The 72,089-nt window shown below is 25.6% G+C and overlaps 10 protein-coding genes across 12 annotated transcripts; 4 read left to right on the top strand and 6 right to left on the bottom strand.

The window, feature by feature from the left end:
* Positions 1-615: 615 nt before the first annotated feature.
* On the bottom strand, positions 616-2,918 carry LOC112592899 (SPRY domain-containing protein 7). Its single transcript, XM_025337065.1, has 5 exons — positions 2,685-2,918; positions 2,502-2,618; positions 2,281-2,441; positions 2,105-2,207; positions 616-833 (listed from the first exon to the last, which is right to left on the bottom strand). Exons 1-5 carry the CDS (start codon positions 2,791-2,793, stop codon positions 736-738), a joined length of 588 nt encoding a protein of 195 aa, XP_025192850.1. The 5' UTR covers positions 2,794-2,918; the 3' UTR covers positions 616-735.
* An 812-nt stretch (positions 2,919-3,730) lies between these two features.
* LOC112603406 (ankyrin repeat domain-containing protein 27-like) lies at positions 3,731-6,520 on the bottom strand. Its single transcript, XM_025351948.1, has 3 exons — positions 6,489-6,520; positions 4,128-6,422; positions 3,731-3,845 (listed from the first exon to the last, which is right to left on the bottom strand). Exons 2-3 carry the CDS (start codon positions 6,413-6,415, stop codon positions 3,812-3,814), a joined length of 2,322 nt encoding a protein of 773 aa, XP_025207733.1. The 5' UTR covers positions 6,416-6,422; positions 6,489-6,520; the 3' UTR covers positions 3,731-3,811.
* Positions 6,521-10,056: 3,536 nt separating this feature from the next.
* Positions 10,057-11,972, top strand: LOC112595231 (rRNA methyltransferase 2, mitochondrial). Its single transcript, XM_025340371.1, has 4 exons — positions 10,057-10,282; positions 10,442-10,581; positions 11,387-11,624; positions 11,698-11,972. The coding sequence occupies exons 1-4, from the start codon at positions 10,140-10,142 to the stop codon at positions 11,891-11,893; spliced, it is 717 nt and encodes a 238-aa protein (XP_025196156.1). The 5' UTR covers positions 10,057-10,139; the 3' UTR covers positions 11,894-11,972.
* Positions 11,973-15,221: 3,249 nt separating this feature from the next.
* LOC112597471 (uncharacterized protein C11orf70 homolog) lies at positions 15,222-18,828 on the top strand. 2 transcript variants are annotated; one of them, XM_025343538.1, is made up of 6 exons: positions 15,222-15,355; positions 15,939-16,020; positions 16,170-16,230; positions 17,191-17,384; positions 18,346-18,518; positions 18,604-18,828. In XM_025343538.1, the coding sequence occupies exons 1-6, from the start codon at positions 15,255-15,257 to the stop codon at positions 18,803-18,805; spliced, it is 813 nt and encodes a 270-aa protein (XP_025199323.1). In that variant the 5' UTR covers positions 15,222-15,254; the 3' UTR covers positions 18,806-18,828. The 2 variants fall into 2 exon arrangements, with proteins under 2 accessions (XP_025199323.1, XP_025199331.1); XM_025343546.1 differs by lacking the exon at positions 15,939-16,020 and having other exon boundaries at positions 15,243-15,355.
* Positions 18,829-19,983: 1,155 nt separating this feature from the next.
* On the bottom strand, positions 19,984-22,272 carry LOC112592559 (transmembrane and ubiquitin-like domain-containing protein 1). Its single transcript, XM_025336669.1, has 4 exons — positions 21,877-22,272; positions 21,594-21,803; positions 20,638-20,923; positions 19,984-20,574 (listed from the first exon to the last, which is right to left on the bottom strand). Exons 2-4 carry the CDS (start codon positions 21,799-21,801, stop codon positions 20,109-20,111), a joined length of 960 nt encoding a protein of 319 aa, XP_025192454.1. The 5' UTR covers positions 21,802-21,803; positions 21,877-22,272; the 3' UTR covers positions 19,984-20,108.
* Positions 22,273-25,678: 3,406 nt separating this feature from the next.
* LOC112601623 (zinc finger protein 26-like) lies at positions 25,679-33,813 on the top strand. 2 transcript variants are annotated; one of them, XM_025349333.1, is made up of 5 exons: positions 25,679-26,529; positions 28,963-29,022; positions 29,239-29,584; positions 29,665-29,736; positions 30,084-33,813. In XM_025349333.1, exons 3-5 carry the CDS (start codon positions 29,351-29,353, stop codon positions 33,558-33,560), a joined length of 3,783 nt encoding a protein of 1,260 aa, XP_025205118.1. In that variant the 5' UTR covers positions 25,679-26,529; positions 28,963-29,022; positions 29,239-29,350; the 3' UTR covers positions 33,561-33,813. The 2 variants fall into 2 exon arrangements, with proteins under 2 accessions (XP_025205118.1, XP_025205125.1); XM_025349340.1 differs by lacking the exon at positions 25,679-26,529 and adding an exon at positions 26,610-27,425.
* Positions 33,814-40,316: 6,503 nt separating this feature from the next.
* On the bottom strand, positions 40,317-43,344 carry LOC112592625 (UV excision repair protein RAD23 homolog B). Its single transcript, XM_025336749.1, has 7 exons — positions 43,058-43,344; positions 42,208-42,286; positions 41,915-42,110; positions 41,686-41,833; positions 41,482-41,611; positions 40,599-40,912; positions 40,317-40,539 (listed from the first exon to the last, which is right to left on the bottom strand). Exons 1-7 carry the CDS (start codon positions 43,121-43,123, stop codon positions 40,429-40,431), a joined length of 1,044 nt encoding a protein of 347 aa, XP_025192534.1. The 5' UTR covers positions 43,124-43,344; the 3' UTR covers positions 40,317-40,428.
* A 1,267-nt stretch (positions 43,345-44,611) lies between these two features.
* LOC112603712 (hippocampus abundant transcript 1 protein) lies at positions 44,612-51,048 on the bottom strand. Its single transcript, XM_025352424.1, has 13 exons — positions 50,922-51,048; positions 50,524-50,727; positions 50,251-50,346; positions 50,127-50,189; positions 49,910-50,037; positions 49,725-49,839; positions 49,420-49,632; positions 49,243-49,356; positions 47,760-47,941; positions 46,493-46,590; positions 46,218-46,417; positions 46,021-46,138; positions 44,612-44,832 (listed from the first exon to the last, which is right to left on the bottom strand). The coding sequence occupies exons 2-13, from the start codon at positions 50,713-50,715 to the stop codon at positions 44,774-44,776; spliced, it is 1,578 nt and encodes a 525-aa protein (XP_025208209.1). The 5' UTR covers positions 50,716-50,727; positions 50,922-51,048; the 3' UTR covers positions 44,612-44,773.
* A 155-nt stretch (positions 51,049-51,203) lies between these two features.
* Positions 51,204-54,661, top strand: LOC112604269 (receptor expression-enhancing protein 4-like). Its single transcript, XM_025353235.1, has 6 exons — positions 51,204-51,441; positions 51,822-51,894; positions 52,262-52,341; positions 52,500-52,620; positions 54,114-54,230; positions 54,297-54,661. The coding sequence occupies exons 1-6, from the start codon at positions 51,410-51,412 to the stop codon at positions 54,588-54,590; spliced, it is 717 nt and encodes a 238-aa protein (XP_025209020.1). The 5' UTR covers positions 51,204-51,409; the 3' UTR covers positions 54,591-54,661.
* A 1,457-nt stretch (positions 54,662-56,118) lies between these two features.
* LOC112604278 (rhythmically expressed gene 5 protein) lies at positions 56,119-67,924 on the bottom strand. Its single transcript, XM_025353246.1, is given in 6 exon segments — positions 56,119-56,582; positions 56,584-56,798; positions 56,903-56,983; positions 57,111-57,215; positions 59,543-59,609; positions 67,715-67,924. Coding segments are annotated over 6 exon segments (612 nt in total). The 5' UTR covers positions 67,817-67,924; the 3' UTR covers positions 56,119-56,540.
* Positions 67,925-72,089: the final 4,165 nt, after the last annotated feature.

The raw sequence follows: 72,089 nt of genomic DNA, 5'->3' as shown, positions 1-72,089 counted from the left end.
CTATAATTATACTAGTTATATTATGTATAAAATAAAATTGGAACATTTTATCTTAGGGTGACTAAGAACAGTTAGAAGGCACAAAGTATACATTGTTTTGTTTATAACAGCGTTTCTTAACCTGGGTTTTGTGAAAAAGTATGAGAGGATACCCAAAAAAAATAAAGTTTAATTTATTTGACATGGTTTGTTATTTATTAAATATGTAATTATTTTTGACACAATAGTCAGTTTTTCAAAATATATGAGTAGATAATACTATAATAAGTATAATATAACATTGAAGTCGTCAAATACTGTTAACCTGTGGGGAATGTAGAACAGTGGTGAGAGGTAAAAAGGTAAGTGAATGAATATAGGTTGAGAAACGCTAATTTATAGGATCACAAAAATAAGTATTTTGAATACTTATTTGTAATGTATATAAATTATAAATGAACAGCAATTTTTTTTCATAATTTAGTTGTCTGAGAAAGAAGTTTTTTTAAGCTAATAAAAATTGAATAGTATTATTTGAATGTATACATAATATATTTAATACAACAAACCTTCTAAATGTTCAGTTAATATAATTACATAATAATAATTTATTTATTATTTTACAAATGGGCTTAATACATAAACATTCATAAAAATAAAACAATTTATAGGAAAAATATAAAATTATAATTTATTAATAATGGAATGATTAATCTGTTACTTTTTTGTTCCTTTTAGTTTTTAAGCAGTATACAGTTAAAGTATAGATTGTTCTAACATAATTTTATCATAACCATTAGATGGCGGATACGAAAATCTTTCCAACACAATATCTAATATTGCACCATCATCCACTGAAATAAATACAATAGAATTAATATTTTTTTATGTTAAACATTTATAATAATAGCTCAGAGATAAATTTTATATAGATAAGCTAATGATATAAAAAAAAAAAGCCAGCACAATGATTTTCTGAAAAAAATTTAGTCCAAAATTTTAATACAAAGTAGCTATAAACATGTTATACAAATATATTTAGAAAATAAATGAAAAACAGAATTAATGTTAACTACTATTTTTAGTATTTAAAGTTAAAATCTTAACCGAACCAAGCAAACATTTTGTAAAAGCTGTTGAATATTAAAACTAATTCCAACATTACTGCTGCCAAATGGTATGATGACAGAAAGTGCTAAGCTGTCTATTACTGTAAAACCTAGTTGACAACAACAGAACACTAGACAAAGTTGTAGTAGATTAACATAAGAGCATTTATGATGCTCAGTTATGGTGAATATGTAAAAACAGCAAGATAAATTATTATAAGCTGATTTTAAACTCACTCCAGTATGTTTTTTACTTCTTTATATTTAGAAAATAAGTTTAAAAATTGTATTTGTTTTATACCGAAAAAATAATCTGCAAATATATAATTACGAAATAGCCAAAATTACTAAATGTAATATTTTTAATCAAATTTTGTAAATATTTTACACAGTTTTATATTTTTTCTATAACTACTATAAATTTGATTTGGTTATAACTTAACCAAAAAAGTATAATTTTTCAGATTTAGGATAAGTATAAAAAAAATGAATAGCTCTACTAGAAGAAGTCAACAATTTTACCTTTAAATGATGCCTCACAATTTTTACAATTTTTTTTATTGACAAAATATTAGTCACACATTTCCAATAACTTTAAATAGAATACATTATAACCATGTTTGCCTGTTAAGCCAGTATTGATACATAAATTGTTTAGTTATTAGTTCACTAATGAATACTATAGTATATTAGATATATTATAATTTATTGGTAAAACTTTTGATTAATTTATCCTTAGAAAAAAAATGTTAATGAATGATCTAATATTTAAAGAAACAAAAAATATGGTAATGCCATATTAAATATTTTAAGGGGGAGGTCTGATGAGCAGCTACCCCATAAATACACCCTTGATATTTAATATGCGATTTCTAGTCAAACAAAATATATCATAGTAATCAAAAACATAATAGTTATTATATAATAATTTAACATATTTATAACTATAATTAATAAAGCCATGTGTGAAAACAACTGTATAAGCCTTGTTATATTTACAATTTTTTTTTACTGACCAAATAAAGCTGGGAATACAGTTCCTCTTATTCCTGTAATTGGTTCATTTACTGGTTGGCCATTAATTGAATAGTTTAATTCAACATGATCATAATAAATACCCTAATAAAAATAAAATTGTTGATTTATAACAATTGAGATTAAAAAAAAAAAAAAACCTGATTTTAATACTTACAATAATATCACCTTCTTCAATGGTATTATCTATAGCTTTTAATACTTGCTGGTTATGTCGTTGTGCTCCATCATTGCATAACACCCACGAGTATTGATCGTGACCACCTGGCGCTTTACACAGATCTACATCATTCAGAGCTAAACCTACTCCCCAGATTCCTAATCAGAAATATAAATATTTAATTTAATAAGACAAAGGCATACAGGTGTTTAACTTACCAGATTGTTGTACTTTTACTTCAAAGTAACATTTATTTTGCACTATTGGTGCAGTACACAAAACACCACCACTACCGCATATCCTAGTACCATTTTTCACGATTACTACTTCATTACCTGCGATTATTAGAAAATTTTAAGTAAAGTCTACATCAATCGTTCGATATGTGTATTGTCCTATACCCATTCGGCTGGTATCCAAACATATAGGGTTGATTAGAGGAAAGGATGTATGTTCTGTGTACTTGATGCCATCGAAGCATCTTTTGAAACATGACAGCACAATTGCCATCAAAACGTCTAAATCTAAAATTCAACTTTTATAAAAAATGTTTCTAAAAAAAAATACAATTCAGGAAGCGCACTGAATGATGGAAGTTCGCAGTTGGTTTAATAAATTGGTATATTATTATTATCAACGTTGTACTGTTACTTGTTTGTGTTATCTGTTATCAAACAAATTTGGATGTATTCTACAGATAACAAAACAAAGTTGAATGAATAATAATGATTTGATTTTGATACAGTATTGAAGTAATGAATACATGAGAATTATTAAGACTGTAACTAATACCTGCCATACTAATATACTTTTAAACTTTTTATAATCATTAATTAAAAGGAATACAGAATGTGATTTCTGATAACTCGAATTTCTTAAAATGGGGTCTGCAGGTCATATTTACTAAATAAATACAGATAAACTGTAAAACATGATCTAATTAAAAATTAGTGTTTTAATTAATGGTCTAATTTGTTGAACAATACTTAAACACAGATTATTCATACTTCATAAACCTATTAAATCATACTGTAATAAATAATACTGTTATATAACTGGCATGTAAGTAGAATAGAATAAAAATTTGGCCATCATTAAAATTTAAAAGACGTTCATTATTATTATTATTATTAATATAGTGCGTTTTGTCACTACTTTCATTTTTTCTGACCAAGTTACAGAAAAATTTGAAATATTAGATTGTGGTATAATAGGAGATTTTTTTTTACAAAACATTCAATCATCATATAAAACAATTTATTGATTTACTATAAAAAACATTTATCATATTATATAAAGTAGGTAACAATTTTTATTCATAAAGATACTTAAATATATATTACAATTTTCTTAGAATATAAATCAGTTAAATAAATTTTATACTTTATTTAAATATTATACAATAACTAATAATACAATTTCAAAATCAAATACCTATAAATAAATAGATCTTTCTTTTTGTAGCGTAAGACTTAAACGTCTTATTGTTTGATGATTCAAATTATATTTTATTGTACTTATTTTGATATCAGTGTTTTTTTTTTTTAACTGAAATCAAGTGCCTGAAACAAATATAAGTTTATTATATGAATTATTTTTAATTACATCAGAAATATACCTATTTTCAGTTTTATATTTTAAGATAGTTACATTATAGCACAATATCATTGTTTATTTTTATACCTAAGAAATATTTAAGTGAAGTATACATAGTTTAAACTATATTAATTATAAATATCCAATCTTATCTCACTTTAAGGTATTCAATAAAAAAAAAAAAATAGTTATCTAGTCTATAAATGCATTACTTAGTTAATTTATAGAAATTATTACATTTTGTTTACCTTAATTCTGGATTTTTGTTTAAAATATCCAAAGCACTAATAAATTTCTTGTTAATTATTCCAAGGTCAGCACCATGTTCAAGTAATTTTGTTATTATATTAGCATTACCAATTGTACAAGCATAGTGCAATGCACTATTGCCACTATTATCTTGATTATTAATATTACATTTTTCAGAATCTAGTAGAACATCAATAACTTCACTCTTTTTATTTTTTACTGCCAAATGTAACGCAGTATACTGTTCAGAAGTTGTCAACAAATTAATGTCCGCTCCATATCTAATTAACATTTTTAAAATATTCATTTGGCCATTGGCTGCTGCTACATGAAGAGGAGTGTAACCTTTATAATTAGAACAATTTATATCTATAAATGTATCAATGTTTTGATTTTCATCATCAATACCTAAATAATGTTGTACTAAACGTATGTCACCATCAGATATAGCAGTTATTATTTTTCCAATCATTTTTTGCTGCAATGTAATTTCAACACTACTTCTTCTCACTCTTTCCATATTATTTCTCTTATTGATTTTAAATATATCTATCATTTTGGAATTGTGAGCACAATCAAAACAAGTTTGACCTCTACGATTACACACTAATGGATCTGCACCTTGCTCAATCAGTATTTGGACTACATTAGTATAACCCCATTTAAAACTTAAATGAAGAGGCGTGTCTCCCTGATTATTTTGTATGTTTATATTTAATTTTGAGTCCGAAAACTCCATAAAATATAATAATGCTTTGACACATAGATCATGACCATTTGAACAACACAAATGCAAAGGAGTGTTACCTTCATTGTCCCCTATCATCAATGCTTTATTATGTAACAAAAACAATAATGCATTTTGTTGTCCTCTGAGTGCAGCATAATGGGCAGGTGTAAGTGAAAAATTATCCAAAGCATTTATGTCTGATCCATATTCCAAGAGCAATTCAATAATAAGTGGATAACCATAAAAAGCTGCTACATGAAGAGGAGTGAGGCCCTGTTCATCTTTGTACTTCACACAAACCGCCGGTTCTTTTAATACCTCTTTCATACAAGAATCGCATTCACATAAAGGATGACATTTTGAGCTAGATTGTTGTATCTTCACATATTCTAAAGTTTCTTTAACTTTGTAGTACTCTCCTTTGCAAATATAATTATAAAACGTACCATAATTTGAATCATGGAAGCTTGATGTTAAATTAAGTTTAAAATTGTAAACTTTTATATGTTCAATAGCTGCTTCTAATGAAGTTAAATAGAAATTATCGTCAAATTCTTTTATATTGCTGATAATAAAATGTTTCATAAAATATATTTGAGCATTCCAATTGGGTATTTTACAATGAATGACTAAATGGACTAAAGCACTTAGAATATTATCCACAGTAAAGTTGTTATGTCCATTAGACAACTTTAAAAATGTATCTTTTAAACATTTAAACTTTCCAATAATGGTTTTATGCATAAACAATTTTGATAATTCACATCTGGCATTTGGTATTGCAGTTCTTACTTCTTGATCTACTTCTAAATCAATCATAGCACTAGAGTAATTTCGTATAAGTTTATTTAATTTAGCATCTTCTTCTGCCACTAAGATATTTATATCATTTATTAAGACAGTATATAGTTTATTTTGTATAAAATACTCTACTGCAAGTTTAATATTGTTTTGAAAAAAATTATTGGATTTTTTTATACGATAGTTTGCTTTTTGTAAACATTTAGTATACAAATTTTCAATGGATTTTTTCTTGACATCAATAGGCATATTAATATAGTCATTGGATAATAAAAAATCGTCCATTAAGGATCTTAAGTCTTTTAATAACAATTTATTGCTTTTAGAATACAAAAAATTTAAACAGTCTTGAACAGATGTTATTACAATAATATCTTCTAAAATAGTAGTACAATTTAATGGGCCATCTACACATATTATTTTATAACTATGGTTATGTTCTGTATAGCATGTTTCAATAAATAGTATGTCTACTCTATAAGTCTTGTTTTCATACTGACATATAACTGCATGATTGTCTAGAGAAACATTGTGGCCACTTACTGTAATAAATTTCAAATCTGAACTCTTATTGGGAATTAAAATGTGATCATTGAAATCTTTTTCAGAGTATTTATTTTTTGAGAAGGAACCTTCTCTGGGAACACATATAGGCCATCCATTTTCAACAGCTTTATAAAATGTTTCTGCAGAATATTTGCAAAGAGATATCAAAAACTGATTAAATAAAACATCCTCATCATAGCAGTGATCCATTAGATGACTAAAAAAATATAAGAGTAAAACTAATAACTATAATTATTTTAAAAGTCATAATAGGTATACTTACTTTGTTGCAATTTGTAACAGAATAAAATTAATTTAACTAATAATTAAATAGATGCATGTATAATTATTCTTTGATTGTATTACAATTTAAATTAGGCTGTCTAAAATAATTCTTTACAATTCTCTAGGCCATTAAATGAAGTAATAAAACATTATTAAGAAACAGTCGTTCATAGCATTAACAAAGTTCAATAGTTTTCTGTTGTTATTATGTAATACGTAATATTATAATAATGAGTCTATAAATTATGATAGTAATATAGATATAATAAAATAGGTACTTCGTTGTTTTTTATCATGAATCAGATAACAAGAACTCTTTATCTATAGCATTCATAGATGATAATATGGAAGATGGAACATTACCTCCTATTCCACAAAATAATAGTTCCAAAGTCAATTTGTTCAAATTGAATACATTTCTAAAATGATGTACCTACATAATATATTTTTTTTGAGAAACATCTATTATATTGTTAAAAAAAAATTACATTTATTCCAATTTTGATTTATTTCAAATTAAATAAATACATTATTTGGTATCGATATTTTTTTATTAAAACAATTAATAAAAAAAAAATTGGTAATAATGATTTACCAAGACCATAAATACCGATTTAAGTTTTCTCAATTTTATATTTTTGCATATTGAAACAAAAATGACCAACGTTAAGAAAAATATAATTTATTAAACAGGATCGATGTGGTTATCTATACTAAGAGGTAATGAATTTATTAAAATAATTAAGGGTACAATTTTTTTTATTGCACTCAACCGTGAAAACAGTATATTTTATAGTCTGTTTAGGTAATTAAAAATAAATTTTAATACCTGTTATACCAACTTTTCAAATAATTTCTCTTATCAACTCGTATTATTTTTAATATAATATAATTGATTAGCCCAATTTAGATCAAAGTTCATCAAATTATCGAAATAGAACTTCATTATAAACATTGACTAGATATTAGTAAAATAGTAAAATTAATTAAGGTTCTACTAAAACCTAAAAAATTTTTTAATATTTACCAAAAGTCTTAAAATGTAGGTATGTATCAGAATTCAGAGACTAATAAATTATCCATTTTTAAACAATTTATATTAAACTTTGCAAAACTGTAATGATTTTATCATAAAATTTTATTACGATTATAAATTATCATACATTCACACGTAGTCAATTTTTCATTATTATGAAAATTATTACGATTGATGGTATTAAGATTTTATAACGGTTCTATTCAAAGTAAATTCATACAATTAAGGATTAAAAATATCAAAATAAAAATATTTAGTATAGATTCATTCGATAGGCACTGTTACAAAGAGTGGGCTAACCCAAATTATCATTCTAGTCATATTGGAAATTCATTAAAACCCCTTGGATTGGACCACATTCTGCAAAATTATACTTCATTAAATTTATTTAATCGTAATTCATTTATTATTTAAATCTGAATTCAATACAAAAAATAAAATTAAACCAAGATATATTGTAAAAGTATGATAAATGTTAAGGACCGTAAAATTGAGGATATCCGAATGTGTTTTTACCTTTTTCATAGCCCAAGTGCGTCCTTGGTTCACAGCTATAGGTGCCTAAAAATAATCGAATAAACCTTTCAAGATACCTATAGGTTTGACGATCGAATATGGTGGTTCACTAGAAACAGAGGAGAATTTGCATTTCAATTTCGATAATAACTTTATTCAGCACGACTACAATACTTACTCCGTTACGGTCAATAAGTGCTAGTGAGCTTGCGTGCGAAGTAGTGCCGTAATATTTTATAAAATAATATGATCAAAATTTTGAAAAACTTCATTACCAGATAACATGGTAAGCCAACACGGTAAGTAAATAAAATTAAAATTCCATAAAATATTAAAAATGATGTAAGGCGATAGAATTGTACCAACAAAAATTATAAATCGTATTTGAATTATTTGAAAACCAATGAAAGTGGAGATAGGTACTAATGTTATATTGTTTTACCGAATATATATTTACCGATCTTGAATTAGCTATTTATTTTGGTGCATTAACATTTTGGTAAACTATAACTATTAAAGAATTTTGCTTTTATTTAGGGCAGGTTTGGTGGCGTCATATTTAAAATCTGGGGTTGAGTAGATATAGATGATTATCGTAACCAAACTGAGATAGGTTAATTTTTTAAAAATTTAATTGGATTATCTTAATGAAATGGAGAAGATGTAGAGAAATGTTTTGTCGAAGATTTTATATTTATGTAATGCCGAAACATCAAAAACCCAACGAATTTATGGATTATTTAATTGAAAATTATGTATAGATTCTAGAGCAAAATTTCTTATTTCTAGATGGGCTGATATAAATAGTAGTTATCAGTTATGAAAGGACAACAAATACTTGTGAAAGTTTTCATTAAAAGTATAATTTGTTATTTTAAACACACCACCCAGATATGACTGATACGAGTATATATACATTTTCGAAAATGTTAAAAAAAAATTTAAATCAACACCAAAATAGTTATCTGAACGGTCACACAAACAAGTAACAAAAAAAAAAAAAAAAACCAAAAAGAACTACAAGCAAAAAAATGTTATACATTGAAGGCTATATAAATCAATTTCAAAATAATAATTAATAAAATATAAAAACTAGATTTTGTCAAAAGAATGGTATTTAAACACTAGCCTATAATCTATATAGCCATATAGGTATACTAAAAAAAAATCATTTAAAATAATTAGTCTGCTCGTCCAAATTTAAGGGTGCTAAGATAAAATATATTATTATAAAGAAGAGTCACAAAATATTTTTTTGATGTAGGCCAATTCACCTCCTCATGGTGCATCCTGAGTAACTCTAAATGAACTAAGATGCACAGGGTTATATCAAAAATATGATTTTTTTTCTTGGAACGCACTCGGAGCGTTAAAAAATGATAATTTTGAAACGCACTTGTGAAACTGCCGTAAAATCATATAAGGCGAGCCACAGGTTGACCACCCCAGTTACTAGTCCATATTTAAAAACAATGAAAAAAACAATGGTTACCAAAAGTTTCTTTTAATTATGTATGAAATTAAAGTTTATTGCTTTATGTTTATATAATATAAATTATAAATAGGTAGGTACTTTAAAAACTGGAAATTTTCCAGACTTGTTTAAACTAAAATACATCAATGCAAATAGATTGTTGTTGCACTATCCAGTGGTGAAATTGGGAGTGCTAAGCATACCCAAGCCCCCCCCCAAATTGCGCCTATGAACTATAATTTTACCCACTGAATGAACTAATTTCAAATTTTATTTTCATTCCAATATCCTTGTTTCTGTAAAAATGTAAAAACTAAAAACATCTCTAATTATTATACTTGTACCAAAAATTATTTCTTCTAATAACTATTTTTTCACACAACATTTGTGTGATTTGTTTCAAAAATCATTTTGTTCCACACTTTTCTCCGTTATCTATTCTGTGATAACATCATAACAATATCATTTTAAATATTATCAATTATCCTTTAATGATTAAAGTTCATAGAACTTTTTTCATAATAAAATAAATACTAAAAGTTAAAAATATTTTTTCTAGAAAAAGCGGATTTCCAACTGTCAAAATATTATTTTAATTTCAAACATTTTCAATTGTTTAGTCTATGAGTTTTATGATGGAAAAAATTACGTTTTGTAAAAACTGGTCATTTTTGAAAACGTTTACAAGAAACCACAGTTCAAAAGAATGGCTATTACGACAAAAAACTGATCCATATGTCGAAAAAGCCAAAATAAAAAGTTATAGGTATTGTAGATGAAGCTTAATTATTATTTATTTTTTTAATTGTACAGTATATTATTTAATTGCTCATACTAGTTAAATGTAATTATCATTCACAAAATAAACAAACATAATAATGCTACATAAAAACAATAAGATAATTGTCTTACATTTTTAATACAGATGTAGAAGTGCGTTCAAACTATTGCAAATGGATGATAGATTTTCTATATTGAAACCAGGCCAGTGTGTAATAGATATCGGTGCAGCTCCAGGTAGTTGGTCACAAGTAGCTGCATCTAAAATTAATTCAACTTCTACTAGTAAGTTTTTTTTAAGATTTATACTATATACTCTAATATTATTTAGTAACAATTAATTTATTAGTTAAATTATTATACATTTGTTACCTACCATCAATGTTTGCTCAGTTACCATTAATAATTTATATAATATAATATATAAGTATAGCATCTGTTAAATATTCTTTCTACATAATAAATTAATTGTTTAACCACATCAATGTTCAAATTGCTGCTGATGTTGAAATTTGGATTATAATTTGAAAATATCTTTTTTTTGTTAAATCAAGAATTGGCTATCTTCTTGATGTTGATATTTTAATAAGTCAGTTGATCTGTATGATTTAATATTATACTTATTTTTTACTCGTTTCCAAAACATTTTGATGGTTTGTGTTTCAGCCCTGTTTCCTGTAATCTTGGTTATGCGTAATTCTCGTTCTTTTAAATATTGTGCACACATATCTTTATTTCCAAGTATGTGCCAATAAAAATAACTCGTAGTTAAAAAACTCATCTTAAATTTTAAAAATAACACTTAAACTGACTTGAAATATGTTAAAATATTAACTAAATTATTTGTTGCACATTCTTAAAAATCATTACTAGTATGATATACATTGATAGATAACGTTCTTATTATAGATAGCTGCATACTATACAACAAAATATGTAGTAGATAGCATACTAAACAATTATTAAATATTATAGTTGTAATAAAAATGAGATAGATAATTCTCTTTTAAAATTTGCTTTTGTAATTTTTACTATCAATAATTCATTATGTTTAATTAAATTAACATGTACATTTTGTTTATCTTACTAGATAGTGAAATTCCAACAGGCTTACTGATTGGTATTGATCTTCAACAAATGTATCCGATAGAAGGAGTAACATTATTAGGAAATTCTGATTTCACATCTCCTAAAACTTGGCAAAAAATAAAAGAATTATTAAATGGTCGTCCAATAGATGTTGTTTTAAGTGATATGGCACCTAACGCTTCAGGAGTAAAACATTTAGATCATGATTTAATCATAAAATTAGCCTATTCAGTAGTTAAGTAAGTAATTGAAATAATTACAATAGTAATGAAAAACATAAAATAAATTAAAGGTACCATTTATAATTTACAGATTTGCTGTTTTAAATTCAAATGTTGGTGCAACGTGTTTAATTAAAATTTTAGATGGTAATCAAAATTCAGAGCTTGAAAATACTTTATTAAAATTTTATTCAAATGTAAAATTTGTAAAACCTGAAGCTAGTCGATCAGATTCAGCAGAAAAATATTTACTTGCTCGTGGATTTAAAGGACTTAAACAAAGTTAACTTCTGTATATGTTATATGTCTATAAATAATATGTAATAAACATGTATGTATAAATGTAATATAATATTTTCTTTAAAACATAGTTTTAAAATATACTTTTTAAGAAAACAATGCATGTGTTTTGTCCATCTTACAAATGTACAAAATATGAAATTTAAGTACAGCAGAACCAATTTTATGTTCACTTAAATATTTGCCTGAATTAACTTATTATCAAACTTATAGGTCAGAAAATGATTAGTGTTTAGTGTCTGCCTTATTTTTATCAATATCTTAATATTCCAGTATTTTTAATTTTCACACATCTTGCTTAAAAATAATTATATCGAAATAAGCTGTTGCTAAGCATAGAAAATGTTATTACGTTTAGGTTTAAAAATAAGTGAATTCATTAAATATTTTATACTGAAACCATAAAATCTAAAAAAATAAATAATGGTAATTATTTTTATAAATATTTTATGTTAAAATTAGGATGAAATTATTTATTAAAACAATAAATAACGTTGTTAATTATTTAAAATTGTTATTCGTGGAAACTTGAATTTTTATTTATTTTATATTATTATGAATTTTACTTTAACCAATTACATTTTTTGATTTGTTTTAAAATATTACTATTACTAATTACCTAAATAATAAATACTATATTTTTGAAAAAAAATAATATCAGCCTACTTTAATACTAAAACTAAAATAAATTACTTACTTATAAAACTATATTATTCTATTGGTAATAGACAAAGATAACATAAAAATGAATCAAGATGTTTATAATATTAAGCCGATTATAAATATTAAACTGTTAAATTCTTTTTTAACTAAAAAAAAACGGAAGAAAATTTTAAATGAGTTAATATCTGTGCAAATATTTTCTATAAGTTATTAAATAAATATAATTAATTTAAGTACACTAAAAGAAAAAAAATACCATATAAATTAACATAAAATAAAATCAGGGATAACAGCTAATTTAATAACATCAGTTAGAAGAAGGGATAAACTTAGTAAAAGTACAATAAATAGATAACATTGAATTGGTCCCGTAATTACTTTTGGGTTATAAAGGCTATAAGAAATAAACAATCATAATGTAAAATTATCAACTGATAGTTATTTTTAAATTTGCATCACACTTATATTTGAATAGTTAAATATATTATTATAGCACGTCGCTTATTCATATTCTATAACAGTGGACAATTAACATTGAAAACGAATAGTGATGTACTGATGTAAATTGTGGGGAGTCTTGATGTATAATTATATCAAGGAACGAGTGCTTCGAATTTTATTTTTTCTACGTTCATTTGATAATTTTACAGCAATGTGCTAATAATGTATTTTAATTGAGATTTTGATATGGCTTTCAATTTGAATTATTGTTTGTTGTTGTTGATTATAAGTACTATAATGTCAGTAACAATTATAATTGCTAAACGGATAACGTTGAATTGAGTCCCAAATATTGAATTGAGTCCCGAATATTGAATTGAGTCCCGATTATTTAATTGAGTCCCGATTATTGAATTGAGTCCCGAATATTGAATTGAGTACCGCAAATACTTTTGGGTTATCGGGGTTGAGTCCGACCAATATTGAATATTGTTAAATGTTAGATTATTCGAGTTGAGTCTCTTTCTCTAATTTTAATAATAAGTAGGTATAAATAGTTAATTAATTAAAAAATATTAAAAATATTAATGAATAAAAGATATTTTTACCAAGAGAATAATTATTTATCGACAGGTATTGAAAGTAATAATTTGTAAATTTCAAGTACATACTTATTTAATTATTTTTGGAAATATAATAAAATATTAAAAATTGTTTGAGGAAAAATAATTATTTTATGTGTGATTTTACGGTCCATTATTCACTTGTAATAATTTAATAATTAAGTATTAACTAATTGTGTGTCACCACGGTATAGGTAGTTATGACATTTTATCGATATGAACTCAATGCAAAGATATTAAGATAACAAGCTGGACTCAATTCAATTTCACCGGTTTTAATTTTTTTTCTTATCCCATTACCAACATTATGTATTATAAAGTGTAATAATGTAAAAATGTATTAATAAATAATTGTAATATACTCGCCCTACTCTTACCACAAGCTATTGCTTGTAGGCAGTAGGTATCAACTTGTGTAAATATCAAAAGTAAATATATTGTTATGAAGTCGAAATTGGAATAAAAAAATAAATATCACAAAAATATATACTTAGTGATATGGACTGACAAACCATCTCCGTGCAGAATCGTTTTTCATATATTATGTACGTTGATAAACCATTAAATTCAAACTTAACAGATCTATAATAGTGACTCACTCGACACCTAATATACAGAAGAGTGGTAATTACTTTGCTAATTTTCTTTTTCTCGGTGCTTATAAAAACCACTGAGATTTTACTTCAGACACAAAATATCAACTATATTCATTTTCCTATCGGAAAATTTACTGAAGCATATTTACAGCTTCAAAATGTAACAACACAAAAATGTTAACAATTTTATGAAATTGGGTCTTCACATTAGTAGATTTTAAGTAAGTCAGGATAGATTTACAAATATATTAATACTTTATACTGAACACGATTTTTCAATAAATGTGTGACGAACAAATCTTGAAAAAATTTTCAATTTGTTGGTTACATTTAGAAATATGTATGAGTAATATTTACCTAAATTTGTTAATAACTATGTTAACTATTGGTAATACCTGTTTATAGTACCTACTAAAAATATTTTTAATTTTAGTGGTAGATGTGTTTATATTAAATATAAGGTACCTATGTAGGAGAGGGGCTCTGATATAAATGATAAATATATTGTGTTTATATGTAGTAGCTAGTATATAATAAAAACCAAGCAATAATGTTATAAGTATCCATGTCAATACAATAAGTGGAAGTTATAACTCACAGGTCTATTTTATTTAAACATTTATAACCCCTTCAAACTCCAAGTCAAAAACTGTAATTGCGCCTATAGTTACAAGACATTCCTAGGACGTTATAAAAATCTATAAGTAATTGATGTTATGGGTCTATGAGTTAAACCTATATATTCCGTTAATGGTTTTTTAATTAATTAATTAATTAACTGTAATTTCTAGTTATCAAACTGCCCTGACGGCGTACCTATATTGTTAAAAAATCGAAAGAAATTAAAAGATAGGTAGGTACCAAAACTAACGAGGATAGTTGCTATAGTTTCATATTTGTTAAATCTATGATTTATCGTTCATTGAAGTTAAATCTAATATCTAAGTAAGTAAAAAGAAGTAATTGTTATTCTATACATATATTTAATACATTTCATCAATTAAAGTAATTTCTATAATATCATTATGTCTACTTTAACGTCTTTAACATATACATTTTATCATCTTCCTAACAAAGAGCCAGTCGGACTATGCAACAAGATTGTTCAAGGATATCTTCTCAAATGGTGTGTTAAACATGGTTTAATAATAATAATAACGTTTTGTAGTTATATAATTAGTAAAAATAATGTTAAATATATATATATATATATATATATATACACCTGATTTAAACGTCCACAGTAAATACTTACTTATGTATTATAATTTCATAAACAATTATAGATTTACCTATTATACCTAAACCTTATTGACATATGATAACCACTTATGTTTAGGTACCTTAATATTTATTAAGATTTGATAAAGTTAGATAATTTGTAAAATTTTTATCTTCTATTTATGTGTTTTAATTTGAAGGACCATCATACTAACGATCGTTAAGTCATATAGTAAATTACAAAACATAATAGATATTATAATAATATGATTGATTGAAAATAGTTATTTATAGTAATAGGTACATATTATAGACGCGTTTTAAGCATTTAGGTATTTAAAATTACATAAATAATGTACGGTACCAATGTATCATCTTTTACGTGCATGTTTTTTTTTTTTTTAATTTTGTTTGATTGATACTTTAATTATTAGTTCTTATAGGCAATAGCAATATACTTAAATACTGCGTTTTACGTTTTGTCACAGGTCAATGAAGGAATGTTTACATATTAATTATTATGCGTTCAATCAAGAATTTAAATCGAACGACATTAACCAGTTTGCATTGGTTTGATATTATAATTATTATTTGTCCATAATTAATAATAATAATATGCTATTTATTTATTACAAATAGATTCAGAAAATAAATACTTACATATTCATATGTAATAAAAACAAATTAAATATACGTAATAAACATATTTATTTTAATAGGATTTTTTTCGAGATAACAACGTGGCAAAAAACTTGCAGTCAAGTTTCAATGAATTTTCAGGCAAGTATTTTACTTTTTAGTATGAAACATATACTATTTATATAAAATATTTATTAAATAACTAAATAAATCATAGTAATATAGAATTGTTCAAAATAATATATTAATATAGTTTAGAATGTTTAGATACCTATACTCGTAATTTTGTAATTTGTGGCAAGCAGATACTTCCACTTCCTCTGAAATTTTTGCGATTATACCAAATTTCCATTTTCCAACAGTAGAAATTTTTAAATTTTCTAAAATTTAAAAATAATGTAATATACTAATATACTTAAAATATAATAATACTTTTTCTTCAATTTCTTGCATTAAGTACCAACTAACATTTATTTAATATCTGTTCTGTTGTAAATAATTTTATTACATTATACAATATAGCATTATTTGGATTGCAAAGTAATAACTTAATGCTATGATATTATAAATTATAAATATATAATTATAATCACAAATTCTCATAATTTTTTTAAACAAATTTAGTACTTTTTTAAATTCTAATATAATTAATATTATTTAACGATGGGCACCTATGATTAATTTCTAAGCCATAAAATAAGTATTAGAACTTGTGTAAAAACAAATTATTTTTTATGGTTTAGATTTTGTTTTCCTCTTTACTAATTTTTTACTCACTGAGCCATTTGTGGTTACTTGCATTTTAGAACAAATTTTTTTTTTTTTTTTGGACCATTATTTAAATTAAAATCTAGTTAAAAAGAATCTCTATAATATATATTGTTATTTATGTAAGTTTGCAGACTATTATAGTCATCTGTTTCCGAGGTTCAATTCAATACTTATTTCAGTTCCATGTATACTTATGCGTTATGCAATAATTATATTATTATTAGTCTTATATCTATGCCGTATTTGTATAACCCTGTTTAAAACATATAATTATAATTTTTATTTGAAAAGAATTTATAAATCCATTTGTTATTTTAATTGTACTTATAGGAAACAATGTAGCTAAAGTTCAGACCAAATCAATTCCTTGCACTGTCACTTCAATGAAATTTTTCGATAAGCTCTTAGACCCGAATAATGGCATCGTTTGCAACAACGGCACTGGTGACGACGGTAATCACGCAATACATCAGTGTATGGAAGTATTAAAAAATGGCATATATATTTCAAATAAACTGAAAATGGTACAGTTATTATAAAGTATTTCAATTTTAAAATTTATTTTTGAGTTAGATATACTAAAAATAAAAAAACAAAATCGATTTTGTTAAAATTTTAAAAACGTAAAAATTTGTAAAAATTTGCGTAAAAATTACCACTTTTACTTAATTTTTTTGTTTTTCCCAGTTATTTTAAAAATTCTTGAAATGTTTAATTTTGACTTTTCTAAAATACAAACAAGATCTAAATTTCTATTAGAAGCCACCTTCTAAATTCAAAATCAAAGAATTTTTTTTAAAATTCTTATCATATAATCCACAAAAAAAAAAAAAAACACCATTATAATATAAATAGATACATTGCTCCTCTCAGAATCTAATACTTCACATATTTATAATACTAAGAAAAGTAAGAAACAATTCACTGTTTACGAGCTGATGCTAAAATCGGAATATTTTATAAAAATTAGTAGCCTAGTAGAAACTAGGTAGGTACCTAATAGGTACCTAGTTCAATATTTATTGTATGCTATAGCATTGATTTTACAATTTATTAGTTAGGTATCAATAAAATATTACAAAATTGATTACTTATACAGTGATCAAGTACTGTATCATGCATTTTTGCGATGTGTAGCCGTGTAGGTATTAGTTTAATTGTATAGGTACCTAATTAATAATTATTATGATTCATACACATAAAAGTATAAAATGTATGAGTAGAAACTTTTTATACTTCAACTGCTAATTACTCAGTACTCACTACCTATCTTTAATCACGGTACCACGTCTACAACACAGGTCATAGACCAGTAGACTTAAATAGTAAATATACCTATTTGGCTATTTCCTAAATAGGTAAGTGTTTTGTGTACTCGCATAAATGGTAATATGGACTATGGTATTATATTATGAATTTATGAATAAATTATTTTATTGAAAATTGATATGATTGAATTATACCCATGCATACTTCAACGTATAGATGCTGTTTGAAGATGAATGCGAAGAATATTTTTTGTACAACGAAGATGAACGCGTTGAATTCATGTTTCGGCTACTACAACATTTCTCTATCGGTGGCCAATGGTGTCAAGACGACGTAGTTATCGAACCGTACTTAGACGCAATAAAATACATTTACAAAGATCTATTAACGTGAGCAAATTCATATTATAAATCATAATAATTATAATTTATTACTCTCATAAATTTGAGGTGATTCAGGTTTTGCTTGTTTCAGTGTTGAAAAAATTCCCGGGTCTGGAATACAAGTTTCGTCCAAAATTTATCAAGTCGTCGCTTTCGATTCTAACGACATAGTTTTATTCCCAAAAGAAAGCAAACATCTCATATCTTATAGTTTTGCATATTTAGTTGTGAATCCTAAATCTCGGACTGTCGCATTACTTTTTCATAATGTCGGTGACACAATTTATACTTGATAAAGTATTCTTTATTTATTTGTTTTTGCCATTTTTTATTCACATTTTTCTAAAAATAAATTTATTTGATTTTCAATTGTGAGTTTTATTATAGTTTATAGTTGGTAAATAATTAAAAAACATTTATTACTTAATTATTCCAATAAGTAAAAAATTTATTTAGATTAAGAATTGTTATTGTATTATTAATTTTTAAGTAATGAAGTGATGTTGTAATTAATTAAATCTATCAAGAGGTTGACTCTATAGTCTATATACTTAATTAACAATTTTGTTATTAGATTACTCGTAGTAACAAATTTCTAATATTAACTAATGGGCAATGACCACTAAAATACATTAAACAGTACTCACTAGTAATGAGTCATTATACTATGACATATAAGCTTAACATACAATTGTAAAAATTAAGTTACAATTTTGTTTTGAAGAATATTTATTTCTATTCATAGAAAACTGTTAAGTTTATATATTTATAAATTAGGAATCTAATAATTATCTATCTTAAAGTCTAATATTTAATAAGACATATCATTTTTCTTGCAGCAAATATAACACCTATTTAATAGTATTACTTATTAAATGCATTTTAATGCTTAAAAATATGTTTAAAAGCTTACTCCATTAATCACAATATCATTATACTTAAATACAAATTATTGAAATAGAATACAGTTTAAAATGTGTCTAAAACTAACAAAAAATAACATATTTCTACCATCAAATAAATATATTATTTAGGACATTTGTGAATTAACTTTATTATATTAACAAATTATACTCCATAAATTTAATAACAAGTAAGAATAAAAAAACAGACAATTATTAATATTCTTAACTTATCAACTAAATTTTAAATAAAGCTTATTACTTACACATAAATACTATAGTTTTTTAGTTATGTAGACATGAGTTGAGTAATTTTGATTGATTTTAGGGTTATGAAAATGCAAAATGTATTTTCAATCAAAATGAGAAGAAAAAAACTTTAGTCTATTATTTTTTAAATTTAACAGTAAAAAAAGATCCCTACATATCAACAAAGCACTAGAGGTCAATTTTTTTTAAAAGCCATAAAAAAACACATGTATACAATTTACATAGTTTTTATAAAGTATTAGTTAAATTAGAAGAAAAAAATAATAACTAGTGTCTTGATAGAACAAATAAAAACAAAATTTGCTAATTAAATTAGACACCATGTATTAATACAAATACCATATTACATACATTTTTAAATATTTTGAGACTCGCTTTTGTGCATAATTTGATTTTATATATTGAAATATAGCATAATAACATATTAGTGTCCGGCTTGTGGTCGATGGTGTTGTTGCTCTTCGTTATCCACCAAATAAGTAAGAAAGGCAGTGAACAAAAAAATTCCAGTCAATATTCCTAGTGTGCCCGTAGATGTATAAGAGAAAAATGTGTAAAACTGAATTCTGGCATACCACAATAATGATATTATTATTGTGATTAAAGCAGATAACAATGTTGCTAAATTCCATTCACGTTGAACTGGTCCAGGTTGACGTTGACCATGACGTATCACATTTGGTAGTGGTTGCTCATTAGTATCATGATTTACAGGATCAGGGGTTTGTTGAGCATTAGTTGTAGGACGTGGCTGATGTATAAGACAGTGTACGACACAATTATCATGAAGACCACAACTACTCAGTGATGCTTCATCATCATGTAATACTTTTCCTTGAAATATTAAACGAATAATTTTATTTGATGCTAGCTCATTGGTAAAATGTCTCCTAAAATAAAAATAACAACATAATATAATAATAATTTATTCATTCATTATTCAATTGTTATACCTTTTGAAAACACCAACATTTTCTTGTAACCTGCCTTGAACTAAACGACAGTTGTCATTTAAATACTTAAGACGTATTCTTATAGAGTCTTCATATATCTGCGGTTCATTTTCAATATTATTGGTAGAATCGCTTTGACTAGATTCATTAAACTGTTCAGTTTTATTTACATCAATTTTAGAACCAGCAGGATCATCATTTTTATTTTGAGGATTATCATTGTTCAATGTTGAATTTGTTTCTATAACATCATTTAATGGAACTGTTTCTGTTGTAGATTGTTCACCTGAAACAATTTACTTAATAATTTTACTACACAACTAAAACTAAAATTATTGCAAACAAATAGAGTAAATTCTAAAACAAATAATTTTTATTAATAAATACATAAAGCAATGGTGAAGTTTATTGGTTAAAGAAATAAAGAAAAAACCTTTTCTTAAATCAAAAACTTAATTATTAAAAGTTAGTTATCAATAATAATTAATATTATATTGTATAGTTGTATCTGTAAAATGTCTATTATTAAAAACCTAGTATGAATAATTAAAATTATCAATATACACATAATAACAGTAAATTTGTAATTCTTAAAAGTACTGATTAATTATGTATCAGTCATAAGCCATTAACAATCAATCAATTTTTTGAGGATATTAGTTTACTCTTTAGATATCTTCTATACTTAAATACAACGTAAATAATTAAAAACCTAACCAAAGTATTTTTAAAGTGTTTTAAAAATAAGAATTAAGTAATAAATATAAATAAGTATTCATTATGTTAATTCTTGTTTTATTTTTAAAATAATTATAAGTCTATATATATATATATATATATCAAAAAATAAAATAATTTGATCTAAGAAACAAGATAAGTTGTAATTTTCTAGAGGGATAGCTTTATTAAGAGTATTATGCCGACATAAGTTTTGTAATAATATACATTATACTTACTTATAGATGAATTAGGAATTACAGGCGCAACTCTTGTAGCATCATGGTGTCTTCGTCTTGTACGCCTTTCCAAAATGAAAACAGCACCACGGAATATTTGCATTTCGGCCACTTGAGTAGACATCCATAGTAAAACGATTAACACAACAACAAATAATATGCCAAAAAACTGAATAACTTCATCACCAAATCCTTCCACTAATGCCATATCTACATAATTATAAATTAACAGAAATGAACACTGCAGTCTGCATTTATCATCAACGGTATGCAAATTACTTACTGTTATATTTTACTTGAGAATTACAATTCTTCAGTTTTTCTTATTCATTTACATGATTATTGTGTTAACACCAAATACAACTACCAAGGTAGTGCTTCATTATTATAACATCAAGTATCAACATTCACAATCTTTATTTTATTATTATTGGATTATAAAATTTCAAGGTTGTTGAAATATTATAGAGTTGTTAATAATTATGGTGAAACGAATTAACTTTTGAGTAAACTATGAGACATTAAATTAGTTTTAGCCCTTGAAATCGAAGGCCAAATTTATAATTTTAATTCAATCTTAATCTCGATGACAACTATGGAGTATAAACTATTAAGCGACTTGCAACTATTAGCCTATTTTTCCAATTTATTAAATTAATAAAAAAAAAAAAGTACATTCATAAATTTATTATTGATAATATAAACATATGACAAGTGACAACTAAACCTAATACTATACAAGAATAAGTAAACAATTATCACCCGTACTACTGACGCTATCTCGTATCCTCGTATGCAACTTCTAAATGAAAAGAATTGGCGTTATATCTATGTATTATGTGGTAGGTATTGGTTAAATGAGTGAATGTCGAATGGTAATGGTGGAAACTAGAAAAAAATATAAAATGTCCAAAAAAAATAACAAAGGATAAATGGTTTTTATGCGAAGGTAATAGATATATTGTTGAAACTATAGTAAATTTAAAATTCAAAATATATTCATAGTGTATTAGTGTATGTCACGAATTAAAGAGTTAGAAGTCTTTAAGGGGTATAAAGTACAAATACACCTTGAATAATTGGTAAACTTTTTTTTTATAGTGGATTTAAATGATAACTGATCACAGTTGCTTAATGCTTTCTGCAATTATAAAAGTCCAGTAGTGTAGTATATCTATTATCTGCATCCGTGATTGTCATAAGTAACAACTAAATCACAATTTAAGATGATATCTTAGTCTCAGATAATATTACTAATATTAGTATTATTGAGCTCTTAGTAAACTAACAGAACTAGTAATAACTGATAAATAACAATTATTAATTTCCAAATTGCTAATAACTTTATTTTATAGGCAGCTTTTTATTCAAGTTATTTCAACGATAAAAAAAAATAATTTTTAAGCATTTGACCAAAACTTTAATTACCTTTCTAATCAATTGTTACAATATCATTTTTAATAGAAATAGGTACTAGTGGTACCTAATATACGAATACATAGTTTGAAAATGTTGATAGATTCACAATTTATTTCATAAACCATAATCAGATTAGAGTAGGACTATAATATAATTAGTTAATATTAGTATAGACCAGTAGCGTATCTAGGATTTTTTTCACGGAAGGCCGAAAGTGGATATAAAGATCATTTGATAATTTGTATAAATGGAGCAACAAAAATGGAATGTCTTTAAATATTGATAAATGATCCATTAAGTCCTATTTTTATAATAGAAACACTCTTTAATTTTAGTCTATTTAGCGTCTAAAATAGTTTTCTAAAATTTTGATTTTTAAGTGTAATTTTGAAAGATTTCCTCATTCAGGATATATTATTATAGGTATTTTTATTTTAAATAGTTTTATTAAATAAAAGATTTCATATGTTACATTTAAATTTTCGCTTCAAGACTTTAAATGACTGCATAATTTAATAGATTGCCACAAGTTTTTAGAACGAATACACTTCAGAGTAACTTTATTTAATTCATAAAGTATATGTCCATTTTATCTATCTAAGATCAATACAAATTATACATTCAATTATCCTGCTAATGTATTAATGTCTACTGGAAACTTTTTAATTACTTAGACATATTTGTATAACCCTAGAAAAGTTAAATAAATATTTTTTAGATAAGTACCTAGGTAATTGTTAAACTTATCATGTATCTCTCTATTATATGTATTATCTATCATTTTATTCCTATTAATTATTATTACATTATGTAACACAATTCCACATGACGTACTGTTATTGTTATATGTTTGAAATTGAAATTTTATTTTGTAAAATAAATAAATATCTGTTATCAAATTATCAATTTATAATTGATAAAATGTATACGTATCTAATATAATTATTATTGACTTTAATATCATTAATTTTCGTTCATAATGTTCAATTTTCATATAATTATCAAAATATTGTTTAAAAAAATAAATATAAAAATTACCTCTGGGGGAATGAATCCACCCATCACCATATGTAGATACGCCGTTGGTAAGATCACAGGCTAAGATATGAAAGATCATAAATTCATAAATATTAAGAAAAGGTAATTTTTAATGGTTTAATGGTAACATAATATATCAAATCGCATGATAGAAAAAACATTTTGAGTAGCTATATAGTATACACTGAGCGGTATTCACCTGCATATAATATTAATTAATAAAATAGACCACTATAGTCTATAAAATAATTAATATACAATTATGAGAGTATATTGCTTTAAAAAAAAAACAATAGATTTATCTCAGGGATAGATGAAAGCTTTATATTTTTTTTAAATGAAAAGTATTAAAGGAGATAGCTCTACCGTCGATAATAACCGTAATCAGAGTAAAAATCAAAACCAGTATGGGCAGATGGTTTAGCACGGTGATATTAAATTGAGTCCATGCTACTTTTATGTGTTTGAATTAAGTCCAGCTTGTTATCATAATATCTTTGAAATGAATCCATGCAAATAAAATGTTATAACTATCTAGATAGCTGGTGACGACTTTGAACCTTGCACATCATATGATACCGGATACGCAACGATAATGGAGTCAGTGGTATATACTCATTATACTCGTTCAAAATCAACTAGTCATACCGAACACTTCTTAAACACACAATTAGTTAATAATTAATTATTAAATTATTACAAGTGAATAATGAACCGTAAAATCACACATAAAATAATTATTTTTCCTCAAACAATTTTTAATATTTTATTATATTTCCAAAAATAATAAAATAAGTATGTACTTGAAATTTCCAAATTATTACTTTCAATACCTATATTATGATAACATTTTCAACAAATTTTAACTCTTTTTAAAATATTAATAGGTATGACAAATTTTCAATTTTTTTCAGTATTTTTTTATAGCTGTCGATAAATAATTATTCTCTTGGTAAAAATATCTTTTATTCATTAATATTTTTAATATTTTTTAATTAATTAACTATTTATACCTACTTATTATTAAAATTAGAGAAAGAGACTCAACTTGAATAATCTAACATTTAACAATATTCAATATTGGTCGGACTCAACCCCGATAACCCAAAAGTATTTGCGGTACTCAATTCAATAATCGGGACTCAATTCAATATTCGGGACTCAATTCAATAATCGGGACTCGATTCAATATTCGGGACTCAATTCAATATTCGGGACTCAATTAAATAATCGGGACTCAATTCAATATTTGGGACTCAATTCAACGTTATCCGTTTAGCAATTATAATTGTTACTGACATTATAGTACTTATAATCAACAACAACAAACAATAATTCAAATTGAAAGCCATATCAAAATCTCAATTAAAATACATTATTAGCACATTGCTGTAAAATTATCAAATGAACGTAGAAAAAAATAAAATTCGAAGCACTCGTTCCTTGATATAATTATACATCAAGACTCCCCACAATTTACATCAGTACATCACTATTCGTTTTCAATGTTAATTGTCCACTGTTATAGAATATGAATAAGCGACGTGCTATAATAATATATTTAACTATTCAAATATAAGTGTGATGCAAATTTAAAAATAATAACAATACAGATAACTATCAGTTGATAATTTTACATTACGATTGTTTGTTTCTTATAGCCTTTTAAGCACTAACAAAAGCCACAAGTTGACAAGTGTCAAGTGCACAACTTCGATTGATTTTGATCAAACGAGGGCTGCTGCTGCGACAGTGGAACCGTTGGTCACACTGCGACTGGTCCAGTGGTGCGCGGCCACAGGCCGGGGACACATCCGACGGCGCGAGGTTCGGTTGGTACGAGCGCCAAATGGTTCTCCCCACGTCTATCCTGCCGACCGTATCGTGAAATCGTGGTTCCGTTTACATCGGTTTACTAAGTACGGAGTACGACTGACGGGGAAAAAAAGATATAAGCGATTAGTAATATGTTATTCGGTTTTGCGACTTCACTATCTTGTTCGGGCGCCGTCCTCCGGTGATCCGCGTATCTGTGTCCACGACGTCGGACCGATGTCCCGTCTTTCGGTCTGAACCCGACACCTCGCCGTGCCCGTCGCCCGCGCCGGATATCCAAGCTTGCAGGTGCCCCTGTGGCCGCTACTGCAGCTGTCCGCCGGTTCGTCCGTCGTCCACACGACGGGCCCGGTCCACAGTCATCCCCGTATACGCCCGGGCGGCCACCGCCACCGGATATCCACGCTCGTGCAAATGGCCGACTTTGGACGTGGGCCAGTTATGTAAGGGGCCCCGCCGCACGACAGTGACGACACACCGCCACCGCCGCCGCCGCCACCACTACCACCACCTCCACCACCTTCCCGCCCGCGCACGTCTCTGTGAGTGGCACTGCATTACTAGTCGTCGTCACTCGGCGGCAGTGACTTTGGACACATAATCAGACTTCGCCCGGGACGGATAGCGGCTGCGTCGCGCAAAGGTAACGTATTTTGCAATTGTTTAGAAGTTACTTATATTTTTTTTCGATCTTTTTCGCGTTTCCTCTTGGGTGTAGGTATCCAAGTAATTTCCGCGAACTCCGCACTCGCGCCACGACCCAAAAATAATGGGTCCCGAGCGATAGGTACGATCGACGCAAGGGACCAGACGTGGCGCTTGGAAGTTTTTTACACTCCTGTCCGTGCGCGTGAAGGTGACCTAAATACACCATCAGTGTTACGGATGTGGCGCGCGCGTAGAATGTAGAACGATGTCGTTGGCGACCGCCTAGGATTGTGATGTAGCAGTCGTTTGGCGAAACGAGATGGATGGAGGGCGGAGGAGTGTTGGGCGGCAGTGGCAGTGCGGTAGGGAATCGTTCGTCCAAGGGGCCACGACCGGAGGCGGCAACTGGATTTCGGTTCTCGTTCTTTACATTATGTAGTGCTGTCGCTGCCTGACCGCCTGCCCGCCCGCTCGCCCTCTCGCTCTGACGACCTGCTGCGGCTAATTCGTTATGCGCGTGAAAATACTAACGCAATTCACCTGCCGCCGCTAACGGTGCGCGGTTGACGATACGCTTCAGGATTTTTACATATATATATTTTTTTACTCTGAGCGGGAGTGGTGCCGTGTGTGCGTGTGTGCGGAACGAACAATCGGCCGGCTGCACCTCCTTCTGGTCCGGACACGGTGGAATTGTTCTAGGAAAACGAGTGTGTGGGCCGTCTGCGACGACTTCGACTGTGGTGGTGTCGTCAACGGTCTCTCTAACGACTGGGCCAGTTTGCTGTGCGAATCTCGCTCGGTAGTCGTTCAAAACGTGTCGAAACGGTCGTGAAATTTTTTCCTTCTTGAAACTACCGTTAGTTACTCAATATCTACTCGAGCTTTGTGGTATCTATCAACAATATTTACAATAACATTAAAATTAATTATGGATGAATTATTATTTATTATTTCATAATTATTTCATGTTTTTGTTATCATTTATTATTGATAAGATAACATCTAGGCTTACCAAAATTTGAATTTTTCATTTTTATCATCACGCCATCGTGTTTTAGAGGGAAATAATCATATTTCGAACATTTCGAGCACCATGCGCGCATGTAAGATTTTATAGTAAATTTATGTATAATGATATACAGCAGCTGCTGTTGCCGCCGCCTACCAATTATTATTGTTATCACATTTCTCCTCGGAACAACTGATTTTTTGAAAATGATTGTTATTATATTATTATTAAAACAGTTATCTATATCACAGAATAAATATTATTATATTATTCTGTGCTTATACCGTCTTCATTATCATTTGGTCCAATACAACAATAAAATTATTATTATTATTATTATTTTGCTATGTAATAATTTACAAGTAATTAATTCGCCTACAGAAGTGTTGAGAATATACTAGAAATAAGTATTGAAAAAATTATGGTTTTTGAATTAAAATTGTTACTTAAGTGAAATAAACAAATCTAAGCTAAGTATAAAATATACATCATAAATACATGAAACCATTTCAAATAGTAAAATGAATGTTAAATTTTTTTTTTTTTAAATAAGGTTTTTTTTACAATTGACTGTTTTACTTTAAATTTATTTTCATTTTAAAATTACGATTTATAAATAATTATTTTTATTTTCCTGGTCATTCAATAGAGCTATTTTTTTATATTAATTAATCAAATACCTAAATTAATAAATATTAAAAAAATATTTTATACTCTCTAATAACCTTAACAAATTTATATATGAAAATTAAAATCTATTAGTAACTAAAGTTGACTCTTACAATTGTTTGATATTTTTTCTCCATCAATCTTATTAGATTCTGAACAAAAAGATGAATTTATTGATGTTTCAATTATATGTATTTTAAAATATTTTATGGAAAACCAAAGTATTGTACCTATTTGTTAATACATTGATGAGTACCTATATAATTTTCTTGTTCATAATCCTAACTATGATATAACTAACTTAAGGATCATTGTGGTAAATAATACTTTGGTATATGTTTTGTTATTAATTTGCCTTACTATCTAAACAAAATAATTAATTTTATCTTATCCTCATAAAATATAAAGGTATAAAAATTTAAAAAAAAAACCATTCATCATTATTAAAATTTCAATATATATTAACAATTGTTAAAGGAATTATATTTAGTGAAGAAGGTTGAGAATAAAATTGAACATAATTTACTTCTGATGTTACAAAGTGTGAAACTTTAATCTTTGGTTTGTTTTAGGATATAACAAAAGTACTGTTGTCATCTAAGGGGAAACTTAATTAAGTTTTATTTTGTATTTTGAACATGTTGGTTGAGAGTATTAATTTCTTAACAATTTTATTTTAAATATGGTTAAATGTTTCGTGTTATTTATTTAATAATAAGTTTATAATATAATTTTTGTTTGTTTTAGGGATCCAATCGGTCAATAAAAAATAATAAAATGTCACGATTACATCACATTCAACCAGAAGTAAGTACAAATCTATATCTATTCTTGTTTAAAAAAATATATTGTTTTTTAATTATTCAATTTTATATCTAATATTTCATTTTGAAAGTCTTTGATAAAAAAATATATATATTATTTCAAATCAATAATTCAATTATGTTTTATATTAATTTTGTATTAAAATGTCAATATGGTTTGTTAAAAATATATTCAAACTTTAAATGTTTATGATTTTAGGTATCAATTTTTTGCTGTTTCTCCAAATCCTCCTCCCAAACCAAGAAAAATTAAAAGTGAACCTCCTCCTTTAAAACCAGCAATATGGCCTTCCAAGCAACCTGCAGCATCTATGCAATTACAACAATTTTTAAAAGCTCAGCGTCTGAGTCAAAAGCAACTTGTTCAAAGAGGGCCCCCGCCACTTAACAAAATGCAATATTTTGCTAATGATAGCCGTACAGAGTATCAAAAACAACAGCAGGCAATGCATCAAAAAATGATGCAGCAACGTGCCATAATCAATAGCCATTCTAACAATAATAGTATACGGGAAGATTCTCCAAATCCAATGGATTTTCTAGAGGTATCTATCTAGTCGAGTTAGATTGTATTAGCTAGTATTTTTTCTTAGTTAACATTTTAAATGTTTATTATTAATTTTAGATTGGAGTTCATGCTGGTAACTGTATAATCAATAATATTCCAAGGGATAAACCAAGATTCAATTTGAAATCGGTAATGTTTTAAAACTATAAAAAAATAATACATTGAAATAATTTTTAGTTTCTATCAATATTTAAAACTAATCAAAACCTCTTACTTTATTGTATCCAAAAAATGCAAAATGTATAAATTAAGCAATTATTTACAATTATAGTTTAAATAAATATTTTCAGATAAAGATAATATTATATTTTAACTTATTACAAAAAATAATTTATAACTATGAATAATCTTAAAAACCCAAATCAAAGCTTGAAAATACATTAAAATTGTTTTGGGGTCTGATTTTATTATTTTACTTTTATTTCGTTTAATAGAGTATTATATTACTTATCTAATATGATTAAATATAATTTTAGGGAGGAAGTATTTCACAATCAGATTCTGGCAGTCGTCGAAAGAATGCTAATCCTAGAAAAGTAGCACGAGAAAATGAAATTGAACCTCCAGGACCAAGTGATCATTTTTTGCTTTCTCAAATTAAACAAGAAAACCTTCGTCAATCCTGTTTGTTATGTGAACGAAATTTTAGCAACAAAAATGATCTAAGTCAACATATATCTGAAGTGCATGGTATTGAACCTTCTGATTTACATAAACTAAATGGTCATTTGGGTGAAGACGAAGAACTTGCTGAAAGTATGATGGAAGCTGAAACTGTATTTTTTTGTGAAGTATGTACTAGAGAATTTCAAGACAAAGCTAGTCTTTGGTTACATATGGTTAGGGGTCACAAACAGGAAGCTGCAGTAACATGTGGAGTATGTATGAAAATCTGTAGTGATAGTAAAACTTTAATGGAGCATGTAAATATCCAACATCCAAAAAATTGTGATACAGCTGATTCTGTACAACGTAGGTATAGATGTCAGGTTTGTGCACGACAACATGATACCAAGAAAAAAATGATGAGACATGTGGTCATCCATACAGTATACGATAATGATGGTCAAATTATCGATCCTGATAAATTAATTATAATTAACAATAATTTTCATCCAACTAAATCTTCAAATAATGAACATTACACAATTAGCTGTCAAGTTTGTCATAAAGTATTTCCAAGTGAAGAAAAACTTTTACGACATATGTCTTCTGTTCATCTGATGACTGGTTGTGATGATATGATTACTACAACAGCTGTTACAACCACTGGTAATTCTTCTCAAAGTAGTTTTGTGAATCGCTGTGAATTATGTGGTGAATCGTGTGGTTCTCGTACAGAAAAATGGTGGCATGTGCTTAAAGAGCATGGCACTAATGAATCACTTATATGTCCAAAACCAGACTGTAGAAAATTATTTGTTTCACAATCTTTACAAATTGAACATCAATCTCATCATGAAACCCAAGGTGAACTTCCTAATACCTGTGAAGTATGTGGGCGGTTATGGCCTAATAGAAATGATTTTTACAAACACATAATGGCTGTACATGCTGAATGTATGCCTTTATTATGTGGTATATGTTTAAAAGTTCATGTAGATGTACCAAAACTCAGAGAACATATAAAAGAGAAACACGAACCTTTAGTATCCAAAGAGAATGCTATTTACTGCGATATATGTGGTCGCACTTACACTAAATGGTCAAAAATGATGAGACATAGATCAATTCATAATGTTGAAGACCAGGTATCTCACTTTGTTACAGATCAATTAACTGAAGTAAATCTAAAGTGTACATTATGTCCTGATACTGAATTTAAAACAGTTGAAGAGATATCTGAACACAGAAAAAATGATCATCAACTACATGTATGTGATCTTTGTTCAAAATACTATAGTGGCAACAATCATTTATGGAAGCATGTTAGTAGACAACACAAAGGTCATCCAGATGTCACATGTAGCTTATGTTCACGTACATCTGCTTCTAAAGTTCATCTTAAAAGACATATGATCAAATATCATTCTGATCCTGTAGATCAGCTTATAGACAAGTCAAATAATAGTATTTGTGCAGAATTAAATTCCATTCACCAATGTATAAGATGTGATAAAGTATTTAGGATTAGAAGTTTATTGAAGAAGCATCTTAAATACTGCAAAGGTAAAAGGGATGTAATGCCAATACCCAAAGAAAAAGGTCATTATCCTTGTACAAAATGTGGTAAAACATTTGAATATCAAACTTATCTAAATAGACATTTAAAGCATAGCCACTTAGTTCAGTATTGTGAAATATGCTCTGAGGATAAAACTGGTGAACATTTCGATAATAAAATGTTATTAATGGATCATATCAGAGAAAAACATGGGAATGATCCAGAGTTGTGTTGTGATGTGGAAGGTTGTAACAAAGTTATGAGAACAAAAGTTGATTGCCAGAAACATAAACGTGATCATGTTCGTAAAGTATTTTCGTATGTTTGTGAATTTTGTGGAGATATGCATTCAAATAAGAAAACCTATAGAAAACACTTGAGGCAGCGACACAAAGGAAATACTCAATATTTATGTGGTGTTTGTATGGAAGTATGTGTAGATAATGATGGTTTATCAAAACACTTACATGAAGCGCACCCTCAGACTTTTTCCAAGTCAAATATTTGCCAAATTTGTGGAAAAATATTTACTCTTGGAAGTAAAGTTGGGGAACACATTGATAAAATTCATGGGAAAAATTTAAAACCTTGCAAAATTTGTTGGAAAGTATTTAGCGATATGGATAAACTTAAAGATCACATTGAAAACCATCCAGCAAAAGAGGAATTCCCCAAGGTAGTTACTCCTGTGAAAAAGCCGTTGGAACCAAAACCAAAAACCCCCAAGTTATATGGTCTTCCTAAAGAACTTGCTGAACTTGGTTTCAATGAAGAGCAACAGGAGAGTTTGAAACGAGATATAGATGATGTTACTTCAGATATAAACACAAAGAGACTAAGAAAATTACATTCTTGTACAGTTTGCTATAAAAGTTTTCGTTTTGAAACAGATTTATATGATCACAAACGAGAAGAACATTCGATTATTGAAGATAATTATATGGAAGAAGAAACTGAGCGCAAAGAACAACCATCATCCATACCAAAAAGTAATAAGACCATATGTGGTATATGTAAAAAAGAATGGATAAGTCTAAAACATTTTTGGCAACATTTAATAAGAGCTCATCGCACAGAAGCTGCATTTGTTTGTGGTATTTGCTGTAAAATAACTAAGAATTATGATGAGTTAGCTTTACATTTAGATAACCATCATCCGAATGCCACTGTTTTGTCATTATTCGCTTGTGATGTTTGTGGTCGCAATCACAATGCATTTTCGAAACTCCAAAAACATCGTGTTATACATTCAACTGCACCACCTGCATTTCCAAAATTCCATTGTGATGAATGTGAACTTGTTTTTAATTCAAAATCATATGGAGAGAAACATATTTTGAGCCATGGACCTGGTAGTAAATTATGCAAAGGTAAAGATTTGTGTCAAGAAATGGACGATGATATGTTAGATGAACAAATTGAAGAGGAAGAAGAAGAGGAGGAGGAGGAGGAGGAGGTAGAAGATGGCGGAGATGTTGAAATGGAAAATAAAGGAGAAGACGATGAGGAGGAGGAAGAAGAGGAAGAGGAAGATGTGGAACAAAATGATGACGATGGGGATGAAGATAATGATAATGAACAATTTGATGAAGTAGAAGATGATGAAGACGTAGAACAGAATGCAGAGGAAGATGACGATGATGAACAAAATGATGATGTTGATGCTGAAGAAGAAAAAGAGCAAGTTGAAGCAGATGATTATGAAGATGTAGAAGAGAATGGTGTTGATGATCAAGATGACGATGAAGATGAACAAGAAGAAGAGGAAGATGACGATGATGAAGTCTAATTTTGGTTCCTATTAAGTTATTGAGCTTTTGGAGTTGTTGTGTAAAACCTGTTGTGTTTCTATTTATTTAATTTATACTAAAAACTTTTAATGACCAAAACCATTTGGAAGTCAATATCTTTAAAAGAATACATAATTTTATTTAAAGACTGGTACCTATACTGCCAATGACTGGCAAAACAAAAACATACCTACCTAATTCGTGGTATCATTACATATTGTATATACTTTTTATACTTTTAATAGGCATGGGTTTTGTTCTATGTATTACATTTTATATTAATATACACATATTTGCATATATATATATATAATTTATTTTTAACACCAAATAAATAATCATTGTATTATATTTTTGTTATTTACTGTTAAAAAGGCACTTTAATATCTGTTACGCTTTTTGTAAATATTCTTTTAACTTCATTGACATTGTATAGATAATACCCAAATACATATTATATTAAGTGTACGAATTTTTTTTAAGTAAGAATGTACGTTATTGTAGAAATTATTTACTAAGCAAACTTATTTTTCAACCAAACTGTATGCGTAATTTTATATAACTGTGTGTAGTCAATAATTGTCGTAAGGGTTTTTTTTCTACTTGAATTTTACTTGGATCAAAAAGTATAGACGTATCTAATCAATTATTCAATAAAAACATAAAACAATTATTTTTGTCGTATAATTTAATTTATTGTTGTCTTAAGTTTGGATTAACTTTCCGTCTCTTAATGCTTGGATCAGCTCATTTGTGAAACGTCACAGTTGACGCGATCACACGTCACAATGGTAATAAATTGATGAACTTATTACTGATTACTGATGTCAAGACCTTTCACTCAATTAGACTTGGTATGTTTAAATGTTTTAATTTTGAGTGTATGAGTGTGTTTGGGAATCGGATGATTGCTTATTATCGATGCAAGTCGCAACTTCCTTGCAAAGATTCCCAATAACTATCTAATACTAATACTAAAACTTGAAATAGGTATTCATGATTCTGTATTTTTTTGACATCATTAACACTGCCTATTTTATTATATTTTGTAAATGAAATTGAACTCGCTCGATGGAAATCTATAACAACAACTACCTATTTATTATAAATTATTTTTTGAGAAAAAAATGATAGTACCAACGACCAACAAGTTTGGTATTAAAATAATTATGAATAATAGCAGTGTTATATTTTACGGAAATAAAATGACAAACGTCTTGACATTCCATTTTTTTTTATTTAAACGCCCTTCATATGTATACAAGGTAGGTAGGTATACTGACATTGTTAGTAATTCGTCATAATTTATGGTGGTCGTACACGGCGACGGTTCTCTACGAGTCCGGCGTTGGAGCGAATGGCGAAAATATCTTGTAAAATACTAAAATACATCCCAAATTCCCAATAGAGCAATTATTTTAATTGATATCTAATAAATGGTTTAGGTAGGTACCTATACGTTTTGAAGACTATTACTAGGTACGTACTTATCTCGAATCACGATAAAAGAAATTAAATTATTTATATTGCGTTTGTTATTTTTATTTTTAAATGACGGTATAAAATGTCGAAATTGTGGGTTAATCAAAGGGGTCGTGTAATACACCACAACACCATTACTTGGCACCAATATTCAACCTTCACTCGGCATTCGGTACTCAATATGCTTATTTAGTATTTTTAAATCTAGACGTCAATTTTAAACATTACGTTTCCCAATGAGTTTTTTTTTTTTGAGATCGTCCTTAAGTAATTACCGTGGACGTACATATTATACTATATACTGCAAGTGTATATAGAAAAGTTTGGAGACAATATATTGTTAGAAGAACATAGAATTACAATTTTGGCCATTTTTTACGACTATACTCGTTACCTTCTAGCGAGAGGAGTGTTTAACAAACGTTAAACGTTATTGGAAAAAGATTGGCATATACACAACGTCGACTATAATATTATGCACAGGTATTGAGTGGCTATCTCTAACTCTTTCTAACCACGCCGCCGTAACCTGCAGGGATTTAAAATAGTAGGTACACTGATATAGTGATATCCATAGCCGTAACTAGACCTTAAAGTTAGGGGGGAGGCTACAGCCCTAGAATTTTTATTATAAGTAAATTAAGTGGGAGGCTCTGCCCACATACCCCCCTCAAACACCTTACAATTAGCTTACATTCATTGATTATACATATAATATGAATGTAAATTAATATTTAATTATAAAACAAATAATAAACCAAGTGGTATTGAGGTTAAATATTTATATATTAACATATTATTAAGTATTATTTTAGATATAAAGAATTTAACGATTTTTAGTTTATTGACAACTTCTTAGTAGGGAATATTTGTGTAGTAAAAATTACACAACATGATACGTCTTACACAGAATCATTACATACAATAATATAGTTTAAATTAATATTTTTCCAAGATATTAAATAAAATAAAATAAAACGATATTTTAAATTTAAGTTTAAAAATGTTACTAATATTGGCGAGAGTGTGGGACTAGGAATTATGGCAGGGGGGGGCTAAAAATTATGTTGGGGGACTAAGCCCCCCCCAAGTCCCCCCTAGTTACGCCTATGGTGATATCCCTTTTAATGAAGGTAATGCTTATAAATTTACAATTATTAGATGTCTTAGTTCGTGCCGTTCGTGGTATTAAACATTGAAGTGGGTGTTTTATTTTTGGTTTTAGTCACTGCTATTTCCCTCTCGTGTTTACCTATACCCACCAACATTTGATGTTTTATTTTGTCAAAGATTTGCATGCAATATGATAACTGAGATTATATTCGGTGTGGGCACTACTTCACGGGACAAACCCCAGTAATAACGAGATCATGTATCAATAAAAGTCTTATAAGTTGTTTAAAATTAGGGGATGGGAGGGCGTGGTCGTGCGCTTGTATTTTGATCAGCTTTCTCCGAAAAAAACAATTGATATCGCGCCAGTTTTCGGCAAAAATAGTCCGACCAAATGAAATTAATGTCGAGGTACACTCAAAAGTCAAAACTTACATGATTTAGTGTACCTAACCGATGTATGAGGATCGAGTTTTTCGGGTTTTTTTTTTTAACGATTTAAATATTTTGTCAGTGTTAAGCGGTAAACGGATTCGGAAACAATGTAGGTGATAAAATTAGGTATAATGATTATTATTATCGATATAATACAATAAGACTCGATTTCAACCGCAGTAAAAGCTTGAGAGCCGCAAACAAACAACAGTCAACAATGGTAAAATATGCGTAGAAATAAATAACGACGATGCGCACCTATATTTATTATTTTCGTATGACTCGTGTGAGTGTGTGTAGAACGAACGGGACTTGGACACGTTGTTTAAAAATAAATTCTTTTGTTGACGACTCGTCGTAGTAAAAGGACTATCTATAGTATGTTTAACACCCTCTACGACTCTACGAGTTTTCGTCTCTAGTTGCACCGACGTTCTCTGTGTTTTCATGTTCGACAGTTTACCTCGTTTGACGCATTGCGCGCCTTAAACATATTTTTAAATGTCGAGTGGGCTGGCCCGCGGCTACATCAACGCATTTTTATAGCGTGCCCGGGCCATCGCATATTTTACGAAAACGCACTTGAATTGAATCTAGAAAAAAAAATCGATAAGTGCGCGTCTGCTCTATCCGCCCACGGGCTACACGTACACGTCTTGTACCTACACGATAATACGTGTACGTTGTACTCATTTGTAGTGAAGATATGCTGACGTGGCGGTAGACTTTTGACTTTTATTTTTCTATAGGTATTAATAATACCATACTAACCAAAGTCTATAATATTAACCGGATCGCAGTTCCCAATTTCGGGGATATGGCTCGAGAAGAATATAGTTTATTCGTCACAGTAATAATAACCATCTTAACGTAGGTACCTATTAATCGAAAAAAAGCCCTCTTGTCCATAGTTAATATTTAATGACAATAAAACAAAAATAAATCTTAAATAATAAGAATAAATTTATTTTCGATTAAATTAATAGTGAAATTATTAGTTCATTATAAATTATCATACGTTTAGACTGTTTAGAGCATATTAAATACACGATAAACGTAATAAAAAAAAAAAAAAAAACAATTTTTAAATGTATGTAAACACTAAACAGTGATAGTAGTATGAAATTGACACTGACATATGCGTAAGTGGTACCTACTAGCTTTTAAGAAATTTAACTTTATATCATCCATATATTGGGCCTTGGGCGGTGGTCGTTTGGGCGAAGGTAATAATTTTGACTAAAAACATAATAGTCCGTTTGGGCGAGTGAAATTATTTTTTAACCGTAGATTACTACCCAACTATATTATAATACTATTAATATCTATAATCTATGCCAATATTTTTAACAATTCTCTCCCAAACGGTGCACATATATTCGCCCTAATGGTATTTTTAGTTGAATAAACCCTCGCCCAAATGGTATATATTTATTCGCCCAAACAGACTATATTTTGGATCGATTCGCCTAAACGGTCTACGCCCATATATAATTATAGTCTATACGCTCTGTAAGCAATCACATAAATAAAATTATTTAATATGAATTTGTTAGTTATTTTAATTTTATTAACTAATAACTTTTCTTAAGAATTTATAATAATAAACCTGTATATAAGTTATCTTTTTCAAGATTTTAAATCTAAGATGAAAAAAAAAAACACTGATTTATTTTTATACAAAATATTATTATTTATTTTAATACTTATGATCACTCTTTAATCTTTAATACGAAAAAAAAAAATATAATAATAATAAAAACACACAATTTAAAAAGTTAATATAATCATATTATGTAAGCTATAGCTGTTTAATACTCATCAATTGTTCGTTGCATTAAACATCGTTATATATTTTATTTGTGTTTTCATAAGTTTTTTTTGGATTTATATTGAAAATTGGGCTATTTTTGTTTTGTCAAAAAACAGGCAAAATTTATCACATTTTTAGACATTAGTGTCTAAACAGAAGGGTGATTGTGACCTAGTAATTTTGAAAGATGATGGTTCCACACTTCTATTTGGTTGTTTATTCGATGAACATTCCACGCCTATAGTGGAAAAAAAGTTGAAAATGAGACATATAGGAGATATACAGTGTACAGTGTACTTAGTTTATTAATTGGTCTTCTTTAAATTGCAGCTACACAAGATTTTAATAATAACCTAATGTCATACATTTTTTAATTTAATTTATCGATGAGTTATGATAATAAAGTAATTTTAATATAGTTAATATTAAGTTAGAAACTCAATAAAACTATATTAAATAATTTAATTTTTTCCATTTACCTATTGAAATTAAAGGGAAACTAATTATATTCACAAGTTTATAACCTTACTCATTAATTATAAATATGTGTATAATGTAAAAAATGATAACCATTTACAATTACTTACTATATCAATACAGTATTGATACTTTGATACATCGTGTTAACATTAAAATTGATGGATTGTAAGAATTTTAATAATGGGAATTTTTCAATCCTTTTAACATTTTAAACTTTTATAATTATAAGTAATGTAAGTAAACAGTTATTTATACAATAAATGTTTATTAATAAATAGTTGTGTTAATAATTAAGGTTAAACAAAAACTACTTTAGTGTTAAAAAAATTCACATATGATAAATGGTTTTTGGATTTGATATTAAATTGTGATGTTTTATTAGGCATAAAATTCTTTCAATGTTAATAGTTAATGGTCTTAAACAAATAAAATTATTTGTTTGAGATCATTTGAAAAAACTAAACTGAGTCTGATTAATTGATTATTAAAATGGTGTACATGAATAAGCAAAGGTAGATATGTAAAATATAATTTAAATTGATATCAAGAAGATTACAATCAAAAGATATTAATTTCTACAAAAATTGAAATAATCCATTTTGTTTAAAGATTTAGGGAGATAGAATCTAAACTGTTGAAAAGTCAATTTCAAAATGACTTAACAACAAATTCAAATCTTTTAAGAATCCTTATTGTTTCACTAGATTAGTTGGTATGTTGGAATGAAAATGTTTTAACTGTCACTTGTGATAAACAAAGGCAGAAAATCACAACTTTCAATTCTTTTAAAGAAATTGTTGACATATAACTTAAATCAGGTAATAAATAATAACATTTGATAAACTAATCTAAAACTTATTAATGTTAAAACTTTAAAAGCATTATGTCATATTTACACTCTCTTTTTGTATTAAGACTTGTAATATAATTAAGTATTATGTGTTTAAGAATAATATAATGTTGTTTATTTATGATCTTCTTATTATCTATTAACATTATCATTACGAAAACAAATATTCGTCTAAGTTTTTTTAGTTAAAAAAATTATATTTTGGTTAAATAAAATGCATACAAATATCATATTTCATTAAATGTTGATTTCACTATCACTAAAAATTATTTGTACTGTAACACCTACTAAAAAAATAGGCTCAGAAGTACATATAGAAGTATATTAAAATAATTAAATACAACTGTCACATTAAATGTATTGTAACTTTTATTTGTTAATAGTTTTTAAACGTTTGAAAACCATAATGAAAAAAAAAATCATTTACATTTAATAAAAAATTATGTTTAAAGAAATCGATTTTATTTCCATCAGAAAAAATAACACAATAAAATTAACCAAAATAAAAGAAATAACTTTAAGGACTGCTCTAACTCTAAAATATTATAAATAGTTTTTTTTTTTTTTTTTTTGAAGCAAATTTTCCAAAACAATTAATAATTACTATTTTCAGAAAATATGTTAAATACACAGCAATTTCTTTTTAATATGTACTTATTCAGCCAAATCCTTTCAGTCTTGAAGTCATGGTAATTTAATCATCAGGTTCTTGTGTCAATAATAAATTTGCAGCCATATTTTCGTTCTTCTCGCATGCAAAATATGCCTGCACAACTTGGTGTTCTGGAAAACCTAATGCTTTCAACTGAAATAAACGTAAAATAAATTATAAATTGACAGATGATAGTATATTGAAATACTCACTCTATCTATGGCTTCTTTGTCTTGTGTAGATACAGGCACTTCATATCCTCCAACTGGTCCTCTACCAGCAGCTGCTGGTGCTGCAGCAGCACCTTCATTTGGTTCATTTAACATGCGAACAAATGCTTCTTGATTATTAGATATCATTTGTAACAGTGCTGGATTGGTTTGTCCAATTTGTTGCAGCACAGAGTTTAATAATTCGGGATTTTGCTGAACAACAGAACGCATTTGTTGAAATGTTGGTTGGTTGCGCAAAAAAGCTAAAGGATCAGCTTGGGGAACTTGGCTACTACCAGTTGAGCTACCTGTGTCTAAAAACAATAAAGAGTAACTCAATTATATAAAAAAAATGTAAGAAATAAGAATAAAGCAATAATAATACAGATTAAACACATTATACAGGTAATATAGAAAATCTATTTAATCTCTTTCTTCAACCTCTTTGATAAAAGACCAACAATTTTTAAAATAAAAATGGGAATGACAGTTCAACAAAAAACAGGTTTCTAACAGAATGTTAAATTATTAAACTATTAAAATTTAAATATTGTATATCCTTAAAATATGAGCAAACTAAACAGTTCAAAATATTCTATCTAATATTATTTTAAATATTAAAAATTATAGATAATAAGTACTTGATATAAATGGAAAATATATATAGGTTTTGGGCAATAAAAATAAATCTGAATAGTGTATCATGAATAATAAAAATTAATTGAATACAATGATCTAAAAGTTTCTAACACAACATCATATTTGATGATTGAGAGGAAGAAGGTGGTAACTTTTTAATTTAAACAATAACATGTATATTTCATATTTTAAATTAATTGTCTGATAGTATGTCATATTAATAAAATTATATTATAAAAATTACCTTCACTGATTAAGCTACTCATAGATTGATTAATAGTTGGATCAGCTTGAAGTTCATCAGGTATTCCAGTAAGTAAATATTCAACTGCTCTGTCTGGATTATTAAAACTAGCTCTAAGAGCGTTCTCAACCTTAAATTTGAAATCAAAATCAAAATTTTTTAATAATTTATCATAAAATGAATAAAAAGAAACCATTTTCCTACCTGTGATCTTTCATATCCCATATCCATAACATTTTGAACCATTCTTTCAAATTCATCACTAGATGCAGATTCTGGTACAGAAGCAGGAGTATCTATCACTGGTGAGGTTAATTGCTCTTCAACTCTAGGTTGTTCAGCTGGTAAAGATCTGTATGAAAAATATTAATTTAAACTTAATTTACAATAAATGTATGAGAAAAAATTATTAAAATATTTTGGTAAATTTTACTTTTCTGCTGGTTTCTGAGATGTTGAAACCGATGAACTTGGTTTAGTAACAGTACTTGAAGCACTAGCAGCACCAGCAGTATTAGTGGCACTAGAAGCACTAACACCACCAGCTGCTTTTGAAACCATAACCACCACAAACTTTTTGGAGTCAATGTTACAATCACTTATTTTAGTATCATCACTAAGAATTTTTCCTGAATATTTATTCATTAACATAAAAAAAATAATAATAATAAGATATTATATTATGTTTAATAGTTATCAAAATTATTTTAAAATTAAAAAACCAACCGGCATAAATCAATTTTTGGTTTTCTGCCAAATATTCAGATCCTTTTTCAGCTTGCAGTTTTTCCTTTAATTGTCTTACCTACAAATTTGATAATTATTAAATTAATTAATATTTTTATAATTTATATATTATTATACATATATAATATATTAAAACATTAATATAATCATTAGTTTTTTATAACATAATTATTTAGTCATTTTATTTGATGTGAGTATCTGTTTGTATTTATTATTTTAGATAAAACTGTTCTTTACAAAATTGTAGAAAAAAAGCATTTTTACATTTCATATTAGATTCAATATTAGTTTTTCGGAATTAGAAAAGAATACTTATCTTTAATATTTTTTCTAAGGGAAAACCATGTATTAATGATATATTAAAAAAAAAAATAATAAAATTTAATTTGCTTAGATACTCTTTTTAATAGTATCCATTCATTGTGTAATTTTAATAAGTAGGTATATACAGTCAAGATTAAACACAAGTTAATAATACTAATTTTAAAGTTTTAACATAAAATATGATTATTAAATAAACAAACAAAAGTACCTAGCTTACGATTAACTAGCAAATCGCACAACCATCAAAATATTTAACAAAAGAAATTACTTAATATAGTCACTACATTTATAAGCATACTAATGCAACTTACCACATAAATATATTCAATACAAAATATAATAAATGCCAATGTTAAAACAATAAAAAAGTACAATTTTAGATTAAGTATATTGTTTTAAAACATTAGACTCATTAAAGTAATTTTAAAAGTACACTTAAAACAAAAATTTTACTGATTAGTAACAGTAATTCTTTTTAATTTTTATTGAAAATAAAATATAATACCGTTTGATCCGAATCAATTTCCAGTTTGAATGTTTGCTGTTGCAAATTTTTGAACGTGATAAGCATTGTTGATGCTTCCGAATACAAAACTAACAATTGATGTAAGACGTCAATAGATTCGTAAAATATACTGAGCAAGTGTTATAAACTAGTTAAACCGATTATATATGTAATACAATTAACCATCAACTATGTTAATTTAATTTAACTTGTTAAAAAAAATAACATCAAAAAATTATCACGGAATACTATTTTTCTTCGCCGTGAATCCGTGAGGTGATTGAAGCCTGAAAGAAGACAATTATTATGGTCAATGGGTAATAGGTAAATATGAAACATAACCTAAACTTACATTAAGATGCATCATGGAAAAATACACATTTAGAATCTCTATTTTTTGGGTAAGAATTGGATAAATTCAAATTGTATAAATCGATCTGTGTGAAATTTTTGAATATGTTGGAAAAAAAATCTTTGACGTATTAAGTTAAATAGTGTTCTACCGAAAGTCGGAATTATAAAAATTATTATTTGTAGGCAATCATATTATCAGCTCTGATATCAAATGTCCATTTAATTGAGGCAACGTGACGTCACAATCCACGCCCGCATCTAGTCGTCACACCTTCAAAAAATTTAATGTCAAATCGTGACTATGGGTTTTTCGAATAAAAAAAAAATAACATGGCCATTATTTAATAGTGCGCGTGCGCATTACAATCACCTAACACTGTTAACGCGTAAATTGTGGTCGTTTTATTCTCCATGACCCTTGCTAAAATGCCGAAAACTTTTCCGACATCTTTCCATATCCACTCCCTCACATATTCTTAAATTTCAATAATTATGATGTTGGTAATTTGCTGAACATTCGGGTGTTGAACCACCGTCGGTTGTTCACAAAAAAAAATGTCGAATTATAATATTATGATGTTCACATAAGAAAGAAACAAAAACAACATCCAAATTAAATTGATATTATTTATTGTTTAAACATTGCACTTACAATTTTAATAGGAAAATGGCAAATCCTAATCGATGCGACAAATGCTATATATTTTTTTTCTCTATTATAAGAAAGTAGGAACAGTGTAATTTGGGTGCACAATAACATGAAATTGTTTTCAGCATTTCAACTAATTTAACAGAGATCAAAAGTATAAATAAGTTACGAGTAAAATACAAATTTAACATATGCCTTAACTTTGATGACAAAATGAAAACTATGAGACTACTAAAAATTAAGTATGAACAATAATTTATAATATGATGAACAGTAGGTATAACTTAAAATACTTATTCTAATTTTATATAACTAAATAGATTTTTTTAATACACATGTTCAATTAATATAATTAATGTATTCATGCTTATTTAATTGGAGAAACATTTGTAGAAAGAAAACATTATGATAATACTTTTTATAAATAAATTATTTATTTATAACTTAAAGTGGATGCACAAGTTTAAAAAAACTTGTGTATACTGTAAAATATTATGTTAAGTAATAAAATATTAAAAAAAATTAATAAAATTACCATAGGAATTATTTTAATGATATTGTATAGTAACTATTATTTTCATTTTAAACTTTAACTTGATGTGAACAAATAATTTTAAATATGTATAAGCTTTAACACAAATTACATAAGGTAATACTTTTGTTCTTTTTTTAAAAAACCAACACTAAATAACACTAAGCTATTAGACAACCAATTAAAGATAAGATTGAACATTTATTCGACCAATTTGGTACTGTACTTGGGTTGAAGAACCTGTAACATAATTAAATACATGATGTATTAATTATTTTATCGATTAAATAGATAATAAAAAACAACAGATTAATTCCAAAACAAAAATGTATATTATGATAAAACATATGGTATTTTTGCATTTTTTATTTAAGAATATAGATTTTTATTAACTTATTCAATAAATTATAATTTTTTAAGACAAATAGTTTTCTTGAATGCTAAAATTATTCTTTTACATGCCTAATATTCAAATCTAAAGATTAATAATTTATAAGTAAATACAAATCAATTACTAAGTTTTGTATTCTATTTAATTTTTTTTAAAAGATATTTGTTTCTGTTCAACATGTTCTCAGGCAATCCAAGTCAACAGTTACTAATTAATTTAGTTAAATTTTTCAGTTGTTGTGGGTGTAAATATATTAAAGTTTACTCAAATAATTTAAATTTGTGAAGTTTTTAATTATAAGATAAGCGACAAGTTCTTAACGGTTATTCTACTAGATACAAATCTGGTTTTCTAGTGATTTATCTTCTGACAACCACATTAATATAATAAGTGATAATGCTTTTCAAATTTAGGGATCTATTAAGAGCAATAGTTTAAATTTAAAAATCCAAGGTGTCTTAAAATTTTATATTTTGCATTAGTAATACCAACTAAAAAATTTATCTGTGATTTGTAACCAATGTGGCCATATTAATAAGCTCATTTGAAAAAAATAAACATAAACTGAAACGTTTTCTATGTGTTTTACACAACTTTTAGCAAGAGTAAAAAATACTGTTATTACCACTAAATAGTAAGTACTATAAAGAAGTTCCTTGAAAATAAAGATACTTAAATAATTACAATATAAGCACAAGATACGAAAATATTATTATACAAATGCACAGAAATAAAATAATTAAATTCAAAAATAGTATTTGTGTTTATGTGTATTGCTTATCTGAATTCTCCTGACAACATGTTATCGAGTTAGAGTCTATATATTATGAAATACTTTAAAAAAAATACCATGAATATTTATAATTGCTTGCTTTACCAAGAACCGCCACTTTTAATTCATAGCTGTAATTTGTATCATTGTAAATTACATATTTTGTTTTTTTTTTTAGCTACTTAATATTTTTTTATACAATATAGTTAAAATGTATTTAATTAAAAATTAAATTATCCCATTCAAAATTTAAGTAATTAATTACCAATTTGTTTATGACGTTGGTCTGAGCCATTGGGAATATTTTCTGGAATAAACACAGAGACTAGTAATGCACACATAACAAGTAGTGAACCAAAGACAAATGGTGGTCCTGGAATCATCTAAAATAACAAAAAATAAATGATTATTAAATTAATATAAAGAAAAAATATTTAAAGAAATAATTTAAACAATTATTACCGAAGATGATGGATTATTATTTATATTGTACTTTAAATGTGTAATTATGACTGAGCTATTAAGTGAATGATGAGTAGTATGAGCCATTTGCATTCCTTCATTTAAATTAACATCAAATAAATAAAATATGAATCCAAACATTGCTGGTCCTAATCCACCACAAAGGCCTCTTACTCCAGTTACTACTCCTTGAACCACACCTAAATAAAAAAATCAAATTCCATTAATTTTATTTTAAACATTTATATGATAAAAAAATAAGCAAAATTTTAAACCTTGCTTATCTGCATCTGAATGAATGGAAACAAATGAACTAATAGCAGGATATGTAATACTTGAAATAGCAGCCAAAAAACAAGCAGACCACATAACCCTAATAAGTACAAATATAAATAATATTATTATTACTCATTAACTACAAGTATCATTAGTCTACAAAAAAATGTAGACTTGTGAAGCAGTGACGTATCTACATGGTTGCATAAGTGTGCATTGCACCGGGCCCAGAGCCTAGACGGTCCAAAAGGGGGCCCTAGAATTTTAATATTTTGTTAATAATTTTAAACTATTTTATAATAAATAATATACTACGATAAAACCATAAACTTTTATATTACGAAGAGTATAAAAATACATATTATTATGTCATTTATTTCATGTATAAATATAATTTAATTAATTATGATGTATTTTATGAATTATAAATATTATAATACATAATATAATATATATATATAATTGTCTAATTTTATTCATATAACAATTTTTAGGGGCCATAAAATAATATTGCACATGAGCTAGAGTTTTATAGTTACGCCACTGTTGTGAAGACTTAGTACCTAGTAATCATCAAGTTTGTCTTAGTAATTGTTATTATTTTTTAGAAAAAAGTCAGAAAACTATATTATATTATAAAAACAGCATTTAGAATAGTGATTTTCCAACACTGTAACATTTCTTAATACCAAGATGAACTATAAAAGTTAAAATATTCATAATTTTTTTCCAAAATTTTATATAATATAGACCAAAAATTATTTATTTAAATATTATAAATGTTATTTTTATGTTACTTTGAGTTAACACAGATTCATTATGATAAGCTATTTTGTATCCAAACCAGCTTGCAATAAATTATTGTATTTTTAGTACCATTAGATGAGTAAAAACTTGGTACAGTACAAGAGTTCAACTATGGACTAACATTGTTTTTTATTTTTTTTCTTCTAGATTTTTTAAAGTTATCCAATAATACACAATGAGATAATTTTAAAAATATTGAGCATTCAATTTATTTTTTATTTTTCAATAAAGAACCCTATATTTTTTTTATATAATAAATTATTTTATTTTTCATAAGAAGTGTCTCTTTTGTTTTGTTAATATTATAGTCTCTTCAAAAATTGAGTAATTTGCGCCGAGTGCCTTTATTAAATATAATGAATTACATAGTTAAGCAATTAGTTGTTTTAAGTTCATTTAAGGTTACAGAAAGAGAATATTAATATTGCATTTATAACTGTAAAAAACTGTATAGCATACCAAGTTTCTGAACCAAATCCAAACCACATAAGTTGCATGATTTCAAATACCAAACCAATCATTATTGTGTATTTAGCTCCCATCATTTTCATTATTATGCCAAGAACAGATTGAATAACTGCTGAAAACAATCCTAGTAAAGCAATAAGTATTGATACTTTGAACATACTAAATCCCATAACCTAAAAAAAAGAATTACTAAGTTAAATATTTGATACATAATACATGCATTGACACGTATTGAATTTAATATGATTATAGTTTTAACTGAACTATTATTATTATAGACTTTTCTACTCAAAATTAATAAAGATTACAGAATACTGAATACATTATTTCTTTTTGTAAATATGGATATTGAAATTCATACTTCAGTCCATCATCAAATGAAGTTAATCAAAAACAAAAAAATATTAATAATTGTATTAATTTCTAATAAAATATTTAATGATTATATTAGTTATCAATGTTATCATAATACTATCATAATGTAATGGTTTAATATTTTCCTCAATTTTATTTATATAAGTACATTATGTACAATAATAATAAAGTGGACAAGTTAATAACCACTCTGCTATAAAATAGGTATCGAGTAAACCACGGAAATTGAATTTGTTAAATTTAAATTTAATTATAAATCATTGAAAAAAATTAAGTTTGAGCAAAAACAGAATGTTAAACTAAATAACTATGTATAATTTACTATAAAATTGATATTCTTCAGTAGTATAATGAGAGGTTTTATGACCTACGGTCTTCACAATGGATATTTTTTGAGCAGATGATTGGATTCATTAGGGTAAAAAATAGTATACAAAAAATTATAATAAATTAAAGGGCTTCACTATTAAGATATAGGTTATACATCATGGTTTTTAAATGTTTACTTTGACACTTATATTTTGCTATTATAGTAATATAGTTTACTATTAATAATATTAAATGTATCATACAGTATAAATCAGTAGTTCTCAAAATTTTTTGGTTTATGCATTCCTATTAATAAAAAATTTAAAAATGTTTAACACCTAGAAAAAGCTTCAATTGAGTCTAAATATTTTGAAAATAAAAGAATTTATTAAGTTTAGAAAATTATGATTTAATAACAGTGAAATTTATTCAGTTATTACAATTAATAATTTTTGAATTACATTAAAAATTTAATCTTCTGAGTATGAATATTAAAAATATTATATTTTTTTAATAACAAAATAATATGTACATTTCGTGATTTCGACAAATTTCTATTTGAACTTAAGACACTTATAAAAAATTATCATAAGTTATATCTTCAGCTTGACAGAGGGAAATATTTTTAATTAGTTGATTATTTTAATTTTTCTATAAGTACTAGGAATATTTTACTTTTGACTTCCTAAGAAAAATATTGAATTATAAAAATTGATGTATTATATTTTCTATGATAAAAAAAAAAAATTATCTCAAAACCTTATTATTTATAAAACATTTTAACACTTACAAGTCTCAAATAAACAAATAATGAAGAGTATTCTCCTGCTTCAGGAAGATATGATAAAAACACTGTTAAGCACAATATCAATATAGTCCGATCTCGACCAACCATTCTCAAAGCCTTGAAATAAAATATAAATACAAATACAGCTTTATCAACTTTTTATTCTAAATGTATACTTACAACAAATGGATCTGCTTTTTTCCAAGATATACAATTAGTAGATGTTCGTTGTTTATGTGGCAGACTTTCTGGTACAGCAACAATAATGAAAAATACATTTAAAAGTGCTATTAATGATGCTAAAAATACAACAAAATTAGTATTGTAAATTTCCATAATGTATGAACCAAGAGCTGGTCCAAAAACCATACTAGCTCCAAATGTTCCAGTTATCTAAAAAAAAAAAAAATATGGTTAATATTTATTTTTAAAATAATTGTAATTGGTTTAACTTATTTAATATTAATGTTTATATATATATATACCCAGCCATAATAGCAACTCCTTTCTTTTTCATCACTCACATCTGCTACATAAGCAAATACGACGGAAAACGTAACAGAAAATAATCCAGAAATACTTATTAAGGCAAAAAACCATCTACAACATATTTTTAAATTTTATTAGATATTTAAAAATTTACTGTAACTCAATTTTAATAATTAAGTACCCAGAATCAATACACATAAAAGGTATTGGAATACAAGTGAAAAACACTGTTAATAATAAAAATAATTTTCGTCCCCAAACATCAGATAAGGCACCAATCAACGGGGCACTTAGAAATGATAAAATACCCTAAAAAAAAAAAAAAAAAACAAAAGGATAAATAACAATTAGTATAGGTAATAAATAATAAAATGATTAATTATTGATAGTTTTGGTACCTTTATACCCCAAATAATACCATTCATAAGCAAAGCATGATCTTGGAATGTATTATTTAATTTCTGTAAAAATAAATATATTTTTTTTAAATGTACATAAATTCACAATTGGTTTTATACTTACTGATATTATTGGTAATGTTAATATGCTCCAAGCAAAATATTCTAAGAATATAATAACTAGTGCATGGTAAATTGATGGTTTTCCTATCCCTGATTTCTAAACAAAAATCAAATACATATACATTATACATAGTACATACATTTATCACAATATTGTGATATATTTATAATTTCTATGAGTATTACATAATAAAAGTTATAAAAGAATAGCAATGGTTAAGCAATCTCTATTGCTTATCTCTATACACAAATAATAAATGCAATTTTATTTTACCATTAATATTCCATCACTCAGAATAGATCTATGGCTCCGGATTACATTTCCAGACATATTTTTGTTCATTTTCATTTTTGAACCCATTGTAGAACGTGTCTCATACTTTTTTCCTTCGTTAACCGTCGGAAAATACTGATCCATTTGTTTAATTTCGAATTCAGGCAATTCAGACAATATATAATTATTCATACGTCATCTCAGCTATTGAAGTTAATAATAAAATGATAATACATATAAATACTATATAATAATTATACGTCAATTAAATGACTTCTACGAAAACAAATTATAATTAATTGTCTAATGACGATTAACTAATGGCTATTGTCGGAATAATGGATAGTATTAGAACAATCAGAACAAGGGAAATTTTAAATTGCATCCAGTTTACTCACTCAAATAATAGACAATTCTTTATAACTGTTTTACATTATTCTTTTCTTATTTGGCATTTGATTTCAATAAATAATTTGTAAATTATATTAACAAATAACAATTAAACATTAACTGTAAATACTAAATTGTGATCACCACGAATTTTTGATATTATTGTTATCGAATATCGATAGCAGCTGATAACAATAATCAAATTAAATTACAATCTGAACGTCTGCCATTGGTCAATTACCAACGAACGGTTACGGTTGATAATATAATTCTTTTTGTTTCAAAACAAAACGTTACAATAAGTAGGTATTAAGTACAAGAGTACAATATGTTATGCTGTATAATGTATTAATCTAATGTTGTGCCGTTGTGCGGTCTCTTGATTGCGAATGACTGATTTCTATTTTATATTTCTAACAGCAAGATCAGTGATCAGATTGTGAATTTAATAACATAATATTTATTGTTAACTACTATTTTTCTGTTCGTCAAAAAAATGTTACCGGATTTTTTATGTAGACCACTTATGTATGTATTATAGCCGTTTTTTTTGGAATACCTATTTTTACTTTTGTGTTCGTAAAATGCGTAATCACTTATCATTTTTATTCCAAATTTTATTAAAATATTCTCTAGGTGTAATATACATTGCCAATATTGCTATTTATCTGTAACACTTACAATTTACCTATTATTATTTTATAAATTGTTTTAGTTATTGTGAAAGATTTATGTTTACCTAAGCTAAGTAATTACTTTTTTTTTTATTAGGTAAATACTTCAATAATTCCAATATTGCATTACTTTTTATTTGATACAATTATGACCGGATTAATATTAACATATCTAGTTTAAAAATCTTACCTTGTCATTTTAATTTTTAATTGGGTACAATTTTATTTTTTCAGTATGTTATTTGGCATATTGTATCCAGGATATATGTCATTCAAAGTGCTCAAAACAAAGCGATCAACAAATTATGTATGTTTGATAATTTAAATAAATAATATACTATTAATATGATATGGTAATGTTATATTAACATTATTATTTATATTTAATATTAAGTTATTGAATTTGTGTAGCATATGTTTCATTTAATAACAAGTTATTATATTCTTATTAGTATTACTATAATTAAAAGAAAAAAAAATTTATTTCATCAATAAAAATAATTTATCAAAAAGATAAAAAAAAGTATGGCTATAAAAAAAATCAATATATTTAAGTGGATATGACTAATAACTACATTAGTAGAAACCAGATAAGATATCATTTAGGAAAAATATATATTTTTAATACTTTTTATTGTTTTAAGTGTATTATTAATAACTATTTATTTATATAGGGTATATGGCTAATGTATTGGATAACATTTTCGATGTTCACTTCAGTAGAGACCATAACAGATATATTTATTGGTCCTTGGTAAGTTATTTGAAAAAAAAAACACATATTTTAATAAATTAATCCTATTAAAGTATAGTACTATAAATTGTCTCATGTTATTTAAATAATTAATTTAAAAAATATACTTAATTTTGAATAATATTTTAGTATATATATATATATATTACAATTTACAGGTTTCCATTTTATAATGAGCTGAAGCTTTTGTTTCTTTACATGACTTATCCAACTTCAGACAGCTCTTTAACTTATGTGTACAAAAATATTATAAATCCGTTTATAAAACGACACGAAAAGGTAAAGTTTGTATCATTATAACTATATATTTATAAAAAAAAACTTATAAAATAAAATATATCCTAAGCAATAAATATTAAATTGGTGAGTAGATAACTGTTTTGCTGTATAGTAGATGTCTAATGTACATTGTTATTGATTAGATCATCTTATTGTATATTATGTCAAATTTAAATTCAATGATTAATAATTTGATACAAAAAAAAAAATTCTGAGGGAAGATGGTCTGTCAACCTATGTTACTAAATAATAATTATATTTCATGGTATGTTTTTTGATATCGTTATTAAAGTTATTTATTTTACTACTAATATATTGGTAGGTTGATTTAATTTTTGCTGAAAACATTACATTGATTATATTAATATTTAATTTATACAATATTTATTGAACATAAAATAATATCAACTACAAAGGTTATTAGTTACAAGATAATTATATTATAGAGTTTACTTTAATACTGTTTATGTTTTGGAATTTAAATATTATTATAAGTAACATTTGGTTGATAGAGATTAATTCAATACATTTAGAATTGGTAAAATTATGTTATTACTTTTTATTTATAGCTACGTTTGTTAAGTTTTATTATTAAGATCAGTTTTTCTTAGGCAGATGATCACATCATTAGTGGGGTCCAGTACTTCATCCACATTGGGTGGTGGAATATTATATTTTTTTTATTCATTGATAAATATCACTTTATGAACATTGGGGAAAATCTTCTTTGCTATAGGAGATTTAATTTTGACATTGGCCAATCCCAAAAAGCATTTTTATCCAGCAAAGAATTTTTTTTCAACATTTATTAAATTAAAAAACTTAAAAAAATTACAAATGTCTATAAATAGCTTAAAATCTATTAAAAATAGTTATATAGATATTTGGTGAAAATATCGAGGTTTTTACAGTTATTAGTTTTTAAATAATAATAATAAAAAAAAACTGATTTTACCTAAAAACTCCCTTTTTTCCTTAATTTCCTAAATCCTTAAACTATTTTTTTCGTTTTTTTTAATGATTTTGAAAAATACTGGAAATTTTTAATCTTAATTTTACTAAAGCACAAACTTGATCCAATTTGCCATTTCAAATTAACATAAAAGTTTAAAAGTGAAGCATTTTTTGACAATTTATTATTACACACATACACACACAAAACATAATTGTAAAATAAATATATTCATTGTTCTGCATAGAATTTAAAATTAATTTATATTTTAATGAAATTATATAAACATACTATACATAATAAATTAAATATTCAGTTATTTTTAAATATGTCAATTTATTTAACATGATTTAATATAATTAAATTAATCATTTAAGAATATTTAATAAAAAAAATGCAATTATTTCAGCAAAGATGGGTATTTAAAAAAAAAATTTAACTTTGAAAAAGTTAAACAATTTATTATGGTGCTTAAAAATCTTACAAATAGAAAAAAACTTTCTAAATTAACTATATTAATTACTTACTTGTATTATTACAGGCTATTGATGCTCAAATAAGCAGTTTGAGGAGTGGTGGCTTACAAACATTCATGGTAACAGGCAAAATATGTACTAACTTTTTCTTGAGCCAGGCTATAAAAGTTTTCCAACTTTATGTAAGTGTTAATCTTAATCATAAAATTGTTTGTATTTTTAAATCTTAAAAAAAAATTTTTCTTAAGGGGATACAAGCGGTTCAGTTACAAAATATTAGTATGAATATGAATACAGCATTGATTGAGAATAGTGAACCAGACGGAGATGTTAATTGGGAAGAAGTCATTAATGATTCTGAAGATGAAGATGACACTTCTTTCAAGATGACTAGTTCTTCAGAATCTTTAGCTTCTTTAGTACAAGAAGAGCCTCCTGAATATTCCTTCTCTGACATGTATGGTAATATACAGACAAAAGACAACAAAAAAACATATGATCCACCATCATCTAACACACGAAGAAGAAGAAAAGCACTTTGAAAATAAACTCAAATGAATTTATATATTTATCTCATAAAAAAAAAACTGTATACATTTTTTCTAAGTTGTATAATTTGATGTTATTTTTATTCAATAATTTTTATAATAGTTGATCTCTTTTTTCATAAAAAAATAAATTTTTATACTTTGTACATTTAAGTTTTATTACTTTTAACTTTAAACTTTTGTATTGAAATATATAATATACAAGCTAGTAACGGTACAAAATTTAACATTAAAAAAAATTTAATAATTTTAATTAAAAATAATAAAAACAATCAAAACATTCCACAGCTAATAGTTAATTGCAATTCATCTAAAACGGTAACACTTTATAACGCTATGGTAATTTTTTTAATTATTCTTAAGCATTTACCAAAGCAACAGTAATAATAATAACTTATAGAGAAAATTGTATAATTTTCAAGCTATTTGACTTAAAAGTGTAACAATTTCAATAAAGTATTAACGTTTTATTTGTTTCTTATGTAAATCCACCACAGTTCGTCAATTCGTAATCAATATTCAATAGGTAGATATTAAATTTTGCACATATATTTTTTTGGTTCCTGGATATGTCGTATCCGTAGGTATGTTACTTGTCACTACGGAATTTAACCCCGAAACTGATAAATGATAATATTAACTGAATTCTGTTTCAGTACACGAAAATTTAAACTTTTTATTAATAATATGATTCATTGATTAATTAAAATGAAATAGGTGGTTATTGTGATTGGATATAATTTTAAGTACTTACTGTTAATTGTTATTATATAATATATATCATTACACATTTATAATATTAATATTACCTATTTTATTTCGCCTGTTCAAGAGTTGATGATATGCCTAAAAATATGTTCGTACTGCTGTATTATGCACAGCATGATAAATAATCATAATTTTGGAAAATCGACTCATTTCAATTAAAAAATGATCTTATTTTTATTTGCGTATCATTGAAACGTTATCAAATTTGATGATTTACGCTGTGATTTTTAAACGTACCTACATAATTAAATGTACCTAATACTGCATGAAAATGGACCACCAAATACTTAAACAGATGCATTTGGGCCATTTGGCTGACTGTCTATCTGTTTGGGAAAGACATTGTTCGAAACAATTAATCTGATTTTAATGGGGTTTACACCGATATAGGTAGGTACCTAACGGAAAAACGAAAACCACTGATGGACTGATAGATCATCTATTATAGATGTATTTTAATCCAGACGATATCGGATATTAAAATGAATGATTTATTATGCAAAGAGCGTTTCCAGATTTTATTATTTTAAATATCTATTAGCCATCGTTGTATAACCTTTTAGGTAAAATTTAGGTATATTCATGCATTTAAAAACTGAATAACAAAAATATATCATATAATTATTATAAGTTATTATCTCTTATAAATTATACACTATATAATATATTAAGAAATGTTTGTGGAAATAGTTAAACACAATTCACATTTCACATTTATTAGGTAGGTAAATCGCAAATATAATGTACAAAAGTATTTTATCAAAATGTTTACTTAATTTTCAACATAAAATATCACAACAATGGTACCTAACAGTACTATTTACAAATAAATTAAAATGATTTCAAAATAATAAATAATAGTATCACTCTAAAAATAAAAATTTAAAAATAAAAAAAAATTGTATTCACAATTATTTAGGACCCTGAAACGTATTTAAACCTAATTAAAAAATAAAATAATAATAATTATAAAAGACGAAATAGAATTTTACAAAAAGAAGTATTTTATCGTAACAATACATTAAAAATAATGTACTTAAAAGAAAGATTAAGTTGCAATTTGTAGCAAATAAATTAAAATAATAAATAAATATGATATCTGAAACTGTACCAAGTTGCTGAGAACGCATTATTGGAAGTATCAGTTTATCGGTTTAAGAGTATACCTAAAACGTCTCACAGAAGGCCTATTTTGTGTCGGTTGTTTTCTCTGACCAAGCATATCATTCATGGAAGGCATAGGTTTGGATCGCATGGCTATAAACTCTTCTGCATCTTCGTCTTTAGGCAGAGGCCTCTGAGAGTCACCAGGTACGGGCCGACCATCAGGCATTACTCTTACAACCATGGGTCCGATGACATAACCACCCGGTGGAGTAGCTATTTCTTCGACGTTATTTGACGCAGAACCCAAATCGTTTCCACCACTAGTTTCTATACAATGTTGACAAAAACAAATATGTTAGAATTTTTACTGGGAAATACAAAACAGATCATATATGTCCGAGTGTATCTTATATGATATTATTCATATTTACCTAATGGGTCATTGAGCTCTTGTTCCGATTTGTCAGTTGTTTGGGAAGTAAAGTAACCTCCTTTAATCATAGATTCCCATACTAAAATAATAATATGAAAGAATATTAAGAATAAAATATAAAAAGCTTTCTATTTTAAAGTGTTTACTTTATTTAACATTATTTACATAATATTATTTAAATAGTTAAGTATATGTTAAGTACATACTCATTATTCTCGATCCTCTTTGATATGGGTCCATTTTGTCTAAGCTATCATCTCCCATTTTTGCCAAGTTGGTTAAACCATAAACCAATAATACTTTATTACAGTCTAAAAAAAAAAAAAAAAATAGCAAAAATTAATTGTTTATACGATATTATCATTCACAAATATGTATTGTATTATTGTTAATTGTTATACCATTAAACATTAAAATCTAGGTTTGCAAGCAAATATTTTATTGTTCACACACACACGAGGTACATGTGTATTAAACATATTATATCTATGCCTATTTATATATTTTATTGAAAATAATGTTTATTAAAATAATTCAAACCTAAATACTTGTAACTTATAATATACCTCTTTAATTTATTCACAATAGGTATGTAATGTCATAATATTATTTAATTAGGTGTTACAAGTTTAATTATTTATGAGTTGCTTATGCTCATTAATATAATAATTATTCATATATTAAATATATAAATATATAATAGATAATCAAACTTTCACGAAATTGTCTTTTTTAATATTATATTGTATACTTGTATACTTGTACAGATAGAATAGGTATATGGACCATATACAGTGGTATTGCAGGCTATAGGCAAATTACTGCATCGTACATATATATATATATATATATGTGTGTGTGTGTGTGTGTGTATATATTTATTTCAATTAAAAATGTAAAGAGAGAGTTATTTTTTATACATAAACAGAAGTTCACTATGCAAATGTCCTGGTTACATCTGTATTTTTAATTCTTTATTAGTATGTCAGTTTATCTATATACGACTGCCTAACGTAGTGGTGTGGTATACCATACACTGGCATATATTATTAATGGTAAAAAAAACAATATGTCAATGTTTGCAATGAGTTTCTACGTATAAGTATAACAAGACAAACCATTGGTATAAGACAAAAAAAAATAAAAAAATACCAAGGTACCTAATAATATTGATAAATTTAATTAAGTTGCTTAGTTGTATAATTAATTAATAAATTTATAATTTTATATTTACAATAAAATTCAAAAAATAAACACGAATTTATACCTAATTCCAGGTTACATGAACAATCACGAAGACACTAAACATATAATGAATCAACATTGAGCCATAGTCCTAAAAACATAATTTAGTGACCCAAGATTGCTGTTTATTAAAATTAATAATGTTTTCATGAATTGAACATTAAACAAATTGTATACAATATATTATATTTAATTCAAGGCAGTTTAATAACTATATAATAAATAGATATAATGTATTAATATAAAATAATTGTTGTTATAAGTGCTATAATAACATAATGTGATGATATGATTGATTGATATGATAGTTATTATTTACTTTATAATATGTTATTTAACAGGAAATGTAAAACATACTCATTAATAAAATAACAAATCATTGAGAATGATTGGAAAAATTGTACTTAAAAGCTATGGTCCTATAGTAATCGAATATAAGAAGAAATTAATTTTTCTATATTTATGTGTAGTAGCCATGACCTGCAAGAGCCAATAACCTTCATAATGACATGCGAATTAATTTGACTACGATGAACCCAAAAGACTTTAACGAACGATCACAGAAAAATTTACGATTTATGAATTATAAGTCATCATATTTATTTGTATAATATTTCATAAGAATACTATCAGGAATTACCTTGAAAACCAATGTATCAATTTTGTAACCTATGTATATATTATATAAACTAAATGTTTTCTCTTAAAAAAAAAAAAATAAAAATAATCTTATACCTATATACAGAGTATAGTACATATATTTATTCAGTTTTTATCATTTGATATTAGTGTATACATTTTTTATTTATCTAATACAAAATCATATAAATAGTTTTTAAATTGTCACTTTGAAGTTTATGAATAAGGTATATTATATGTATTGTATAAGTGTATTTAATTTGTATTTTATACCTATGTCTAGATATAAAAGTACAACTTTGCAAATAAATATAAGTGCACGGTATAAAAAGACACAAATTACATAACAAAAGCCCAAAAGGCTTAAAAACTATTTAAAATAAAGATCTTTTTTTTTTCCTATGAAATCTTCATTTAATATACATAGATAAATTATAATTTATAATTATCATTATGCAAATCAAAACCAAAGAATAAAACGAGCGTTAGATAGATTCTTGTATTATATTTGCATCCTTCAAACAAATAGAAATTAAGAACCACAGACCTATCATAATTCATAAGACTTTAAAAGATTAAAGAGAGTATATAACTATATTATACTCAATAATAGTTAGTAAGTCATTTGGTTATAAATGTTATATTTAATTCCTAGGTATAATCCTATGATTATAGATAAAACTTAAATTTAGTAACTGAGGTCTGCGATCACGATCTGTATAAGTACATAGTAAATAGACATAAAAAAATTTACCTGGCATCGAAGACGAGTCACAATAATCGGCTACTTGTTTCACGAACATGTTGAACAAGTGGCTCATCTAAAAAACAAAACATGAAAATGAATAAAATTATTAATATTTATAAACACTTCTAAAAAATCTTAAAGAAAAATATATTTTTACACGAAATAGTTTTTTAAATTGTTTATTTGTGACCAATCTTTTTTGTAAAAAAGTATTCACGACCTGTGTATATAATCGACATAATATGAGCCTATACATATGATTCTATGTTTATTCTTAACTTTAAATTATATGAAATAGCACGGTTTAATTGTAAATTATTGTTTCCTTTGTCATCTGAGTATAGTCGTACAATGTTGCTGGTAGGTTATAAGTCATAAATCATAACAGACTATGATTTGATATCCATTACATTAAATTATAACTTATAATGTATAATAATATAATATTAAAATTAAATGCTATATTAATGCTAACATTTAATTTTTATACGAGTAATTTATTCTTTATTAATAACAAAGTTTTATTGTTTTTTTAAGACTTGTCACGACCCATTTTTAAAGTTTATGTAACTTAAAATTGGGTTGGATCCACCGGTTGAAAACCACTGATTTAATGAATGCGACCCGTGAACGGAACCATGGAGGTATATCCTTCATGGTTTCGTAATTTTATAGTTTCGTACATAATATACTCACAATCAATTAAAAATTAAATTACATTACTAATTGACGTATGATAGTATTTTATTATTAATTATATATTATGTTTTAGAATTTTAGATATTTCAATGCTGTATTTATACGATTTACACTATACATAACCAGATAACTACGAAAGTCTCAACTCATAATCAATAATAAAATATACAAATCTTTAAATAACATAATTGTTATGAAAATGAAAATGTTATCATATTTTCAAATAAAATTATTCAACCTTCACTAACATTATAAATAATACATAGTAATTTATATATTTATTGTATAAAATTATACACAACTATTTTTATTTTTTGTGTAATTTACTACAAGCCAGTATTATTTAAATTTATTAAATACATAAATATCTAGAGCTATATAATATTATATACTAAGTATATTCTATGTAGATTATACAGGGAGCTGATTCATCAAATATGCTTACCCCTATGTTTTCATTTAATAATGAATTTATTCTGATTCTTAGAATTTTTAAGTATGGACCAAATATGTTTTAAAATATATTTAATTAGTTACTTTCTAAGTTTTTATATCGTTCTGTGGCAATATAAATATTTTTTTTTTCAATTAAAAATTGCGTTTTTTAAGTAAATTGTTAAGCAAATTATTTTTTGGAACATTTGTGTCTAAATCGAAATTTGATAGTATATTTTCGTTGTTAATATTATAAATCAATAATCATTATACATAAAACATTTAGAAGTATGGAAGCTATGATAATTTTAAAATTTTAATTACAATTTATAATAATCCATTATAAATGTATAATTTTTAAAAATTGTACGAATATATAATAAACATTAAATTAAATATTATACATATATTTTAAATATCTAATAAAAAATAAACAACTGTTTTTAAAGGATATTATTTTGAATTTTATATTTCAATAATTCAAAAATTACTCTTTAAATTGTTAAAATTTTGATTTAAATACATCAGCATTTACAAAAAAAATATCTGTTTAATAATACCTATACTGTAATTAGTGAAATTATTGAAGAAAGAAAAAATGGGAGTAAACATGTTAGGAAAATTAACCTATATACCAATATAGTTACCGCACATAACAAAAGATAAAGGTGTGAAACATTAAAAAATAATCAAAAAGCACTAATTGGTACGACATAAGTACAAAGTACATACCAATACAAACCAGTACATACAAAAATATCTTAAATTACTTTTTTTTTTCATATGAAGACATACTTGTATTCTATTATAAATTTTAAGTAATGTGGGTACATATGCAGTTTTTCGTCACGATTTTTAAAGAAATCTAGGAACCTGTTTATAAGTTCGTGTCTTATGGATTTTAAATATAACGGATTAGTTTATGCTACATTTTACGAAACGTACAGAAGTATAGAACTATAAAATGTGTATATATATAACTAATGCGATACTTATGGTACTATACAATTACTCTCAATTTTTTAATTACTATTATTCATAAAAAAAATAAGAATAAAAATCACATCAGGGAAAGTCTCCTTGAACGTCATTTATAAATTATGGGGTAATTTAATAATTCTATCTATGTAGTTTTTTTTTTAATAATATTGTTACTGATTAAAACTACACATAACTAGTTAAGAGTATTTTATTTTGTGTTTATATATATATATATTATAACATAAGTACTTATGTTTAATTAAAAATAGATACGAAACTCACATTTTTTATCAATGAATGATAATATTTTAACTTTCTTTTTAGTATATATCTATTATATTATACTACAGAAATTATGATAACGAATTAAACATTTAAAACTTAAAAAATAATAAACAGCTTTAAATAGGAAATAATTAATTATAGCTAAAAGTAAATATAATATTAAAATTTAAATGTCTTACTATTTGTAAGCTAGGCTAAGGTATATGTATACTATATTTTTAACTTCTTACAAACGGAAATATAAATTTAAGCTTTTGTAAAACTGAAATAGTTACTTAGCATTATCATTTACATAAACTGTATAATTTATTATTGTATAAACAGTAGATAATATCTAGTTGTTATTTTATACATTATTTTAAACTATAGTTAAATATTATATTCTTAAAGTTTTTTTTAGTTTTTAATTTTTTAACTATTATAGTTATATAATCACATTTATTTTATTTTTATAGTTATTTTTTTTATTTTTGTTTAAATGATAGCTAATTAAAAACTGTAACTTTTAAATTAATCCTTAGAAGTTTTTCGACAAAAGATTTACTTAGGCTCAACATACAAAACCAAAATAAAATAGTCCAACACTAGCTTACGTACATGTTCTCCACCCATTATTATCCATTTCAATGAGTCTAAAAATCAAAATTCTAATAAACCAGACTACTTTTATTACTCTCCTATGATATTCAAATCTGGAGCCAAACTAAACCCTCTGACATAAGACCAATACAAGCTTTTCAATCCATACGTCTTAGACAAATCATACGTGCCCCATGGTACATAACTAACTGAAATGCTCTATATAATGATCTACAAATCTCAACTGTTAATAAGTTGCTATACATTATAAAAAATTGTATTCCAAAGTCCAAACTTTACTCTAAATCAGAACCTGCATTAATCTCTCGTATCTATCACTCATCAATCATCGTTCCCAACTACCCACCGAGAAGACTTAAAAGAAAATGGCCAAGAGACGCTTTTAATTAAATAATAGTAAAAAAAAAAAAAAAACGGTTTCCTCTTAAACCCATCAAATTAATTAGAAAGTATTTCTGCCAAGCGATTTCAATCCACCAACTCCATTCATTCAAAATAACTTATTATATTTCATTAACTAATTATACTCATTTGTATAGATTATAAATTAAGCATTTCTCAATAAAAAAAACTTATATCCTTTTGAAGTCTAATAGAATAAAAAGTAAAATTTAACCACTCGAAATTTTTAATTTAATATTAATGCACTTAAATTTTAAATATATTATTTTATAATAAATTTTAAAATTAAAATCATTAATGAAAATAAGAAATTGCTATGAATAATGTGTAAAATATTGACATACGCCAGTAGCCAATTGGTGCTTATAATTATTAACGACGGATATTGTATAAAAAGTAAATAGTAAAAATAAAAATAAACAATTCCAAGAATTTTAAATTCAAATGACAGTTGAAAATGTAAACAAACACAAATTATAAAATAATATATGCAATGTATATACTTTATAGTTTATATGTGTGATATAAGTGAGTTGTCTTGAAGTAGTTATGTTATTTTATTTGCTTATATTATTATAAAGTGTGTCATTCGCTCAACTAGATTTTTTATTAATAAGATATACGTAACGTATATATATTATTACTGTAATTGTTAATTGTTATTAGATGTAAATTAAACTCAATTAATATCAGAAAAAACAAATAATTATAAGATAATATCAGCAATGTAAAAAATTATCCAAGAAAAAAAAAATTATACAGTGTAAATTAATTAAATAATTCGCCATTCGGTTAAGTAATATAACTGCTAGTGACACTGTTTACAATATATTTTGTCTAAGATTCAGTAATGGCCAATATTTTTAACATAAACAATTTTATTCATTATTTGAAACATCATTGTTCCTACAAAAGTAATACAGAATGATACAATATTTAATTTAATATATACGTATCCGGGTATACTATTAACCAGATTTTTTTTTTCTATTATGAATTTTCAATGTACAGACTTCAGTTCTTAGGACCACTTAGTTAGTTCACCACAAACCAATAACTATTATATTTATTATGTTTAATAGATTTATACATTAAAATCAACAAATACGATTTAAAAATAAAATATTAATTTTTTTTTTATTACTTTCATAGTTTTCAAATTGTTTTGATAGATATTTTTAAAAACTTATTAACTTATAATTAAAGTAATTTTTGCAAACATAAGTAATTTATAGTTAGTTTATATTTCTTAATTGATAGAAATATAAAATTAAAAAAATAGATTTTGTAGGTATCTACTATACCAATGAATAGATACGTAGTATGAAGTATAATACAAGTAGTAGTAGTAGTTGATACCATTGAACGTATATCATATAATATTTAATATAGTGGATATTATTATAATTTTAAATTTTATTATTATTTATAAAGTATATCTAAATGATAAGTTATAAATTTATGATGTACAAGAATAATAATTTTAGTTGATACGTATGTTGAATAAAAATATATTAAAATATTATTATTATATCAATACAAATTGAATAGTTAATAAATTTTTAATTTCATATTAATATTTTACAATTGTAAAATATATTTTAAAAACTTCGTATAAATATTAGTAATTTAAGGATATTTCACGTTTTTATTAGTTTAGTTATAAAAAGAAGAGACAATAGTTTCGACTACTGAGCTTCGGTCAATTATATATATATATATATATAAACAAAGTCAATAAACTCGCTTTGATTTAAACCTACACTAATATTAACATACTCGTTACTCAAACATTAAATATTTATACAGACTTCAGACTAGGAACTACAGAAGCAATTAAAAATAGTTATTAATTCGTAATTATAACTCATAAGCCATGCGCAGCATGATAAATTAAATAATACATTTATAGTAAATATTTATATCATTAAATTTTTTTTATTTATTACAGATCACCATTCTCATTCCACTTTTTCATCGAAATAAGCATTTTTTTTTTAAATTTAATTTTTTGGAATATTTAAAAATATATGTTTTTTGTAATTTAAAGAGTATCCTATGGTAATATAAGTATAAATAAATAATTTTGTGTTTAACTTTGATTTACCTATATAAATTGAAGTTCAAACTAATAGTTTCTGGGTTATTGAACTAAAGATAATAGTCTAAATTTAGAAAATAAGTAGTGAGCGTTAATCTACGACGATTTGAAAATTGGTATAATTTATTACTATTTCACTATTGTCTATTTGTAAAAATTGTCTAAGTAAAGTATGAACTAGATTTAATATTATATGTAAAATTGTTAGAACACTCCTTAAATAGCATAAAAATACTTTTTACTTCTTAGTACCTAGGTAGGAAAATGATATGTTAAAATTAGAAATTCAATTATGACATATTGTTTTTAATAAATATTAAACGAATATTTTTATTTAATTTAACTCAATAGCCCCATATTACTTATCCAATTTAATAAAAATCTAATTTTTTTTTTCTGTTAAATTAATTATTCAAATAAAAAACTTTTTTTTTAAATTTAAGTAACAGATGGAATCGCTTCAAAAATTTCGTATAAATACAAGTGAAAAGTAAAAATAATTTGACTGAAAAATGAACATAATATTATACTCTAGTCATCATTAAATAATATTTTACAAATACGTAATCATATTTTAGTTGAAAAGTGATAACCTATAAAATATATTTTACATAAAGATTTTGAAAGAAAAATTTAAAATGCATAATAAAAGTTAAAGAGACGGGATTATCAAAATATAATATTTTACATATATATTAATAAAATAATAACATATTTGGCATGACGTGCCAAGTATAATTTAAATATAATGAATTTTTATTGCACTTACACGCTGCACTAAAATTGTTTATTCCTTAGAACACAATAACTTATATCTTATTTGTAATAAAATAAAATATATTTCCTGTTGACCATGATTTCCAGTACCTTCATAATATTATATAATTTATGTACAGAGAATTGCCCCTTCCGGCAAATCGTTATTTTTGTTGATGGTATATTTCGTGTTATTAATCACTATGCAAGCATTAGTGGCTAGATCATTATATGTTTACTTGTATTGTCACTCATCAATCATCCACATCATAATAATAATTAGTAATACAAATAACAATTAAGAATTTAATATTTTTGATTAAACCAAACACAAGATTTTCTATATGTTTTATTTAGATTTAATGGCTCACTTAAAGTATAAGTAATAATTTTCAAAGAGTACCTTCATAAGTAAGGTATTATACGAACATTTTTCAAAATGAAGACGGGTGCATTGTGTTTACATAGGGTCATAGGCCTACATGGAACCAGTTATCGTGTGATCTCTTCGGTTCTCATTATGTACTAAACTAGATGGATAATAAATTTAATTTAAAAATATTTTTAATATAAAATTGAAATCGAGAAAATAAAAAAATTATAATAGGTGCTTTGTATACTTTAAAAAATTAAAACTTAGGTTATGTAAAATTAAAGAAAAATGATGATTGAAAATTTTAAGGAAGGATAATTTTAGGTTCATTATGTTTATTATTAAATCCACATCTAATGTATTATAGAAAACTCTCATCTAATGACCCACAGATCACAATGAATACCTACTCACATATTTCAGTCTGATACCGATTATATAATAAATTTCAAATATTATACACATAATGGCTCTGGTAAATTATATAGGTACATGTGTCAACAGCTATGGATTTAGAATTTTTAAAACTAATAGGAATTGGTTTATGTTAGTAGTAGTACCAATTTACAATTAACTTTAATATTATAAACCAACTTGATTAAATGGTATGGGGAAAATCCATATGGTAATGCAACTACCTACTGTATTTACGCTTCATTGCGTTTGTGCATTTGCATGACTAACATAAATAGAACATAAGTTGAAAAAAGATCAGAATTACACTTTTATTCGAATAGTCAATTCAATTATGTATGGACATCGAACAATTTTGCATTTCAATAACGATTTAGTATAACTATATTCGATTATTTAAAAACTATTTAATGATCAAATTGGCACAATGATCGATACCGCGAATAATCTGAATGTACAGTTAACAGCATAATGATGCCAAATGGTGCGAGTCGATGTACACGGTATTCTACAATTTTTAAAGATTTTTATTTAATGTTATACTTATATAGTTTTTAGTTGTATAGTTATCCAAAATAATAATAAAAAAACATGTTTATTTAAACACAAATATTTTTCCATGATTTATAGCATACATTCTACATGTTTTATTTTCTAATTTCATTATAAAAATATGTTATTTGGCGAATAACGTCATGTTAAAATATACAGAATATAGTTAACCCAATAAAAAAACAAGTATTATCAGCTAGTACATTATATATATATATATATATATATATTTATATTTAAGATATTTTAAACACTGCATGACGCAGCCATGCAGGTACATATTTTATATTAAAATTAATTGGTTGGAGGATCAGAAATAGACAAATTTATAATTTTTAAGTCCTATTAAACCGTTTCTATAATACATAAAAACATGTATAATATGCAATTTAAATTTAATTGTATGTATTACTAAAATGAACTCAAACATATCATAACGTAAATATAATATGTTACCTATCGTGAACATACACATCTCATATAAAATATAAATTTTATGTATAAATATATTATAATAAAATATAAATATGTTTATTTCACAAATGAACTTCAATAAAAATATTTAATTTTCAAAAGTTACCTTTTCTCCTCGACTGAGGAATTCCCACATCGGAATGGCCGACCCGGAGGTCCGGGTCACTAGGAATGCGGCCAAGGGCCATAGGAGAGCGTACGTTCTCATCGTGTTCACTGTTCAGATTAATATTGTAGGTATATGCTGCCGCAGACGGACGGTTGTGGCAATTCGTAGTTGTGCGCGTCTTGAAACACACTGATCGTGTTTATACGCAACGGAACCGCTGCTGGGGCCGGCTCGACAAGCCATCGCGCCGAAACGGTCGCGCATGCGCGTTTGTCGACGGCGCCTGCAATAAGCGCGCCAAGTTCCGGAAAAATCAGAACGGTTTTTCACACACGCACGCGCCTGTAAACTACACAGACATATACACAAACACCACTCCGCACGCTGCATTGAAGTCCTTGACATTTACCACGATCCGCGGTATACCTACATAGTATGTACAGTATATTTATACTATGTATACCTAATAGTGCATGCAAAATGCGTTGGTATTTCAAATTGTGTATATAAATACCTATATATTATTATATAAATAATATTTGCATACGTTTAATAATAAGTGCCTTTATAATTCAATATAATATTATAATAACAATTTAATAATAATAGTGACATGGAATTTACAATAATATAGACTATATAACTAATTATAATACTTGTGGATTCTACTGAACTGGTTCACTACAAAATATATATAATATATAATATGTTGTACTACGCTTAAGTTATATTATGTTGTATACTCGTATATACAATATTATCGAGTTCAACATCCTACTATAAATAAAATGAAAACATATATCTAGAAATAGATACATTTTTTGTGCGTTCCATAATATAATATAAAATATATATTATGTTTTTATGAGAACTATATTTTAGAAGTAAATAAGCATAGAATGTAAAATGTAATTTTGTATAAATTATTTTATATAATCTAAGAATAATATCATCGTATACATAATGCATAAAATATATTTATAATGATAAATTATGATTTATAATGTTAATATAAATAATGGGTAACACATTAATTATCAAATTATAAGTACAGTGAATTATTGCAAATTATTTTTTTTTTAAACAATGTATATTGTATGACCCTGACTACTCTCAATTATAAAATATTTACTACTTACTTGTATAGTATAATAAATACTAAATACATTTAAAATGTTTAAATAAATAACGGAAAAATATATTTTGGTACATTAAATGCCAAATAGAATATAATACCAAACATATAGTCTATAAATCAACTATGAATCTAAGTTTTAGACTATAATAAAATAAAATATAATAAATTGTTAAGTATAAAATAATAGGTGAGTATAATAATAAATTATAAAACTCACAAAGTACTAATTTAATAATGATACAATTGAACAATAAACAATTCACAAACCAAAAAAAAAAAAAAAAAACAAGTAAAAAATATACATTTATAAGAAAATATTAAAAATCATTAAAAACTTCAAATACTTACCTAATTATTTATTCGCTTGAATAAATACGTTTTATGGAAATTTTTTTTTAAACGTTATATTGTTATGTCTATAAATTATATATAAGTATAAAAATGTTGTATCGAAAATAGTATTTATAGTTTATAATATGTTATTTACTATATAACATACCACGGACTGAATATATTATGTATATTATAAATTAATAGTACATAGGTATACTATTTGTTCAATGTTAAAATGCATGTTCATTGATGATAAAATGTACGAAATTAAGTTTTTAAATGAATGTATAATAATAATAGAACAAAAACATAATCTTATTAATTCCTTTTTTACTATGTATTTGATATATTATTGTTTGGTCCTTCAAAATATTTTTATAATTACATAGTACCATTAGTACCTATATTTATACTAAAACTATATAATATAATATTATTGTATATTTGTTTAATAAGTAAATAATAAAAAGTATTTTTTAAATTTTCTAATAATTATAATAATCCTTAATCCTCATAGACACGTTTATTTATCCAAGTATAATTAAATATTATATCAACAAATAACAAAAATAATGTTGTTAGTGTTATTACACTTATATTAATTATAATTAATAATACAAATAATATTAACTTGTTAATAGCATTAATACATTTTACACTATATTTTCAATATTAGTTATAAATAGTTTTAAAACTACAATAACTTCCGCTCAGATAAGATGTTGATAACGTATTATTTCAGATTTATTCATTATCAAGTCATCTAAATTATTTAAATAAAAATAATGTATTATGTAATTACTAATTATTATTTTAATAAAATTATTATTTTACCAATATACCTAATATCACATTTTAATATTTTAAAATCAACCGCTAATATTATAAATTTCGACAAATTGAACATTGTATGTAATTAGATTTTAAAAGGAAAAACAATATTTTTTTACTACCAAAAGTTATTTGTTTTTTAGTTACCATTTATATAATTTATTAGATTTTGACAGGGTAAAAATGTTTAAAAGTTAAACATTTTATGCAAGTTAAACCAACTTGAGCGAGTCTAACGCAAGTTTTTGAAATGTGCATCTTTCAAGTTATCGATTGATTTTTCGTCATACAAATATATAATGTTATGATTATAATCCAGTACTTTGCCACTTGGACCTGACTACGTTGGCTGATAGGCGAGTTAAAACCAATAATTTTTATCAAAACTCATTGATGGTCGAATCAACTTACCTGTCCTACTAAACAAGCTTAATTTTAGAATCCTAGTTTTTAATTCATATAATGTTTTTCCTTTTTCAAATCTTTTTTTATTATGTGAATTACTAGTGAAACAGTTGTTTTACGAATAATGAGGATAACGAACGAATAAATAAACGTCCTTGTTTATGAAATGTTCATTACAAAATTGATGTTTTTACAATTTATATTGTTATGTATTTTGGTTATAAAATTAATATTTAAAATTTTTATTGGATTCGTCTAGTTACTTAATAATAATAACAATAACAACAATAATATTCATCAAGGATGTTTAAAGTAAACACCGTAAGGTATAAAAATTCATTAAAACTAATCTTCTAGTTATTATCAGATTAACCATTAATTAATTTAGATTAAATTTGATAATTCAAATTATATTTTAATTTACATATTAAAGTTAAGTTTTCTTATAAATTTATTTTTATTTTTTGTAGATTCTTTCTGCTGCAAGTGTTTGTACTCTGTATTTATTTGACAAGTGTCATATATTAATGTATTATATTTATTGGTTGCTGATTCATTACATACTATAAGTAATTTAGCTAAAGCTATATTATATGTTATTAATGTTATTATGAACGAATATGAAGCATATTATAATATATATCAATTCATCAAAATTAGTTAATAGGTAACTGTTAAAATAATTTTATACTTCAAAGTTCAAAGTTCAAAGTTCAAAGAATTATTTAAATGTGATTTTTGTTTCTATCATCATTTTTGAATTTTACAGCCAAGTCATCTCTATAATATAAATTTAAAAATCAAATGTGCTTCCGATTTATGGTATGGTATGACTTATCGATGAGTGATGACTCATAAAGTTATAACGCAATTCTTATAAGTTATAAATATACTCGTATTTAACATATTGATAATTTTCTAATTTTAACAAAACATAAATAACATTATAATGACGAGAGAGTAATAACAATAACTATGACTTAAATGTTGATGCAATAACGTTATTTTTTTATTGTTTTACAATGTAGATCCGTTTAGAGTTACGTGTTTAGTCTTTCGGCGATTCTAATTACTTTAATGTTTTTTTTTTTTTTTTATAAATAATATTTGTAATATTTTTTTAACTCTTGGAAAATTTTTGTTTTTATTTTATTAAAAATACAATATTAGTTATTATCTAAACTCCAATTTTAAAGCAATGTCTTATCATTAATCATTGAAATTACAATTTTTTTTTATTGAGGCTTGATTTTTATTAAGTTAGTTGTTGAATATTAACCATAATATAATAATTAAGCCTATCTATCAAAGAATAATATCATCTGATAGTTAAATCTTTACTTCTTAATAGTTCCTAATTATATTATTTAAAATAGGTTTTTACGTAAGTTTAATTATTACTTTTCGTCATATTTTATATTAGGCTTACTAGGGTACATAAACATAATATAGTAAAAGTATTGTATATTTTAGCCATTAGCCTAAATGTCCTAAAGGGCCTAAAGTATATGAGTAGAGGAATACTTACAGTTAGCACCTTGCAGATAATCAGTGTACTCTATGTAAGTAATTATTATTTTACCTTCGATATTTGTACTTTACATAATCAGATCTATTTATTATAAAACATTTTTCACAATTTTCTCGGCTTAATAGGTACCGACT

The sequence above is a fragment of the Melanaphis sacchari genome, unplaced genomic scaffold, assembly GCF_002803265.2.
Source record: "Melanaphis sacchari strain LSU unplaced genomic scaffold, SCAv2.0 Contig0_pilon_pilon, whole genome shotgun sequence".
NCBI lineage: Eukaryota > Metazoa > Arthropoda > Insecta > Hemiptera > Aphididae > Melanaphis > Melanaphis sacchari.
Note: the sequence above shows the minus strand (reverse complement) of the source record. Positions and strands in the feature narration are given on the sequence as shown.

Bases quoted from the DNA above. Each gene is read 5' to 3' on its own strand.
- LOC112592899 (XM_025337065.1), bottom strand. From the start codon at position 2,793: ATGGCAATTGTGCTGTCATGTTTCAAAAGATGCTTCGATGGCATCAAG. The intron at 2,619-2,684 runs GTATAGGACAAT...TAATAATCGCAG, and splicing joins TTTGGATACCAGCCGAATGG to GTAATGAAGTAGTAATCGTG. The intron at 2,208-2,280 runs GTAAGTATTAAA...TATTTTTATTAG, and splicing joins TTGAAGAAGGTGATATTATT to GGTATTTATTATGATCATGT.
- LOC112603406 (XM_025351948.1), bottom strand. From the start codon at position 6,415: ATGGATCACTGCTATGATGAGGATGTTTTATTTAATCAGTTTTTGATA. The intron at 3,846-4,127 runs GTAAACAAAATG...TATTTGTTTCAG, and splicing joins AACAAAAATCCAGAATTAAG to GCACTTGATTTCAGTTAAAA.
- LOC112595231 (XM_025340371.1), top strand. From the start codon at position 10,140: ATGAGTTTTATGATGGAAAAAATTACGTTTTGTAAAAACTGGTCATTT. The intron at 10,283-10,441 runs GTATTGTAGATG...TTTTTAATACAG, and splicing joins GCCAAAATAAAAAGTTATAG to ATGTAGAAGTGCGTTCAAAC. The intron at 10,582-11,386 runs GTAAGTTTTTTT...TTATCTTACTAG, and splicing joins AATTAATTCAACTTCTACTA to ATAGTGAAATTCCAACAGGC.
- LOC112597471 (XM_025343538.1), top strand. From the start codon at position 15,255: ATGTCTACTTTAACGTCTTTAACATATACATTTTATCATCTTCCTAAC. The intron at 16,231-17,190 runs GCAAGTATTTTA...TTGTACTTATAG, and splicing joins AAGTTTCAATGAATTTTCAG to GAAACAATGTAGCTAAAGTT. The intron at 18,519-18,603 runs GTGAGCAAATTC...TGCTTGTTTCAG, and splicing joins ATTTACAAAGATCTATTAAC to TGTTGAAAAAATTCCCGGGT.
- LOC112592559 (XM_025336669.1), bottom strand. From the start codon at position 21,801: ATGGCATTAGTGGAAGGATTTGGTGATGAAGTTATTCAGTTTTTTGGC. The intron at 20,924-21,593 runs GTAAGTATAATG...AAATTGTTTCAG, and splicing joins AATTCCTAATTCATCTATAA to GTGAACAATCTACAACAGAA. The intron at 20,575-20,637 runs GTATAACAATTG...TTTTTATTTTAG, and splicing joins AATGTTGGTGTTTTCAAAAG to GAGACATTTTACCAATGAGC.
- LOC112601623 (XM_025349333.1), top strand. From the start codon at position 29,351: ATGCAATTACAACAATTTTTAAAAGCTCAGCGTCTGAGTCAAAAGCAA. The intron at 29,585-29,664 runs GTATCTATCTAG...TATTAATTTTAG, and splicing joins ATCCAATGGATTTTCTAGAG to ATTGGAGTTCATGCTGGTAA. The intron at 29,737-30,083 runs GTAATGTTTTAA...ATATAATTTTAG, and splicing joins CAAGATTCAATTTGAAATCG to GGAGGAAGTATTTCACAATC.
- LOC112592625 (XM_025336749.1), bottom strand. From the start codon at position 43,123: ATGCTTATCACGTTCAAAAATTTGCAACAGCAAACATTCAAACTGGAA. The intron at 42,111-42,207 runs GTTGGTTTTTTA...ATAAATATTCAG, and splicing joins CCAAAAATTGATTTATGCCG to GAAAAATTCTTAGTGATGAT. The intron at 40,540-40,598 runs GTGAGTATTTCA...CGTTTATTTCAG, and splicing joins ACAAAGAAGCCATAGATAGA to TTGAAAGCATTAGGTTTTCC.
- LOC112603712 (XM_025352424.1), bottom strand. From the start codon at position 50,715: ATGAATAATTATATATTGTCTGAATTGCCTGAATTCGAAATTAAACAA. The intron at 46,418-46,492 runs GTTTAAAATTTT...TTTTTTATTTAG, and splicing joins TTCAGATGCAGATAAGCAAG to GTGTGGTTCAAGGAGTAGTA. The intron at 46,139-46,217 runs GTAATAATTGTT...TTGTTATTTTAG, and splicing joins ATAATAATCCATCATCTTCG to ATGATTCCAGGACCACCATT.
- LOC112604269 (XM_025353235.1), top strand. From the start codon at position 51,410: ATGTTACCGGATTTTTTATGTAGACCACTTAT. The intron at 51,895-52,261 runs GTATGTTTGATA...TTATTTATATAG, and splicing joins CAAAGCGATCAACAAATTAT to GGTATATGGCTAATGTATTG. The intron at 52,342-52,499 runs GTAAGTTATTTG...TACAATTTACAG, and splicing joins GATATATTTATTGGTCCTTG to GTTTCCATTTTATAATGAGC.